This window comes from Hyla sarda, chromosome 7, assembly GCF_029499605.1.
Source record: "Hyla sarda isolate aHylSar1 chromosome 7, aHylSar1.hap1, whole genome shotgun sequence".
Taxonomy (NCBI): Eukaryota; Metazoa; Chordata; class Amphibia; order Anura; family Hylidae; genus Hyla; species Hyla sarda.
In genome coordinates this window covers 1,259,728-1,331,816 of record NC_079195.1, presented here as the reverse complement: position 1 = coordinate 1,331,816, position 72,089 = coordinate 1,259,728, and the positions used below count along the sequence as shown (strand labels likewise).

General features: G+C 43.6%; 3 protein-coding genes across 12 annotated transcripts in view; all 3 read right to left on the bottom strand.

Annotated features, from left to right (window-relative positions):
* CNPY3 (canopy FGF signaling regulator 3) overlaps positions 1 to 5,050 on the bottom strand; it is an 11,679-nt gene extending 6,629 nt beyond the window's left edge. Inside the window, exons 1-2 of one of the 2 annotated variants that reach the window (XM_056529044.1) lie at positions 4,895 to 5,050; positions 628 to 725 (exon numbers count right to left, since the gene is read on the bottom strand). In XM_056529044.1, the coding sequence (XP_056385019.1) occupies positions 628 to 718 (91 nt within the window). In that variant the 5' untranslated portion in view covers positions 719 to 725; positions 4,895 to 5,050. The other variant, XM_056529045.1, reaches the window with a different exon arrangement.
* A 9,574-nt stretch (positions 5,051 to 14,624) lies between these two features.
* On the bottom strand, positions 14,625 to 49,234 carry LOC130281621 (histidine-rich glycoprotein-like). 9 transcript variants are annotated; one of them, XR_008846058.1, is made up of 5 exons: positions 46,392 to 46,469; positions 19,884 to 20,059; positions 19,193 to 19,476; positions 19,066 to 19,110; positions 14,625 to 15,123 (listed from the first exon to the last, which is right to left on the bottom strand). XR_008846058.1 is itself a non-coding variant. In XM_056529035.1 (4 exons), exons 1-4 carry the CDS (start codon positions 49,149 to 49,151, stop codon positions 15,002 to 15,004), a joined length of 1,074 nt encoding a protein of 357 aa, XP_056385010.1. In that variant the 5' UTR covers positions 49,152 to 49,234; the 3' UTR covers positions 14,625 to 15,001. The 9 variants fall into 9 exon arrangements, 8 of the variants coding, with proteins under 8 accessions (XP_056385010.1, XP_056385016.1, XP_056385015.1 ...); XM_056529035.1 differs by lacking the exon at positions 46,392 to 46,469 and adding an exon at positions 49,112 to 49,234 and having other exon boundaries at positions 19,193 to 20,059; XM_056529041.1 differs by lacking the exon at positions 46,392 to 46,469 and adding an exon at positions 46,479 to 46,499 and having other exon boundaries at positions 19,193 to 20,098.
* A 12,615-nt stretch (positions 49,235 to 61,849) lies between these two features.
* RPL7L1 (ribosomal protein L7 like 1) lies at positions 61,850 to 71,741 on the bottom strand. The gene is made up of 7 exons (XM_056529034.1): positions 71,640 to 71,741; positions 68,219 to 68,324; positions 66,458 to 66,621; positions 66,093 to 66,230; positions 63,560 to 63,669; positions 63,021 to 63,232; positions 61,850 to 62,017 (listed from the first exon to the last, which is right to left on the bottom strand). Exons 1-6 carry the CDS (start codon positions 71,651 to 71,653, stop codon positions 63,024 to 63,026), a joined length of 741 nt encoding a protein of 246 aa, XP_056385009.1. The 5' UTR covers positions 71,654 to 71,741; the 3' UTR covers positions 61,850 to 62,017; positions 63,021 to 63,023.
* Between the last annotated feature and the right edge of the window lie 348 nt (positions 71,742 to 72,089).

Genomic DNA, 72,089 nt, shown 5'->3' with positions numbered 1-72,089 from the left:
CGGCAAACACGTGGGCATAAACACCCCCCAGGACGAAGAACTCGTTGAAACGTGCGTTGGGATGGCGCGACTCCTGCTCTGCTATCACATTCCATTTTATGGTATGTTCATACCCACATGTTTGCTGCGCTTTTTGGGAGTCTTTAATAAACATTGTAATTTTAAACCTATTTAAAATGACTCCATAGTGATTCAGTGTTTGTCAAGTTCAGTTGTCTTCAACCTGCGGACCTCCAGATGTTGCAAAACTACAACTCCCAGCATGCCCGGACAGCCAACGGCTGTCCGGGCATGCTGGGAGTTGTAGTTTTGAAACATCTGGGAGGTCCGCAGGTTGAAGACCACTGGTGTAGTTGATCAGGAGCTGCCGCTTCAGGAGGGGATCAATAAGCTCATTATTGGGGATCGTGTAGGAGATCGAGGGGTCCCCAGTGGTCGGACACTTATCACCTATCCTTTGGAGAAAGGGATAAGTGTTCCTGCGCCGGAGGACTCCTTTAACAGCGTACACAATGGTCATGATGGAAATCTATTGGCTGGCAGCCATTTCTTCCAACAGGAAGTGCGGCCATATTGGTCTGGTGTGAATTTGTTTCTGAGAACGCCGAGGCCGATAATTCCAAATACCTTCACATTTGTTGGGGAGATGAACCCATTCACTGTCCGCTGCACCTGACAGTCCGAGGCCGAGCTGAAGAACCACAAGCAGGAGCCACATCACGAACCTGCGGGAAAACAAGTCACAGATCAGACCACAACTACTGATCCACGGCCTAAACACGTGGACGGAGACCAGAGACGACCTATATGAGCAGGAGACAAGTACGACCAACCGCACCAGCCGCACCTTCGGCCATCACTTTACTGCGAAGACGAAACAATAACCCTATAAAAAGTCTCCAGAGGAGGAGCCACCGGCTCCATAGGAGGAGGAGTCACCGGCCCTATAAAAAGTCTACCGAGGAGGAGTCACGGGCCCCATAGGAGGAGGAGTCACCGACCCTATAAAAAGTCTCCCGAGGAGGAGTCACCGACCCTATAAAAAGTCTCCCGAGGAGGAGTCACCGGCCCTATAACGTCTCCCGAGGAGGAGTCACCGGCCCCATAGAGTCTCCCGAGGAGGAGTCACCGACCCTATAAAAAGTCTCCCGAGGAGGAGTCACCGGCCCTATAACGTCTCCCGAGGAGGAGTCACCGGCCCTATAACGTCTCCCGAGGAGGAGTCACCGGCCCTATAAAGTCTCCCGAGGAGGAGTCACCGGCCCCATAAAGTCTCCCGAGGAGGAGTCACCGGCCCCATAGAGTCTCCCGAGGAGGAGTCACCGCCCCCCTATAACGTCTCCCGAGGAGGAGTCACCGGCCCTATAACGTCTCCCGAGGAGGAGTCACCGGCCCTATAAAGTCTCCCGAGGAGGAGTCACCGGCCCCATAAAGTCTCCCGAGGAGGAGTCACCGGCCCTATAAAGTCTCCCGAGGAGGAGTCACCGGCCCCATAAAGTCTCCCGAGGAGGAGTCCCCGGCCCTATATAAAGTCTCCCGAGGAGGAGTCACCGGCCCTATAAAGTCTCCAGAGGAGGAGTCACCGGCCCTATATAAAGTCTCCCCAGGAGTCGTCACTGGCCCCATAGGAGGAGGAGTCACCGGCCCTATAAAAAGTCTACCGAGGAGGAGTCACCGGCCCTATAAAGTCTCCAGAGGAGGAGTCACCGGCCCCATAGAGTCTCCCGAGGAGGAGTCACCGGCCCCATAGAGTCTCCCGAGGAGGAGTCACCGGCCCCATAGAGTCTCCCGAGGAGGAGTCACCGGCCCCATAGAGTCTCCCGAGGAGGAGTCACCAGCCCTAAAAAGTCTCCCGAGGAGGAGTCACCGACCCTTAAAAGTCTCCCGAGCAGGAGTCACCGGCCCTATAACGTCTCCCGAGGAGGAGTCACCGACCCTATAAAGTCTCCCGAGGAGGAGTCACCGCCCCCCTATAACGTCTCCAGAGGAGGAGTCACCGCCCCCCTATAACGTCTCCAGAGGAGGAGTCACCGCCCCCCTATAACGTCTCCAGAGGAGGAGTCACCGCCCCCCTATAACGTCTCCAGAGGAGGAGTCACTGGCCCTATAGAGTCTCCTGAGGAGGCGTCACCAACTCTCAGACATGGTCACCCCCCCCCCACAGGGCCATATATTCCAGGTATAGGGGCCCCTATAACTACACAGAACAGTATATACCGGGTACAGGGGCCCCTATAACTACACAGAACCGTATATACCGGGTACAGGGGCCCCTATAACTACACAGAAAAGTATATACCGGGTACAGGGGCCCCTATAACTACACAGAAAAGTATATACCGGGCACAGGGGCCCCTATAACTACACAGAACAGTATATACCGGGCCCCTATAACTACACAGAACAGTATATACCGGGCCCCTATAACTACACAGAACAGTATATACCGGGTCCCTATAACTACACAGAACAGTATATACCGGGCCCCTATAACTACACAGAACCGTATATACCGGGCCCCTATAACTACACAGAACCGTATATACCGGGCACAGGGGCCCCTATAACTACACAGAACCGTATATACCGGGCCCCTATAACTACACAACAGTATATACCGGGCACAGGGGCCCCTATAACTACACAGAACCGTATATACCGGGCCCCTATAACTACACAGAACCGTATATACCGGGCCCCTATAACTACACAGAACCGTATATACCAGGCCCCTATAACTACACAGAACCGTATATACCGGGCCCCTATAACTACACAGAACCGTACATCCCGGGCCCCTATAACTACACAGAACCGTACATCCCGGGCCCCTATAACTACACAGAACCGTACATACCGGGCCCCTATAACTACACAGAACCGTACATACCGGGCCCCTATAACTACACAGAACCGTACATACCGGGCCCCTATAACTACACAGAACCGTACATACCGGGCCCCTATAACTACACAGAACCGTACATACCGGGCCCCTATAACTACACAGAACCGTACATACCGGGCCCCTATAACTACACAGAACCGTACATACCGGGCCCCTATAACTACACAGAACCGTACATACCGGGCCCCTATAACTACACAGAACCGTACATACCGGGCCCCTATAACTACACAGAACCGTATATACCGGGCCCCTATAACTACACAGAACCGTACATACCGGGCCCCTATAATTACACAGAACCGTATATACCGGGCCCCTATAACTACACAGAACCGTATATACCGGGCCCCTATAACTACACAGAACCGTATATACCGGGCCCCTATAACTACACAGAACCGCATATACCGGGCACAGGGGCCCCTATAACTACACAGAACAGTATATACCGGGCCCCTATAACTACACAGACCCGTATATACCGGGCCCCTATAACTACACAGACCCGTATATACCGGCCCCTATAACTACACAGAACCGTATATACCGGGCCCCTATAACTACACAGAACCGTATATACCGGGCCCCTATAACTACACAGAACCGTATATACCGGGCCCCTATAACTACACAGAACCGTACATACCGGGTACAGGGGCCCCTATAACTACACAGAACCGTACATACCGGCCCCTATAACTACACAGAACCGTATATACCGGGCCCCTATAACTACACAGACCCGTATATACCGGGCCCCTATAACTACACAGACCCGTATATACCGGGCCCCTATAACTACACAGACCCGTATATACCGGGCCCCTATAACTACACAGAACCGTATATACCGGGCACAGGGGCCCCTATAACTACACAGAACCGTATATACCGGGCACAGGGGCCCCTATAACTACACAGACCCGTATATACCGGGCCCCTATAACTACACAGAACCGTATATACCGGGCCCCTATAACTACACAGAACCGTATATACCGGGCCCCTATAACTACACAGAACCGCATATACCGGGCACAGGGGCCCCTATAACTACACAGACCCGTATATACCGGGCCCCTATAACTACACAGACCCGTATATACCGGGCCCCTATAACTACACAGAACCGTATATACCGGGCCCCTATAACTACACAGAACCGTATATACCGGGCCCCTATAACTACACAGAACCGTATATACCGGGCCCCTATAACTACACAGAACCGTATATACCGGGTACAGGGGCCCCTATAACTACACAGAACCGTATATACCGGGTACAGGGGCCCCTATAACTACACAGAACCGTATATACCGGGTACAGGGGCCCCTATAACTACACAGAACCGTATATACCGGGTACAGGGGCCCCTATAACTACACAGAACCGTATATACCGGGCCCCTATAACTACACAGAACCGTATATACCGGGCCCCTATAACTACACAGAACCGTATATACCGGGCACAGGGGCCCCTATAACTACACGGAACCGTATATACCGGGCCCCTATAACTACACAGAACAGTATATACCGGGCCCCTATAACTACACGGAACCGTATATACCGGGCCCCTATAACTACACAGAACCGTATATACCGGGCCCCTATAACTACACAGAACCGTATATACCGGGCCCCTATAACTACACAGAACCGTATATACCGGGCCCCTATAACTACACAGAACAGTATATACCGGGCCCCTATAACTACACAGAACCGTATATACCGGGCCCCTATAACTACACAGAACCGTATATACCGGGCCCCTATAACTACACAGAACCGTATATACCGGGCCCCTATAACTACACAGAACCGTATATACCGGGCCCCTATAACTACACCGGGCCGTCACACATCCCGGCACCACACGAGCCCCTCCGGTACAGGCCGGGACAGACACCGACCCCCATATCACACTGAGCGGGGTCCCAGCCGTCACCGCCCGTTGCCCGAGAATTCATCTCACCGTCTCTGTTGCTTCGCTCCGGTAACTTCCGCTTTCTGCTGTCACATCACGTGGTACGGCAGCCAATCGCTGAGCGCGCCGTGTTCCCCAGTCACTTGACGCGTCTTCAGTTTCCCAGCGCGGTAAATTGCGCATCAGCTGAGCGCGCCCCCGAGCCGTCTGCGCCTGCGCGACCAGTGAAAGTCAGGAGCATGAGAGCGCGCCCTCCAAAAGCTGTCTGCGCCTGCGCGACTATAGAGGGTCAGCGGACGTCTGTTATTCCTCTAGTGTGACCTCACTATTCCTGTACTGTGACCTCACTATTCCTGTACTGTGACATCACTATTCCTGTACTGTGACATCACTATTCCTATACTGTGACATCACTATTCCTGTACTGTGACCTCACTATTCCTGTACTGTGACCTCACTATTCCTGTACTGTGACATCACTATTCCTGTACTGTGACATCACTATTCCTGTACTGTGACCTCACTATTCCTGTACTGTTACATCACTATTCCTGTACTGTGACATCACTATTCCTGTACTGTGACATCACTATTCCTGTACTGTGACATCACTATTCCTGTACTGTGACCTCACTATTCCTGTACTGTGACCTCACTATTCCTGTACTGTGACATCACTATTCCTGTACTGTGACATCACTATTCCTGTACTGTGACATCACTATTCCTGTACTGTGACATCACTATTCCTGTACTGTGACATCACTATTCCTGTACTGTGACATCACTATTCCTGTACTGTGACCTCACTATTCCTGTAGTGTGACATCACTATTCCTGTAGTGTGACATCACTATTCCTGTACTGTGACATCACTATTCCTGTACTGTGACATCACTATTCCTGCAATGTGACCTCACTATTCCTGTACTGTGACCTCACTATTCCTATATTGTGACATCACTATTCCTGTACTGTGACATCACTATTCCTGTACTGTGACATCACTATTCCTGTAATGTGACCTCACTATTCCTGTACTGTGACCTCACTATTCCTATACTGTTACATCACTATTCCTGTACTGTTACATCACTTTTCCTATACTGTGACATCACTATTCCTGTACTGTGACATCACTATTCATCTAGTGTGACATCACTATTCCTGTACTGTGACCTCACCATTCCTGTACTGTGACCTCACTATTCCCGTACTGTGACATCACTATTCCTATACTGTGACATCACTATTCCTGTACTGTGACATCACTATTCCTGTACTGTGACCTCACTATTCCTGTACTGTGACCTCACTATTCCTATACTGTGACATCACTATTCCCGTACTGTGACATCACTATTCCCGTACTGTGACATCATTATTCCTATACTGTGACATCACTATTCCCGTACTGTGACATCACTATTCCTCTAGTGTGACATCACTTCTCCTCTACCCTGACATCACTATTCCTGTACTGTGACATCACTATTCCTCTAGTGTGACATCACTCTTCCTCTACTGTGACATCACTATTCCTCTACTTTGACATCACTATTTCCATACTGTGACCTCATTATTCCTCTACTGAGACATCACTATTCCTGTAGTGTGACCTCATTATTCCTATACTGTGACCTCATTATTCCTATACTGTGACCTCACTATTCCTGTACTGTGACCTCACTATTCCTGTACTGTGACATGACTATTCCCGTACTGTTACATCACTATTCCCGTACTGTGACCTCATTATTCCTATACTGTGACCTCACTATTCCTGTACTGTGACATCACTATTCTTCTAATGTTACATCACTATTCCTGTACTGTTACCTCACTATTCCTGTACTGTTACATCACTATTCTTATACTGTGACATCACTTTTCCTCTAGTGTTACATCACTATTCCTGTACTGTGACATCACTATTCCCGTACTCTTACATCACTATTCCTGTTCTGTGACATCACTATTACCATTCTGTGACATCACTATTCCTGTACTGTGACCTCACTATTCCTGTACTGTGACCTCACTATTCCTGTACTGTGACATCACTATTCCTGTACTGTGACATCACTATTCCTCTAGTGTGACCTCACTATTCCCGTACTGTTACATCACTATTCCTGTTCTGTGACATCACTGTTACCGTTCTGTGACACCACGATTCTGTTACATCACTATTCCTGTACTGTGACCTCACTATTCCTGTACTGTGACCTCACTATTCCTGTACTGTGACATCACTATTCCCGTACTGTTACATCACTATTCCTGTTCCGTGACATCACTATTCCTGTTCTGTGACATCACTATTACCATTCTGTGACCTCACTAGTCCTGTACTGTGACATCACTATCCCTGTACTGTGACATCACTATTCCTGTACTGTGACCTCACTATTCCTGTTCTGTGAAAACACTATTACCATTCTGTGACCTCACTATTCCTGTACTGTGACATCACTATTCCTGTACTGTTACATCACTATTCCCATACTGTGACATCACTATTCCTGTACTGTGACCTCACTATTCCTGTTCTGTGACATCACTATTACCATTGTGTGACCTCACTATTCCTGTACTGTGACATCACTATTCCTGTACTGTGACATCACTATTCCTGTACTGTGACATCACTATTCCTGTACTGTGACATCACTATTCCTGTACTGTGACATCACTATTCCTGTAATGTGACCTCACTATTCCTGTACTGTGACCTCACTATTCCTATATTGTGACATCACTATTCCTGTACTGTGACATCACTATTCCTGTACTGTGACATCACTATTCCTGTAATGTGACCTCACTATTCCTGTACTGTGACCTCACTATTCCTATACTGTTACATCACTATTCCTGTACTGTTACATCACTTTTCCTATACTGTGACATCACTATTCCTGTACTGTGACATCACTATTCCTGTACTGTGACCTCACTATTCCTGTACTGTGACCTCACTATTCCTGTACTGTGACATCACTATTCCTGTACTGTAACCTCACTATTCCTGTACTGTGACCTCACTATTCCTGTACTGTGACATCACTATTCCTGTACTGTGACCTCACTATTCCTGTTCTGTGACATCACTATTACCATTGTGTGACCTCACTATTCCTGTACTGTGACATCACTATTCCTATACTGTTACATCACTATTCCTGTACTGTGACATCTGTATTCCTGTACTGTGACCTCACTATTCCTGAACTGTGACCTCACTATTCCTGTACTGTGACATCACTATTCCTGTACTGTTACATCACTATTCCTATACTGTGACATCACTATTCCCGTACTGTGACATCACTATTCCTGTACTGTGACATCACTATTCCTGTACTGTGACATCACTATTCCTGTACTGTTACATCACTATTCATCTAGTGTGACATCACTATTCCTGTACTGTGACCTCACCATTCCTGTACTGTGACATCACTATTCCTGTACTGTGACATCACTATTCATCTAGTGTGACATCACTATTCCTGTACTGTGACCTCACCATTCCTGTACTGTGACCTCACTATTCCCGTACTGTGACATCACTATTCCTGTACTGTGACATCACTATTCATCTAGTGTGACATCACTATTCCTGTACTGTGACCTCACCATTCCTGTACTGTGACCTCACTATTCCCGTACTGTGACATCACTATTCCTATACTGTGACATCACTATTCCTATACTGTGACATCACTATTCCTGTACTGTGACCTCACTATTCCTGTACTCTGACCTCACTATTCCTGTACTGTGACATCACTGTTCCTATACTGTGACATCACTATTCCCGTACTGTGACATCACTATTCCCGTACTGTGACATCATTATTCCTATACTGTGACATCACTATTCCCGTACTGTGACATCACTATTCCTCTAGTGTGACATCACTTCTCCTCTACCCTGACATCACTATTTCTGTACTGTGACATCACTATTCCTCTAGTGTGACATCACTATTCCTCTAGTGTGACATCACTCTTCCTCTACTGTGACATCACTATTCCTCTACTTTGACATCACTATTTCCATACTGTGACCTCATTATTCCTCTACTGAGACATCACTATTCCTGTACTGTGACCTCATTATTCCTATACTGTGACCTCATTATTCCTATACTGTGACCTCACTTTTCCTGTACTGTGACCTCACTATTCCTCTACTGTGACATCACTATTCCCGTACTGTTACATCACTATTCCCGTACTGTGACCTCATTATTCCTATACTGTGACCTCACTATTCCTGTACTGTGACATCACTATTCCTCTAGTGTTACATCACTATTCCTGTACTGTTACCTCACTATTCCTGTACTGTTAAATCACTATTCTTATACTGTGACATCACTTTTCCTCTAGTGTGACATCACTATTCCTATACTGTGACATCACTATTCCCGTACTGTGAGCTCACTATTCCTGTACTGTTACATCACTATTCTTATACTGTGACATCACTTTTCCTCTAGTGTTACATCACTATTCCTGTACTGTGACATCACTATTCCCGTTATGTTACATCACTATTCCTGTTCTGTGACATCACTATTACCGTTCTGTGACCTCACTATTCCTGTACTGTGACCTCACTATTCCTGTACTGTGATATCACTATTCCTCTAGTGTGACCTCACTATTCCCGTACTGTTACATCACTATTCCTGTTCTGTGACATCACTGTTACCGTTCTGTGACACCACGATTCTGTTACATCACTATTCCTGTACTGTGACCTCACTATTCCTGTACTGTGACCTCACTATTCCTGTACTGTGACATCACTATTCCTGTACTGTTACATCACTATTCCTGTACTGTGACCTCACTATTCCTGTTCTGTGACATCACTGTTACCATTCTGTGACCTCACTATTCCTGTACTGTGACATCACTATCCCTGTACTGTGACATCACTATTCCTGTACTGTGACCTCACTATTCCTGTTCTGTGAAAACACTTACCATTCTGTGACCTCACTATTCCTGTACTGTGACATCACTATTCCTGTACTGTGACATCACAATTCATGTACTGTTACATCACTATTCCCATACTGTGACATCACTATTCCTGTACTGTGACCTCACCATTCCTGTTCTGTGACATCACTATTACCATTGTGTGACCTCACTATTCCTGTACTGTGACATCACTATTCCTGTACTGTGACATCACTATTCCTGTACTGTGACCTCACTATTCCCTTACTGTGACATCACTATTCCTATTATTGTGTAATGCATAAGGACAGTAAGATCATCATGTTAATACCTATAGATATATCAGGTGGCTCTTTGGTTTATCCTTTGCCCCCTATTTGCTGCAGAATTATAGATTTTGTTTAAGGAAAACGTCATCCTGTCCACCCAGACTAATCCCAATACACCGGTGAGGGGTCGGTCACTGACTAGTATACGTACCTTCGGTCCAGAGATAATATATCCCACTGAAGATCCGCTTCTATACTTTGTGAATTCTGCGCTGGAGGCGGGCCCCGCTGACTCAATTTAAATATTCATTATCTGTGACTCCACCTCCTGGTGACGTGGACGCAGGCACAGACTGAGCGCTCATGTGACCAGTGACAATGAATATTCAAATTGAGTCGCCAGGGCCTATGTCCAGCGCACAATTCAAAGATAGAAGCGGATGTTCAGTGGGACATATCTCCGGACAGAAGGTTCGTATATTAGTCAGTGACCGACCCCTCATCTGACTCCTGTTCACCCACAGTATAACCCGGTGTATTGGGATTAGTCTGAACAGAATATACAAAACCAAAAGACAACACAAAGGGGAAGAGGATTATTATGTAAACTCTAATGATGTTCTATAATGTTATACAAGTGTATCCCCTATTGTATGTATGGGCATCAGTTTGTGAACTCCATATATATATATATATATATATATATATATATATATATATATACACACAACAAAGAGAACCAATCTGAGTCACGTATAATCGAATAATGTGTCTAAATGACAACAAGTTTATTGAACATATAAGAATTAACTGTTACGTACAGTATAAAAAGTGGATTGGCAAAAGAAATGCAGCATCAATACAACCTATCAGATAGAGGTAAGTGTAGGTAGCAGGGCTGTGGAGTCGGTAGATAAATGTTCCAACTCCCCGACTCCGACTCCTCTGTATTAATATGCGATTGTATTTTATACATTCCTTGAAGGAAAGAAAGGCCACATACCTGTCATTACCACAGGACTACAGGCTGGGAAGCCAACAGTCTGCTGTATTGAACAGTTTGTGTGCTGATCTGCTGCTGAAGATAGGACAGTGGGAGGATCCAGGAAGGGGCATTTATTATAAAACATCATTTCCCTAGTAGAATCCCATAGTCATGTTTAAAGGGGTACTCCGCCCCTAGACATCTTATCCCCTATCCAAATGATAGGGGATAAGATGTCAGATCATTGCGGTCCCGTTGCTAGGGACCCCCGGGATCGCCACTGCGGCACAGCACTTTCATTACTACACAGATTGGGTTCGCTCTGTGCGTAATGACGGACGATACAGGGGACGGAGCAGCGTGCGTCATGGCTCCGCCCCCATGACATCACAGCCTGCCCCCTTAATGCAAGTCTATGGCAGGGGACGTGACGACCGCCACGCCCCCTCCCATAGACTTGTATTGAAGGGGCGGGCCGTGACATCACGAGGGGCATAGCCGTGACGTGACGCTGCTCCGTCCCCTGTATCGCCCGTCATTACACACAGAGCAAACCCAATCTGTGTAGTAATGAAAGAGCTGTGCCGCAGTGGCGATCCCGGGGGTCCCCAGCAGCGGGACCCCGGCGATCTGACATCTTATCCCCTATCCTTTGGATAGGGGATATGATGTCTAGGGGTGGAGTACCCCTTTAAGCTAACAATCGAGTTTACAAGTTTTTATAGCCTTAGCTGAATGGCAGCAGTTTTTCCAATGGTTTACAGCTTCAGTCTTGAACTATTGTTCCTCCATTCCCTTCACTTATACAAGTGTCTCTAGTCCTGCAAAAAACATATTTCCTTAATCCCTTATCAGTGAGAGGTAGGTTACCCATGGGTTCCCTGTAACAGCAGAACACAACACTATGGAAAGTATAAGTATTGCCGCTCCTAATTGTGCGTTGCGTGCCATATAGTAAAGCACATGAAAAGCTTCTTCATGGTCACTTAACGTGTTCGTTTTGCGGTTACATGAGGCTCTGCATGCATTGGTCTTTATTCTTACAGTAGAGAAGTCATTAATTATAACTTTTTGTGAATTGGGACATTTAAACTTGTTTTTTTTTTTTATTCCAATCTAAATTTAGTAGGAGTCGGAGTCGGTGCATTGTTTGCCGACTCTGACTCCAGGTACCCAAAATTTCGTCCGACTCCTCGACTCCGACTCCACAGCCCTGGTAGGTCACAACCTATAGAAGCAAACAGAAATAAAAGTGTCAGGACCGTGACGGAGAGTGAGCCCTAAACTGACCCTAAAAACACTCTCCCCGCCTACTTGCCCATCCATCCTAACCGATGGATCGACAACTGGGCGCCGGTCCCTCCCTGCGCTAAAGTGCAGTGGCGTAAAAACACATAATAATACACAGCCAGAAATACTACAGGAACATCGAACACTGTAAATACTGGACTCAGATGACTAACAAAAACAGATAAAGTTCAGAGGACACAGATCAGAGAGTTAGCACAGAGGACACTATAGACCAATGGTAAAGCACAGAGGAAACACTAATTTAGTGATCATGAACTCTATGATCAGTGCATGTACTAACCAACTCTAAAGATCAGATCAACCAAACAGGATATAAATATAGGACACTGTTCACACTGGACACCGATAACTAACCAACAGATTAGGTCCAGAACACAAGACTGGGAAACAAATGAGTCAGCATGGACTCCAGGAACAAACAGGAATAAAAACTCAATCCCCCAGATAACCTCCAGTAGACACAGGAATGTCTTGATAACAGAACACAATCTCCCATAGACCGCCATGGAGCACGGAGGTCTCTTGTAATAATTCTCAATTCCCCAGAGTCCCATGAAAAGGTAACAGGGATGTGTTGTTACAAAAACTAAGAAAACGGATACAAGAAAAGACACATTGTGAACAGCTACTAAGCAGAAAAGACACACTAATCCTAAAAACTGACTAATCAAACACAGATTAAAATCTACTATGAGCATGCTATATAACCATGGCTAAAACCCAGAACATCTCAAAGATGAATACAAAGTGCATGCTAAGGCAGAAATAGTAGCATTAAAGCACAAACAGACAAGGAGTGTTGCACTAAGGGGGAAGAACAACTTCAAAGCAGCATGTCAATCACCGCCCAGAACCTAGACTGAGTTGGAGATATCTAAACACACCCGCACAGCCAGTGGGTGAAAGGATAAAAGCTTTAACTATTTCCTAGCCCGGAAACATCAAACTATTCAGACACAACCTAAATCCAATGGCCGTGTCTGAACACAACCAAGACAGACATTACAAAAAGTACATGTAAAGTGTCGTGGCACACTATTACACTAAAGGGTACGGTATAACATATCCAAATAGATAAAGAAAGTGACAAGTGCATGTAAGTAAATCATATAGGATACAGACCTAATGAAGGTACAAGATGGTGGCAGGAGTCGGGATAGCACCACTCCAACGCACGTTTCAGTACGTCACCTTGCGTTGGAGTAGTGATATCCCGGCTCCTGCCACCATCTTGTACCTTGGCAATAGTTCATTAGGTCTGTAATGATAAGTGACTCCGATTGGTTCTCTTTGTTGCTGGGTGAACAGAATGACTATTTTTCCTTAAAGGGGTATTCCAGGAATTTTTTTATGTGACTATGCTACAGGGGCTGTAAAGTTGGTGTAGTCCATAATATAGTGTCTGTACCCCTGTGTGATGGTTTTCTCACAATTCCTATGGGATTTTTGCCCCAATATTTATTTTTAACAGCATAAAAAATGAGTGTTGTCTCGGGATTTCCCAGGTTGCCATGTGGCCGAGACCTGACATCACTAGTCTGTAGATGGAGTCTGTCCTGCTTCAATGGGTGGAGCGACCGCTGGGTGGGAGAGTGTTAATTTTGCAGCAGCTGTAGGCACCCTGATTAGGAAACACTGGTGTATTGCATTGAAGGGATCACAGGTGTGTTTCAGTGGGTGGGGTGGCAGATGTGTGATAGGGAGGAAAGTGACCTAACACTTACAAACTATGGAACTATGGGATATGTAGTTTAGAGAATGAAATTAAACAGGAAATACCCAGTTCTGGTTGGTACTTACTACTAAAATCACCTTATGGTGGATAACCCCTTTAATTCACTGAGCAAAAAATCAGCTAGAGACTGATCTGTGCTGGAAACTGATCTGAGCTGGAGACTGATCTGTGCTGCAGACTGATCTGGGCTGGATATTGATCTGTGCTGGAAACTGATCTGGGCTGGGTATTGATCTGGGCTGGGTATTGATCTGGGCTGGAGACTGATCTGTGCTGGAGACTGCTCTGGGCTGGAGACTGATCTGTGCTGGAGACTGCTCTGGGCTGGAGACTGATCTGTGCTGGAGACTGCTCTGGGCTGGAGACTGATCTGGGCTGGAGACTGCTCTGGGCTGGAGACTGCTCTGGGCTGGAGACTGCTCTGGGCTGGAGAGTTAACCCCTGTTTTCCTGTTAGCGCGTATGAGATTTGGTCACAATCAGACAAACTTTCCAATATCAGAACTTTTATTTCTCTTTACTCCAGAGACAGGTTAAGATCTGTGCATCTTAAAGGGAACATCCAGAATAAAACAAATAACATGGCAGTCTTCTAAAAACAGCGCCACACCTGTCCACAGGTTGTGTGTGGAACTACAGCTCAGCAATGCCAGACACAACCACTGGTCAGGATGGCACTGTGCCTAGAAGAATGCAGCCATGATTGTCTTATTATAGACAACCCCTGACGATAAGAAGTGCTGTGTCCACCCCCCCCAACCACCATACGGTGACATTAGGGCCCCCAGAGAGAAGTGGATCCGGCAGAGGGTTAATCATATAAGTCTGCTGTATATCATCCTGTATACTGTGCACAGAGCTCCACCATTACTCCTACTGGTGTGAACATGTTTCCATCATGGCCGCCCCAGTCAGCAGCAGGTCGAAGATGATCAGCTTGAAGGCGACGATCTTCATCACGAGTAACACGAGGGCGTTCTGCGTCATACGGTGACCTAAATGTGAGAAGGGACAGGATGTTATACGCTCCTAATATTCACCAGACAGACCAGACAAGCTTATGGTTGGAAGACCCCTTTAATTGTACAGTGGGTGAGGACACGGATGTCGTGTGGCAGCATTATATATATATATATATATATACACTGTGGTTAAGTGGCTAAATAATGAACCAGGCCAGGGCAGAACCGGTCTTGTGGGGTGTATGTAGTGTTTACCTACCAGAAGTGTCCAAGGAAGGACGACCAAGGACAAACAGTGACAGAGTCATGGGGCCAAGGAAGGACAACCAGGGACAGTCATGTGGGTGAAGAAGGACAACCAGGGACAGAGTCATGAGGCCATGAGTCATGGGGCCAAGGAAGGACAACTGAGGACAAGGTCATGGGGCCAAGGAAGGACAACTGAGGACACGGTCATGGGGCCAAGGAAGGACAACTGAGGACAGGGTCATGGGGCCAAGGAAGGACAACTGAGGACACGGTCATGGGGCCAAGGAAGGACAACTGAGGACAGGGTCATGGGGCCAAGGAAGGACAACTGAGGACAGGGTCATGGGGCCAAGGAAGGACAACTGAGGACAGGGTCATGGGGCCAAGGAAAGACAACTGAGGACAGGGTCATGGGGCCAAGGACGGACAACTGAAGACAGGGTCATGGGGCCAAGGAAGGACAACTGAGGACAGGGTCATGGGGCCAAAGAAGGACAACTGAGAACAGGGTCATGGGGCCAAAGAAGGACAAACAGGGACAAGGTCATGGGGCCAAGGAAGGACAACTGAGGACAGGGTCATGGGGCCAAAGAAGGACAAACAGGGACAAGGTCATGGGGCCAAGGAAGGACAACTGAGGACAGGGTCATGGGGCCATGCAAGGACAACTGAGGACAGGATCATGGGGCCATGCAAGGACAACTGAGGACAGGGTCATGGGACCAAGGAAGGACAAACAGGGACAAGGTAATGGGGCCAAGGAAGGACAACTGAGGACAGGGTCATGGGGCCAAGGAAGGACAACTGAGGACAGAGTCATGTGGCCAAAGAAGGACAACCGGGGACAAGGTCATGGGGCCAAGGAAGGACAACTGAGGACAGGGTCATGGGGTCACGGAAGGACAACTGAGGACAGTGTCATGGGGCCAAAGAAGGACAACCAGGGACAGGGTCATGGGGTCACGGAAGGACAACTGAGGACAGGGTCATGTGGCCAAAGAAGGACAACCGGGGACAAGGTCATGGGGCCAAGGAAGGACAACTGACGACTGGGTCATGGGGACAAGGAAGGATAACCAGGGACAGGGTCATGGGGCCAAGGAAGGATAACCAGGGACAGGGTTAGGGGCCAAGGAAGGACAACTGAGGACAGAGTCATGGGGCCAAGGAAGGACAACCAGGGCCAATCATGGAGCCAAGGAATTGCAACCAGGGACATGGTCATGGGGCCAACGAAGGACAACCAGAGAGAGGGTCATGGGGCCAAGGAAGGACAACTGAGGACAGGGTCATGGGGTCACGGAAGGACAACTGAGGACAGTGTCATGGGGCCAAAGAAGGACAACCAGGGACAGGGTCATGGGGTCACGGAAGGACAACTGAGGACAGGGTCATGTGGCCAAAGAAGGACAACCGGGGACAAGGTCATGGGGCCAAGGAAGGACAACTGACGACTGGGTCATGGGGACAAGGAAGGATAACCAGGGACAGGGTTATGGGGCCAAGGAAGGATAACCAGGGACAGGGTTAGGGGCCAAGGAAGGACAACTGAGGACAGAGTCATGGGGCCAAGGAAGGACAACCAGGGCCAATCATGGAGCCAAGGAATTGCAACCAGGGACATGGTCATGGGGCCAACGAAGGACAACCAGAGAGAGGGTCATCGGGTCAAGGAATCACAACCAGAGACAGGCTTATGGGGCCAAGGAAGGACAGTCAGTGACCAGGACAGGGTCATTGTGGGCCAAGGCTTATTTATGTGTGGGGGTATTTATGTGTGGGGGAGGCTAGACCATCTGATCCAACCCCTGCATGAGAGCAAACTGCTGAAAAACTTCTACTAGATACCTGCAGAGTCTGCGCTTCAGGCCATAGCGGTTGTGTTGGTGAAGGGAATCTACACGTTATGGATGATCAGTGTATTTATGGTCTCTGTGTTATGGATGATCAGAGTATTTCCCCTCTATTTGTTATGGATGATCAGTATATTTATGGTCTCTTTGTTATGGATGATCAGTGTATTTCTGGTCTCTGTGTTATGGATGATCATAGTATTTCCCCTCTATGTGTTATGGATGATCAGTGTATTTCTCCTGTATGTGTTATGGATGATCAGAGTATTTCCCCTCTATGTGTTATGGATGATCAGTGTATTTCTCCTCTCTGTGTTATGGATGATCAGTGTATTTCTCCTCTCTGTGTTATGGATGATCAGTGTATTTCTCCTCTCTGTGTTATGGATGATCAATGTATTTCTCCTCTCTGTGTTATGGATGATCAGTGTATTTCTCCTCTCTGTGTTATGGATGATCAGTGTATTTCCCCTGTATGTGTTATGGATGATCAGTGTATTTCTCCTGTATGTGTTATGGCTGATCAGTGTATTTCTCCTGTATGTGTTATGGATGATCAGTGTATTTCTCCTCTCTGTGTTAAGGATGGTCAGTGTATTTCCCCTGTATGTGTTATGGATGATCAGTGTATTTCCCCTCTCTGTGTTATGGATGATCAGTGTATTTCCCCTCTCTGTGTTATGGATGATCAGTGTATTTCCCCTCTCTGTGTTATGGATGATCAGTGTATTTCTCCTCTCTGTGTTATGGATGATCAGTGTATTTCCCCTGTATGTGTTATGGATGATCAGTGTATTTCTCCTCTCTGTGTTATGGATGATCAGTGTATTTCTCCTGTATGTGTTATGGATGATCAGTGTATTTCCCCTGTATGTGTTATGGCTGATCAGTGTATTTCTCCTCTCTGTGTTATGGATGATCAGTGTATTTCCCCTGTATGTGTTATGGATGATCAGTGTATTTCTCCTCTCTGTGTTATGGATGATCAGTGTATTTCCCCTGTATGTGTTATGGATGATCAGTGTATTTCTCCTCTCTGTGTTATGGATGATCAGTGTATTTCCCCTGTATGTGTTATGGATGATCAGTGTATTTCCCCTGTATGTGTTATGGATGATCGGTGTATTTCTCCTCTCTGTGTTATGGATGATCAGTGTATTTCTCCTGTATGTGTTATGGATGATCAGTGTATTTCCCCTGTATGTGTTATGGATGATCAGTGTATTTCCCCTGTATGTGTTATGGATGATCAGTGTATTTCTCCTCTCTATGGCTCCACCTTGTGTTTTCTTGCAGTACTGCTGCACTTCATATTAGGTCTCCTAATGCTCTCATATCTTTATATATATATATATATACCTGTTAGAACGAGTCCCATAGACTTACATTATAGGTTTGTCTTGTTTCGGCTTCTTTCCCGGCGCCGTTAGGACACTAACGGGGGGAATAGCGGGAGAAAAAATACTGCAGCGCTGCACCCCTCGCTCTAAATGAACACCGGGTGTAGCAGGGAGATCAAGGGGGTCCCCAGTGGCGGGACCCCACGATCAGACATCTTATTCTTTGGATCCTTGGGGATAAGCTGTCTAGGGGCGGAGTACCCCTTTAACCTGACAATCACAACAAGAACGTGGTCTCAAAAGTCAGGAAGTGCTCGAGCCCAAATGCTGGTGTCCATTTATAGGGAATAGCAAGTCCTGCACTTGTGGTCCGTTGCTATGGGCAATCCCCAGCAAAAAATGCATACAATAGAGGATGTCTGCAACCAACCACAAGGACCAACATATATCATCCGTACCCCTTTAACCTGCCCTGATCTTATTATCATATTTATATATATATCTCATCATTTACCTCTGGAGAATAAACCTACCGAGCTCAGCGGGAAGATCCTCTTCATTACAGACGGGTCCATCCCCTACAGGGAATAAATCAGAATATTCACCATTATTTTGGGATCCATCATTGTAATAATTGTGTCTCCTCACAGATTGTCTTACCTGAGACGTCTTCATAATGTCCCAACATGTCGTCTCCCCCGGTCTGAGCTACGAAGCAGGTCACAAAGTCCGGAAACATGTTGGTAGATGGAGATGATGAGGTGGAGACATGGAGGGTCTCTGGAGATACAACGTGACCTATAGGGGCCCCGAGGACCTGGACGGAACGTACAGAGAGAGGACGGACGGTCTCATCCAGAAACGGTGGAGGATCGAGAGGACCAAGATGTCCGACCAATGGGGGGATGAACGCAACACTCGATGGAATAGAGAACTCCCATGACCTGTGAAGTGTGTGAGGTGGAGAAGGCCAGAAGATGGTGTTGGGATTAGATACATGAGGATTAGATACATGAGGAATGGATACATGAGGATTAGATGGATGAGGATTAGATGGATGAGGATTGGATACATGAGGATTCGACGAATGCGGATTCAACGGATGCGGATTAGATACATGAGGATTAGGTGGATGAGGATTAGATACATGAGGATTAGCTGGATGCGGATTAGATACATGAGGATTGGATATATGAGGATTAGATACATGCGGATTAGATACATGGGGATTAGATACATGGGTCTTCATGTTCTCAGAGGAAGGAGACGAGTGATGATTGAGCGGTAGAAGGATATGAGGTCTTGGGTCTCCATACTGGAGAAGGTGCTGTCCACTCCGGGAGATCCTCACCATCGCCGAATTCAGTCTCCATGGATAGAAATTTCCTGATTGACTCTGATTGGTCGTTAGAAACCACACAGCTCCGGCCACGTCGTATAGTCGTGGCACCAGACAGAGAACGCTGCTCTGATCCTGAAGACTCCACACCAAGGTCAGAGAAGATGGCAGAGGCAGCGAGCAGCACCCTGTAAGAGACTCCTAGTATTACCACACGACTAATAATACTGCAGGATCAGAAAAAAACAACAACACGACTAATAATACTGCAGGATCAGACAAAACAACAACCACACAACTAATAATACTGCAGGATCAGAAAAAACAAAACCACACGACTAATAATACTGCAGGATCAGAAAAAAACAACAACACGACTAATAATACTGCAGGATCAGAAAAAAACAACAACACGACTAATAATACTGCAGGATCAGAAAAAAACAACAACACGACTAATAATACTGCAGGATCAGACAAAACAACAACCACACAACTAATAATACTGCAGGATCAGAAAAAACAACAACCACACGACTAATAATACTGCAGGATCAGAAAAAACAACAACCACACGACTAATAATACTGCAGGATCATACAAAACAACAACACGACTAATAATACTGCAGGATCAGACAAAACAACAACACGACTAATAATACTGCAAGATCAGAAAAAACAACAACCACACGACTAATAATACTGCAGGATCAGAAAAAACAACCACACGACTAATAATACTGCAGGATCAGAAACAACAACCACATGACTAATAATACTGCAGGATCAGAGACAACAACCACACAACTAATAATACTGCAGGATCAGAGAAAAACAACCACACGACTAATAATACTGCAGGATCAGAGAAAAACAACCACACAACTAATAATACAGCAGGATCAGAAAAAACAACCACACAACTAATAATACTGCAGGATCAGAGAAAACAACCACGCGACTAATAATACTGCAGGATCAGAAAAAACAACAACACAACTAATAATACTGCAGGATCAGAGAAAAACAACCACACAACTAATAATACTGCAGGATCAGAAACAACAACCACACGACTGTTACGCCGAGCGCTCCGGGTCCCCGCTCCTCCCCGGAGCGCTCGCTTCACTCTCCCCGCGGCAGCGCTCCGGTCACGTCCTCTGACCCGGGGCGCTGCGATTCCGCTGCCAGCCGGGATGCGATTCGCGATGCGGGTAGCGCCCGCTCGCGATGCGCACCCCGGCTCCCCTACCTGACTCGCTCTCCGTCTGTTCTGTCCCGGCGCGCGCGGCCCCGCTCCCTAGGGCGCGCGCGCGCCGGGTCTCTGCGATTTAAAGGGCCACTGCGCCGCTGATTGGCGCAGTGGTTCCAATTAGTGTGTTCACCTGTGCACTTCCCTATATCACCTCACTTCCCCTGCACTCCCTTGCCGGATCTTGTTGCCTTAGTGCCAGTGAAAGCGTTCCTTGTGTGTTCCTTGCCTGTGTTTCCAGACCTTCTGCCGTTGCCCCTGACTACGATCCTTGCTGCCTGCCCCGACCTTCTGCTACGTCCGACCTTGCTTTTGCCTACTCCCTTGTACCGCGCCTATCTTCAGCAGCCAGAGAGGTGAGCCGTTGCTAGTGGATACGACCTGGTCACTACCGCCGCAGCAAGACCATCCCGCTTTGCGGCGGGCTCTGGTGAAAACCAGTAGTGGCTTAGAACCGGTCCACTAGCACGGTCCACGCCAATCCCTCTCTGGCACAGAGGATCCACTACCTGCCAGCCAGCATCGTGACAACGACTAATACTACTGCAGGATCAGAAGAAACAACCACACGACTAATAATACTGCAGGATCAGAAAAAACAACAACCACACGACTAATAATACTGCAGGATCAGAGAAAAACAACCACACAACTAATAATACTGCAGGATCAGAAAAAACAACCACACGACTAATAATACTGCAGGATCAGAAACAACAACCACACGACTAATAATACTGCAGGATCAGAGACAACAACCACACGACTAATAATACTGCAGGATCAGAAACAATAACCACACGACTAATAATACTGCAGGAAGAGAAAAAACAACCACACGACTAATAATACTGCAGGATCAGAAACAACAACCACACGACTAATAATACTGAAGGATCAGAAAAAAACAACAACCACGCGACTAATAATACTGCAGGATCAGAAAAAACAACCACACGACTAATAATACTGCAGGATCATACAAAACAACAACACGACTAATAATACTGCAGGATCAGACAAAACAACAACCACACGACTAATAATACTGCAGGATCAGAAACAACAACCACACGACTAATAATACTGCAGGATCAGAAACAACAACCACATGACTAATAATACTGCAGGATCAGAAAAAACAACCACACGACTAATAATACTGCAGGATCAGAAAAAACAACCACACGACTGATAATACTGCAGGATCAGAAACAACAACCACACGACTAATACTACTGCAGGATCAGAAGAAACAACCACACGACTAATAATACTGCAGGATCAGAAAAAACAACAACCACACGACTAATAATACTGCAGGATCAGAAGAAACAACCACATGACTAATAATACTGCAGGATCAGAAAAAACAACCACACGACTAATAATACTGCAGGATCAGAGAAAAACAACCACACGACTAATAATACTGCAGGATCAGAAAAAACTACCACACGACTAATAATACTGCAGGATCAGACAAAACAACCACACGACTAATAATACTGCAGGATCAGAAAAAATAACCACACGACTAATACTGCAGGATCAGAAAAAACAACCACACGACTAATAATACTGCAGGATCATAGAAAAACAATTACACGACTAATAATACTGCAGGATCAGAAAAAACAACCACACGACTAATAATACTGCAGGATCAGAAGAAACAACCACACGACTAATAATACTGAAAGATCAGAGAAAAACAACCACATGACTAATAATACTGCATGATCAGACAAAACAACCACACGACTAATAATACTGCAGGATCAGAGAAAAACAACCACACCACTAATAATACTGCAGGATCAGAAAAAACAACCACACGACTAATAATACTGCAGGATCAGAAAAAACAACCATACGACTAATAATACTGCAGGATCAGAAGAAACAACCACACGACTAATAATACTGCAGGATCAGAAGAAACAACCACACGACTAATAATACTGCAGGATCAGACAAAACAACCACACGACTAATAATACTGCAGGATCAGAAAAAAACAACCACACGACTAATAATACTGCAGGATCAGAAAAAAACAACCACACCATTAATAATACTGCAGGATCAGAGAAAACAACCACACGACTAATAATACTGCAGTATCAGAAAAAAACAACCACACGACTAATAATACTGCAGGATCAGAAAAAAACAACCACACGACTAATAATACTGCAGGATCAGAGAAAACGACCACACGACTAATAATACTGCAGGATCTGAAAAAACAACCACACAACTAATAATACTGCAGGATCAGACAAAACAACCACACGAATAATAATACTGCAGGATCAGAAACAACAACCACACAACTAATAATACTGCAGGATCAGAAAAAACAACCACACGACTAATAATACTGCAGGATCAGAAACAAAACCACACGACTAATAATACTGCAGGATCAGAGAAAACAACAACGCGACTAATAATACTGCAGGATCAGAAAAAACAACCACACAACTAATAATACTGCAGAATCAGACAAAACAACCACACGACTAATAATACTGCAGGATCAGAAAAAACAACCACACAACTAATAATACTGCAGGATCAGAAAAAACAACCACACAACTAATAATACTGCAGGATCAGAAAAAACAACCACACAACTAATAATACTGCAGGATCAGAAAAAACAACCACACAACTAATAATACTGCAGGATCAGACAAAACAACCACACGACTAATAATACTGCAGGATCAGAAAAAACAACCACACAACTAATAATACTGCAGGATCAGAAAAAACAACCACACGACTAATAATACTGCAGGATCAGAAACAAAACCACACGACTAATAATACTGCAGGATCAGAGAAAACAACCACGCGACTAATAATACTGCAGGATCAGAAAAAACAACCACACAACTAATAATACTGCAGAATCAGAAAAAACAACCACACGACTAATAATACTGCAGGATCAGAAAAAACAACCACACGACTAATAATACTGCAGGATCAGAAAAAACAACAACCACACGACTAATAATACTGCAGGATCAGAAAAAAACAACAACCACACGACTAATAATACTGCAGGATCAGAAAAAAACAACAACCACACGACTAATAATACTGCAGGATCAGAAAAAAACAACCTCACGACTAATAATACTGCAGGATCAGAGAAAACAACCACACGACTAATAATACTGCAGGATCAGACAAAACAACCACACGACTAATAATACTGCAGGATCAGAAAAAACAACCACATGACTAATAATACTGCAGGATCAGAGAAAAACAACCACACGACTAATAATACTGCAGGATCAGAAAAAACAACCACACGACTAATAATACTGCAGGAAGAGAAAAAACAACCACACGACTAATAATACTGCAGGATCAGAAACAACAACCACACGACTAATAATACTGCAGGATCAGAAAAAACAACCACACAACTAATAATACTGCAGGATCAGAAAAAACAACCACACAACTAATAATACTGCAGGATCAGAGAAAACAACCACGCGACTAATAATACTGCAGGATCAGAAAAAACAACAACACAACTAATAATACTGCAGGATCAGAGAAAAACAACCACACAACTAATAATACTGCAGGATCAGAAACAACAACCACACGACTAATACTACTGCAGGATCAGAAGAAACAACCACACGACTAATAATACTGCAGGATCAGAAAAAACAACAACCACACAACTAATAATACTGCAGGATCAGAGAAAAACAACCACACAACTAATAATACTGCAGGATCAGAAAAAACAACCACACGACTAATAATACTGCAGGATCAGACAAAACAACCACACGACTAATAATACTGCAGGATCAGAAAAAATAACCACACGACTAATACTGCAGGATCAGAAAAAACAACCACACGACTAATAATACTGCAGGATCATAGAAAAACAATTACACGACTAATAATACTGCAGGATCAGAAAAAACAACCACACGACTAATAATACTGCAGGATCAGAAGAAACAACCACACGACTAATAATACTGAAAGATCAGAGAAAAACAACCACATGACTAATAATACTGCATGATCAGACAAAACAACCACACGACTAATAATACTGCAGGATCAGAGAAAAACAACCACACCACTAATAATACTGCAGGATCAGAAAAAACAACCACACGACTAATAATACTGCAGGATCAGACAAAACAACCACACGACTAATAATACTGCAGGATCAGAAAAAAACAACCACACGACTAATAATAGTGCAGGATCAGAAAAAAACAACCACACCATTAATAATACTGCAGGATCAGAGAAAACAACCACACGACTAATAATACTGCAGTATCAGAAAAAAACAACCACACGACTAATAATACTGCAGGATCAGAAAAAAACAACCACACGACTAATAATACTGCAGGATCAGAGAAAACGACCACACGACTAATAATACTGCAGGATCAGAAAAAAACAACAACCACACGACTAATAATACTGCAGGATCAGAAAAAAACAACCTCACGACTAATAATACTGCAGGATCAGAGAAAACAACCACACGACTAATAATACTGCAGGATCAGACAAAACAACCACACGACTAATAATACTGCAGGATCAGAAAAAACAACCACATGACTAATAATACTGCAGGATCAGAGAAAAACAACCACACGACTAATAATACTGCAGGATCAGACAAAACAATCACACGACTAATAATACTGCAGGATCAGAAAAAACAACCACACGACTAATAATACTGCAGGATCTGAAAAAACAACCACACAACTAATAATACTGCAGGATCAGACAAAACAACCACACGAATAATAATACTGCAGGATCAGAAAAAACAACCACACAACTAATAATACTGCAGGATCAGAAAAAACAACCACACGACTAATAATACTGCAGGATCAGAAACAAAACCACACGACTAATAATACTGCAGGATCAGAGAAAACAACCACGCGACTAATAATACTGCAGGATCAGAAAAAACAACCACACAACTAATAATACTGCAGAATCAGAAAAAACAACCACACGACTAATAATACTGCAGGATCAGAAAAAACAACCACACGACTAATAATACTGCAGGATCAGAAAAAACAACAACCACACGACTAATAATACTGCAGGATCAGAAAAAAACAACAACCACACGACTAATAATACTGCAGGATCAGAAAAAAACAACAACCACACGACTAATAATACTGCAGGATCAGAAAAAAACAACCTCACGACTAATAATACTGCAGGATCAGAGAAAACAACCACACGACTAATAATACTGCAGGATCAGACAAAACAACCACACGACTAATAATACTGCAGGATCAGAAAAAACAACCACATGACTAATAATACTGCAGGATCAGAGAAAAACAACCACACGACTAATAATACTGCAGGATCAGACAAAACAATCACACGACTAATAATACTGCAGGATCAGAAAAAACAACCACACGACTAATAATACTGCAGGAAGAGAAAAAACAACCACACGACTAATAATACTGCAGGATCAGAAACAACAACCACACGACTAATAATACTGCAGGATCAGAAAAAACAACCACACAACTAATAATACTGCAGGATCAGAAAAAACAACCACACGACTAATTATACTGCAGGATCAGAGGAAAACAACCACACGACTAATAATACTGCAGGATCAGAAAAAACAACAACCACATGACTAATAATACTGCAGGATCAGAAAAAACAACAACCACATGACTAATAATACTGCAGGATCAGAAAAAACAACCACACGACTAATAATACTGCAGGATCAGAAGAAACAACCACATGACTAATAATACTGCAGGATCAGAAAAAACAACCACACGACTAATAATACTGCAGGATCAGACAAAACAACCACACGACTAATAATACTGCAGGATCAGAGAAAAACAACCACACGACTAATAATACTGCAGGATCAGAAAAAACAACCACACGACTAATAATACTGCAGGATCAGAAAAAACAACCACACGACTAATAATACTGCAGGATCAGAAAAAACAACCACACGACTAATAATACTGCAGGATCAGAAAAAACAACCACACGACTAATAATACTGCAGGATCAGAAAAAACTACCATACGACTAATAATACTGCAAGATCAGAAAAACAACCACACGAATAATAATACTCCAGGATCAGACAAAACAACCACACGACTAATAATACTGCAGGATCAGAAAAAACTACCACACGACTAATAAAACTGCAGGATCAGAGAAAAACAACCACACGACTAATAATACTGCAGAATCAGAAAAAACAACCACACGACTAATAATACTGCAGGATCAGAGAAAAAGAACCACACGAATAATAATACTGCAGGATCAGAAACAACAACCACACGACTAATAATACTGCAGGACCAGAAACAATAACCACACGACTAATAATACTGCAGGAAGAGAAAAAACAACCACACGACTAATAATACTGCAGGATCAGAAACAACAACCACACGACTAATAATACTGCAGGATCAGAAAAAACAACCACACAACTAATAATACTGCAGGATCAGAAAAAACAACCACACGACTAATTATACTGCAGGATCAGAGGAAAACAACCACACGACTAATAATACTGCAGGATCAGAAAAAACAACAACCACATGACTAATAATACTGCAGGATCAGAAAAAACAACCACACGACTAATAATACTGCAGGATCAGAAGAAACAACCACATGACTAATAATACTGCAGGATCAGAAAAAACAACCACACGACTAATAATACTGCAGGATCAGACAAAACAACCACACGACTAATAATACTGCAGGATCAGAGAAAAACAACCACACGACTAATAATACTGCAGGATCAGAAAAAACAACCACACGACTAATAATACTGCAGGATCAGAAAAAACAACCACACGACTAATAATACTGCAGGATCAGAAAAAACAACCACACGACTAATAATACTGCAGGATCAGAAAAAACAACCACACGACTAATAATACTGCAGGATCAGAAAAAACTACCATACGACTAATAATACTGCAAGATCAGAAAAACAACCACACGAATAATAATACTCCAGGATCAGACAAAACAACCACACGACTAATAATACTGCAGGATCAGAAAAAACTACCACACGACTAATAAAACTGCAGGATCAGAGAAAAACAACCACACGACTAATAATACTGCAGGATCAGAAAAAACAACCACACGACTAATAATACTGCAGGATCAGAGAAAAACAACCACACGAATAATAATACTGCAGGATCAGAAACAACAACCACACGACTAATAATACTGCAGGACCAGAAACAATAACCACACGACTAATAATACTGCAGGATCAGAAACAACAACCACACGACTGATAATACTGCAGGATCAGAAAAAAACAACCACACGACTAATAATACTGCAGGATCAGAAAAAACAACCACACGACTAATAATACTGCAGGATCAGAGAAAAACAACCACACGACTAATAATACTTCAGGATCAGAAAAAACTACCACACGACTAATAATACTGCAGGATCAGAAAAAACTACCACACGACTAATAATACTGCAGGATCAGAGAAAAACAACCACACGACTAATAATACTGCAGGATCAGAAAAAACAACAACCACACGACTAATAATACTGCAGGATCAGAAAAAATAACAACCACACGACTAATAATATGAAAAACTACCACACGACTAATAATACTTCAGGATCAGAAAAAACTACCACACGACTAATAATACTGCAGGATCAGAAAAAACAACCACACGACTAATAATACTGCAGGATCAGACAAAACAACCACACGACTAATAATACTGCAGGATCAGAGAAAAACAACCACACGACTAATAATACTGCAGGATCAGAAACAACAACCACACGACTAATAATACTGCAGGATCAGAAAAAACAACCACACGACTAGTAATACTGAAGTAACAGAAAAAACAACCACACGACTAATAATACTGCAGGATCAGAAACAACAACCACACGACTAATAATACTGCAGGATCAGAAAAAAACAACAACCACGCAACTAATAATACTGCAGGATCAGAAAAAACAACCACACGACTAATAATACTGCAGGATCATACAAAACAACAACACGACTAATAATACTGCAGGATCAGACAAAACAACAACCACACGACTAATAATACTGCAGGATCAGAAACAACAACCACACGACTAATAATACTGCAGGATCAGAAACAACAACCACATGACTAATAATACTGCAGGATCAGAAAAAACAACCACACGACTAATAATACTGCAGGATCAGAAAAAACAACCACACGACTGATAATACTGCAGGATCAGAAACAACAACCACACGACTAATAATACTGCAGGATCAGAAACAATAACCACACGACTAATAATACTGCAGGATCAGAAACAACAACCACACGACTAATAATACTGCAGGATCAGAAACAACAACCACACGACTAATAATACTGCAGGATCAGAAAAAACAACCATACGACTAATAATACTGCAGGATCAGAAAAAACAACCACACGACTAATAATACTGCAGGATCAGAAAAAACAACCACACGACTAATAATACTGAAGGAACAGAAAAAACAACCACACGACTAATAATACTGAAGGAACAGAAAAAACAACCACAGGACTAATAATACTGAAGGAACAGAAAAAACAACCACACGACTAATAATACTGCAGGATCAGAAACAACAACCCCACGACTAATAATACTGCAGGATCAGAAAAAACAACAACCACACGACTAATAATACTGCAGGATCAGAAACAACAACCACACGACTAATAATACTGCAGGATCAGAAAAAACAACAACCACACGACTAATAATACTGCAGGATCAGAAAAAACAACCACACGACTAATAATACTGCAGGATCATACAAAACAACAACACGACTAATAATACTGCAGGATCAGACAAAACAACAACCACACGACTAATAATACTGCAGGATCAGAAACAACAACCACACGACTAATAATACTGCAGGATCAGAAACAACAACCACACGACTAATAATACTGCAGGATCAGAAACAATAACCACACGACTAATAATACTGCAGGATCAGAAACAACAACCACACGACTAATAATACTGCAGGATCAGAAACAACAACCACACGACTAATAATACTGCAGGATCAGAAAAAACAACCATACGACTAATAATACTGCAGGATCAGAAAAAACAACCACACGACTAATAATACTGCAGGATCAGAAAAAACAACCACACGACTAATAATACTGAAGGAACAGAAAAAACAACCACACGACTAATAATACTGAAGGAACAGAAAAAACAACCACAGGACTAATAATACTGAAGGAACAGAAAAAACAACCACACGACTAATAATACTGCAGGATCAGAAACAACAACCCCACGACTAATAATACTGCAGGATCAGAAAAAACAACAACCACACGACTAATAATACTGCAGGATCAGAAACAACAACCACACGACTAATAATACTGCAGGATCAGAAAAAACAACAACCACACGACTAATAATACTGCAGGATCAGAAAAAACAACCACACGACTAATAATACTGCAGGATCATACAAAACAACAACACGACTAATAATACTGCAGGATCAGACAAAACAACAACCACACGACTAATAATACTGCAGGATCAGAAACAACAACCACACGACTAATAATACTGCAGGATCAGAAACAACAACCACACGACTAATAATACTGCAGGATCAGAAAAAACAACAACCACACGACTAATAATACTGCAGGATCAGAAAAAAACAACAACCACACGACTAATAATACTGCAGGATCAGAAAAAAACAACAACCACACGACTAATAATACTGCAGGATCAGAAAAAAACAACCTCACGACTAATAATACTGTAGGATCAGAGAAAACAACCACACGACTAATAATACTGCAGGATCAGACAAAACAACCACACGACTAATAATACTGCAGGATCAGAAAAAACAACCACATGACTAATAATACTGCAGGATCAGAGAAAAACAACCACACGACTAATAATACTGCAGGATCAGACAAAACAACCACACGACTAATAATACTGCAGGATCAGAAAAAACAACCACACGACTAATAATACTGCAGGAAGAGAAAAAACAACCACACGACTAATAATACTGCAGGATCAGAAACAACAACCACACGACTAATAATACTGCAGGATCAGAAAAAAAAACCACACAACTAATAATACTGCAGGATCAGAAAAAACAACCACACGACTAATTATACTGCAGGATCAGAGGAAAACAACCACACGACTAATAATACTGCAGGATCAGAAAAAACAACAACCACATGACTAATAATACTGCAGGATCAGAAAAAACAACAACCACATGACTAATAATACTGCAGGATCAGAAAAAACAACCACACGACTAATAATACTGCAGGATCAGAAGAAACAACCACATGACTAATAATACTGCAGGATCAGAAAAAACAACCACACGACTAATAATACTGCAGGATCAGACAAAACAACCACACGACTAATAATACTGCAGGATCAGAGAAAAACAACCACACGACTAATAATACTGCAGGATCAGAAAAAACAACCACACGACTAATAATACTGCAGGATCAGAAAAAACAACCACACGACTAATAATACTGCAGGATCAGAAAAAACAACCACACGACTAATAATACTGCAGGATCAGAAAAAACAACCACACGACTAATAATACTGCAGGATCAGAAAAAACTACCATACGACTAATAATACTGCAAGATCAGAAAAACAACCACACGAATAATAATACTCCAGGATCAGACAAAACAACCACACGACTAATAATACTGCAGGATCAGAAAAAACTACCACACGACTAATAAAACTGCAGGATCAGAGAAAAACAACCACACGACTAATAATACTGCAGAATCAGAAAAAACAACCACACGACTAATAATACTGCAGGATCAGAGGAAAAGAACCACACGAATAATAATACTGCAGGATCAGAAACAACAACCACACGACTAATAATACTGCAGGACCAGAAACAATAACCACACGACTAATAATACTGCAGGAAGAGAAAAAACAACCACACGACTAATAATACTGCAGGATCAGAAACAACAACCACACGACTAATAATACTGCAGGATCAGAAAAAACAACCACACAACTAATAATACTGCAGGATCAGAAAAAACAACCACACGACTAATTATACTGCAGGATCAGAGGAAAACAACCACACGACTAATAATACTGCAGGATCAGAAAAAACAACAACCACATGACTAATAATACTGCAGGATCAGAAAAAACAACCACACGACTAATAATACTGCAGGATCAGAAGAAACAACCACATGACTAATAATACTGCAGGATCAGAAAAAACAACCACACGACTAATAATACTGCAGGATCAGACAAAACAACCACACGACTAATAATACTGCAGGATCAGAGAAAAACAACCACACGACTAATAATACTGCAGGATCAGAAAAAACAACCACACGACTAATAATACTGCAGGATCAGAAAAAACAACCACACGACTAATAATACTGCAGGATCAGAAAAAACAACCACACGACTAATAATACTGCAGGAAGAGAAAAAACAACCACACGACTAATAATACTGCAGGATCAGAAACAACAACCACACGACTAATAATACTGCAGGATCAGAAAAAACAACCACACAACTAATAATACTGCAGGATCAGAAAAAACAACCACACGACTAATTATACTGCAGGATCAGAGGAAAACAACCACACGACTAATAATACTGCAGGATCAGAAAAAACAACAACCACATGACTAATAATACTGCAGGATCAGAAAAAACAACAACCACATGACTAATAATACTGCAGGATCAGAAAAAACAACCACACGACTAATAATACTGCAGGATCAGAAGAAACAACCACATGACTAATAATACTGCAGGATCAGAAAAAACAACCACACGACTAATAATACTGCAGGATCAGACAAAACAACCACACGACTAATAATACTGCAGGATCAGAGAAAAACAACCACACGACTAATAATACTGCAGGATCAGAAAAAACAACCACACGACTAATAATACTGCAGGATCAGAAAAAACAACCACACGACTAATAATACTGCAGGATCAGAAAAAACAACCACACGACTAATAATACTGCAGGATCAGAAAAAACAACCACACGACTAATAATACTGCAGGATCAGAAAAAACTACCATACGACTAATAATACTGCAAGATCAGAAAAACAACCACACGAATAATAATACTCCAGGATCAGACAAAACAACCACACGACTAATAATACTGCAGGATCAGAAAAAACTACCACACGACTAATAAAACTGCAGGATCAGAGAAAAACAACCACACGACTAATAATACTGCAGAATCAGAAAAAACAACCACACGACTAATAATACTGCAGGATCAGAGGAAAAGAACCACACGAATAATAATACTGCAGGATCAGAAACAACAACCACACGACTAATAATACTGCAGGACCAGAAACAATAACCACACGACTAATAATACTGCAGGAAGAGAAAAAACAACCACACGACTAATAATACTGCAGGATCAGAAACAACAACCACACGACTAATAATACTGCAGGATCAGAAAAAACAACCACACAACTAATAATACTGCAGGATCAAAAAAAACAACCACACGACTAATTATACTGCAGGATCAGAGGAAAACAACCACACGACTAATAATACTGCAGGATCAGAAAAAACAACAACCACATGACTAATAATACTGCAGGATCAGAAAAAACAACCACACGACTAATAATATTGCAGGATCAGAAGAAACAACCACATGACTAATAATACTGCAGGATCAGAAAAAACAACCACACGACTAATAATACTGCAGGATCAGACAAAACAACCACACGACTAATAATACTGCAGGATCAGAGAAAAACAACCACACGACTAATAATACTGCAGGATCAGAAAAAACAACCACACGACTAATAATACTGCAGGATCAGAAAAAACAACCACACGACTAATAATACTGCAGGATCAGAAAAAACAACCACACGACTAATAATACTGCAGGATCAGAAAAAACAACCACACGACTAATAATACTGCAGGATCAGAAAAAACTACCATACGACTAATAATACTGCAAGATCAGAAAAACAACCACACGAATAATAATACTCCAGGATCAGACAAAACAACCACACGACTAATAATACTGCAGGATCAGAAAAAACTACCACACGACTAATAAAACTGCAGGATCAGAGAAAAACAACCACACGACTAATAATACTGCAGGATCAGAAAAAACAACCACACGACTAATAATACTGCAGGATCAGAGAAAAACAACCACACGAATAATAATACTGCAGGATCAGAAACAACAACCACACGACTAATAATACTGCAGGACCAGAAACAATAACCACACGACTAATAATACTGCAGGATCAGAAACAACAACCACACGACTGATAATACTGCAGGATCAGAAAAAAACAACCACACGACTAATAATACTGCAGGATCAGAAAAAACAACCACACGACTAATAATACTGCAGGATCAGAGAAAAACAACCACACGACTAATAATACTTCAGGATCAGAAAAAACTACCACACGACTAATAATACTGCAGGATCAGAAAAAACTACCACACGACTAATAATACTGCAGGATCAGAGAAAAACAACCACACGACTAATAATACTGCAGGATCAGAAAAAACAACAACCACACGACTAATAATACTGCAGGATCAGAAAAAATAACAACCACACGACTAATAATATGAAAAAACTACCACACGACTAATAATACTTCAGGATCAGAAAAAACAACCACACAACTAATAATACTGCAGGATCAAAAAAAACAACCACACGACTAATTATACTGCAGGATCAGAGGAAAACAACCACACGACTAATAATACTGCAGGATCAGAAAAAACAACAACCACATGACTAATAATACTGCAGGATCAGAAAAAACAACCACACGACTAATAATACTGCAGGATCAGAAGAAACAACCACATGACTAATAATACTGCAGGATCAGAAAAAACAACCACACGACTAATAATACTGCAGGATCAGACAAAACAACCACACGACTAATAATACTGCAGGATCAGAGAAAAACAACCACACGACTAATAATACTGCAGGATCAGAAAAAACAACCACACGACTAATAATACTGCAGGATCAGAAAAAACAACCACACGACTAATAATACTGCAGGATCAGAAAAAACAACCACACGACTAATAATACTGCAGGATCAGAAAAAACAACCACACGACTAATAATACTGCAGGATCAGAAAAAACTACCATACGACTAATAATACTGCAAGATCAGAAAAACAACCACACGAATAATAATACTCCAGGATCAGACAAAACAACCACACGACTAATAATACTGCAGGATCAGAAAAAACTACCACACGACTAATAAAACTGCAGGATCAGAGAAAAACAACCACACGACTAATAATACTGCAGGATCAGAAAAAACAACCACACGACTAATAATACTGCAGGATCAGAGAAAAACAACCACACGAATAATAATACTGCAGGATCAGAAACAACAACCACACGACTAATAATACTGCAGGACCAGAAACAATAACCACACGACTAATAATACTGCAGGATCAGAAACAACAACCACACGACTGATAATACTGCAGGATCAGAAAAAAACAACCACACGACTAATAATACTGCAGGATCAGAAAAAACAACCACACGACTAATAATACTGCAGGATCAGAGAAAAACAACCACACGACTAATAATACTTCAGGATCAGAAAAAACTACCACACGACTAATAATACTGCAGGATCAGAAAAAACTACCACACGACTAATAATACTGCAGGATCAGAGAAAAACAACCACACGACTAATAATACTGCAGGATCAGAAAAAACAACAACCACACGACTAATAATACTGCAGGATCAGAAAAAATAACAACCACACGACTAATAATATGAAAAAACTACCACACGACTAATAATACTTCAGGATCAGAAAAAACTACCACACGACTAATAATACTGCAGGATCAGAAAAAACAACCACACGACTAATAATACTGCAGGATCAGACAAAACAACCACACGACTAATAATACTGCAGGATCAGAGAAAAACAACCACACGACTAATAATACTGCAGGATCAGAAACAACAACCACACGACTAATAATACTGCAGGATCAGAAAAAACAACCACACGACTAGTAATACTGAAGTAACAGAAAAAACAACCACACGACTAATAATACTGCAGGATCAGAAACAACAACCACACGACTAATAATACTGCAGGATCAGAAAAAAACAACAACCACGCGACTAATAATACTGCAGGATCAGAAAAAACAACCACACGACTAATAATACTGCAGGATCATACAAAACAACAACACGACTAATAATACTGCAGGATCAGACAAAACAACAACCACACGACTAATAATACTGCAGGATCAGAAACAACAACCACACGACTAATAATACTGCAGGATCAGAAACAACAACCACATGACTAATAATACTGCAGGATCAGAAAAAACAACCACACGACTAATAATACTGCAGGATCAGAAAAAACAACCACACGACTGATAATACTGCAGGATCAGAAACAACAACCACACGACTAATAATACTGCAGGATCAGAAACAATAACCACACGACTAATAATACTGCAGGATCAGAAACAACAACCACACGACTAATAATACTGCAGGATCAGAAACAACAACCACACGACTAATAATACTGCAGGATCAGAAAAAACAACCATACGACTAATAATACTGCAGGATCAGAAAAAACAACCACACGACTAATAATACTGCAGGATCAGAAAAAACAACCACACGACTAATAATACTGAAGGAACAGAAAAAACAACCACACGACTAATAATACTGAAGGAACAGAAAAAACAACCACAGGACTAATAATACTGAAGGAACAGAAAAAACAACCACACGACTAATAATACTGCAGGATCAGAAACAACAACCCCACGACTAATAATACTGCAGGATCAGAAAAAACAACAACCACACGACTAATAATACTGCAGGATCAGAAACAACAACCACACGACTAATAATACTGCAGGATCAGAAAAAACAACAACCACACGACTAATAATACTGCAGGATCAGAAAAAACAACCACACGACTAATAATACTGCAGGATCATACAAAACAACAACACGACTAATAATACTGCAGGATCAGACAAAACAACAACCACACGACTAATAATACTGCAGGATCAGAAACAACAACCACAAGACTAATAATACTGCAGGATCAGAAACAACAACCACACGACTAATAATACTGCAGGATCAGAAAAAACAACAACCACACGACTAATAATACTGCAGGATCAGAAAAAAACAACAACCACACGACTAATAATACTGCAGGATCAGAAAAAAACAACAACCACACGACTAATAATACTGCAGGATCAGAAAAAAACAACCTCACGACTAATAATACTGCAGGATCAGAGAAAACAACCACACGACTAATAATACTGCAGGATCAGACAAAACAACCACACGACTAATAATACTGCAGGATCAGAAAAAACAACCACATGACTAATAATACTGCAGGATCAGAGAAAAACAACCACACGACTAATAATACTGCAGGATCAGACAAAACAACCACACGACTAATAATACTGCAGGATCAGAAAAAACAACCACACGACTAATAATACTGCAGGAAGAGAAAAAACAACCACACGACTAATAATACTGCAGGATCAGAAACAACAACCACACGACTAATAATACTGCAGGATCAGAAAAAACAACCACACAACTAATAATACTGCAGGATCAGAAAAAACAACCACACGACTAATTATACTGCAGGATCAGAGGAAAACAACCACACGACTAATAATACTGCAGGATCAGAAAATACAACAACCACATGACTAATAATACTGCAGGATCAGAAAAAACAACCACACGACTGATAATACTGCAGGATCAGAAACAACAACCACACGACTAATAATACTGCAGGATCAGAAACAACAACCACACGACTAATAATACTGCAGGATCAGAAACAATAACCACACGACTAATAATACTGCAGGATCAGAAACAACAACCACACGACTAATAATACTGCAGGATCAGAAACAACAACCACACGACTAATAATACTGCAGGATCAGAAAAAACAACCATACGACTAATAATACTGCAGGATCAGAAAAAACAACCACACGACTAATAATACTGCAGGATCAGAAAAAACAACCACACGACTAATAATACTGCAGGATCAGAAACAACAACCACACGACTAATAATACTGCAGGATCAGAAACAATAACCACACGACTAATAATACTGCAGGATCAGAAACAACAACCACACGACTAATAATACTGCAGGATCAGAAACAACAACCACACGACTAATAATACTGCAGGATCAGAAAAAACAACCATACGACTAATAATACTGCAGGATCAGAAAAAACAACCACACGACTAATAATACTGCAGGATCAGAAAAAACAACCACACGACTAATAATACTGAAGGAACAGAAAAAACAACCACACGACTAATAATACTGAAGGAACAGAAAAAACAACCACAGGACTAATAATACTGAAGGAACAGAAAAAACAACCACACGACTAATAATACTGCAGGATCAGAAACAACAACCCCACGACTAATAATACTGCAGGATCAGAAAAAACAACAACCACACGACTAATAATACTGCAGGATCAGAAACAACAACCACACGACTAATAATACTGCAGGATCAGAAAAAACAACAACCACACGACTAATAATACTGCAGGATCAGAAAAAACAACCACACGACTAATAATACTGCAGGATCATACAAAACAACAACACGACTAATAATACTGCAGGATCAGACAAAACAACAACCACACGACTAATAATACTGCAGGATCAGAAACAACAACCACACGACTAATAATACTGCAGGATCAGAAACAACAACCACACGACTAATAATACTGCAGGATCAGAAAAAACAACAACCACACGACTAATAATACTGCAGGATCAGAAAAAAACAACAACCACACGACTAATAATACTGCAGGATCAGAAAAAAACAACAACCACACGACTAATAATACTGCAGGATCAGAAAAAAACAACCTCACGACTAATAATACTGCAGGATCAGAGAAAACAACCACACGACTAATAATACTGCAGGATCAGACAAAACAACCACACGACTAATAATACTGCAGGATCAGAAAAAACAACCACATGACTAATAATACTGCAGGATCAGAGAAAAACAACCACACGACTAATAATACTGCAGGATCAGACAAAACAACCACACGACTAATAATACTGCAGGATCAGAAAAAACAACCACACGACTAATAATACTGCAGGAAGAGAAAAAACAACCACACGACTAATAATACTGCAGGATCAGAAACAACAACCACACGACTAATAATACTGCAGGATCAGAAAAAACAACCACACAACTAATAATACTGCAGGATCAGAAAAAACAACCACACGACTAATTATACTGCAGGATCAGAGGAAAACAACCACACGACTAATAATACTGCAGGATCAGAAAATACAACAACCACATGACTAATAATACTGCAGGATCAGAAAAAACAACAACCACATGACTAATAATACTGCAGGATCAGAAAAAACAACCACACGACTAATAATACTGCAGGATCAGAAGAAACAACCACACGACTAATAATACTGCAGGATCAGAAAAAACAACCACACGACTAATAATACTGCAGGATCAGACAAAACAACCACACGACTAATTATACTGCAGGATCAGAGAAAAACAACCACACGACTAATAATACTGCAGGATCAGAAGAAACAACCACACGACTAATAATACTGCAGGATCAGAAAAAACAACCACACGACTAATAATACTGCAGGATCAGAAAAAACAACCACACGACTAATAATACTGCAGGATCAGAAAAAACAACCACACGACTAATAATACTGCAGGATCAGAAAAAACTACCATACGACTAATAATACTGCAAGATCAGAAAAACAACCACACGAATAATAATACTCCAGGATCAGACAAAACAACCACACGACTAATAATACTGCAGGATCAGAAAAAACTACCACACGACTAATAAAACTGCAGGATCAGAGAAAAACAACCACACGACTAATAATACTGCAGGATCAGAAAAAACAACCACACGACTAATAATACTGCAGGATCAGAGAAAAACAACCACACGAATAATAATACTGCAGGATCAGAAACAACAACCACACGACTAATAATACTGCAGGATCAGAGACAACAACCACACGACTAATAATACTGCAGGATCAGAAACAATAACCACACGACTAATAATACTGCAGGAAGAGAAAAAACAACCACACGACTAATAATACTGCAGGATCAGAAACAACAACCACACGACTAATAATACTGCAGGATCAGAAAAAACAACCACACAACTAATAATACTGCAGGATCAGAAAAAACAACCACACGACTAATTATACTGCAGGATCAGAGGAAAACAACCACACGACTAATAATACTGCAGGATCAGAAAAAACAACAACCACATGACTAATAATACTGCAGGATCAGAAAAAACAACCACACGACTAATAATACTGCAGGAAGAGAAAAAACAACCACACGACTAATAATACTGCAGGATCAGAAACAACAACCACACGACTAATAATACTGCAGGATCAGAGAAAAACAACCACACGAATAATAATACTGCAGGATCAGAAAAAACAACCACACGACTAATAATACTGCAGGATCAGAGAAAAACAACCACACGAATAATAATACTGCAGGATCAGAAACAACAACCACACGACTAATAATACTGCAGGACCAGAAACAATAACCACACGACTAATAATACTGCAGGATCAGAAACAACAACCACACGACTGATAATACTGCAGGATCAGAAAAAAACAACCACACGACTAATAATACTGCAGGATCAGAAAAAACAACCACACGACTAATAATACTGCAGTATCAGAGAAAAACAACCACACGACTAATAATACTTCAGGATCAGAAAAAACTACCACACGACTAATAATACTGCAGGATCAGAAAAAACTACCACACGACTAATAATACTGCAGGATCAGAGAAAAACAACCACACGACTAATAATACTGCAGGATCAGAAAAAACAACAACCACACGACTAATAATACTGCAGGATCAGAAAAAATAACAACCACACGACTAATAATATGAAAAAACTACCACACGACTAATAATACTTCAGGATCAGAAAAAACTACCACACGACTAATAATACTGCAGGATCAGAAAAAACAACCACACGACTAATAATACTGCAGGATCAGACAAAACAACCACACGACTAATAATACTGCAGGATCAGAGAAAAACAACCACACGACTAATAATACTGCAGGATCAGAAACAACAACCACACGACTAATAATACTGCAGGATCAGAAAAAACAACCACACGACTAGTAATACTGAAGTAACAGAAAAAACAACCACACGACTAATAATACTGCAGGATCAGAAACAACAACCACACGACTAATAATACTGCAGGATCAGAAAAAAACAACAACCACGCGACTAATAATACTGCAGGATCAGAAAAAACAACCACACGACTAATAATACTGCAGGATCATACAAAACAACAACACGACTAATAATACTGCAGGATTAGACAAAACAACAACCACACGACCAATAATACTGCAGGATCAGAAACAACAACCACACGACTAATAATACTGCAGGATCAGAAACAACAACCACATGACTAATAATACTGCAGGATCAGAAAAAACAACCACACGACTAATAATACTGCAGGATCAGAAAAAACAACCACACGACTGATAATACTGCAGGATCAGAAACAACAACCACACGACTAATAATACTGCAGGATCAGAAACAATAACCACACGACTAATAATACTGCAGGATCAGAAACAACAACCACACGACTAATAATACTGCAGGATCAGAAACAACAACCACACGACTAATAATACTGCAGGATCAGAAAAAACAACCATACGACTAATAATACTGCAGGATCAGAAAAAACAACCACACGACTAATAATACTGCAGGATCAGAAAAAACAACCACACGACTAATAATACTGAAGGAACAGAAAAAACAACCACACGACTAATAATACTGAAGGAACAGAAAAAACAACCACAGGACTAATAATACTGAAGGAACAGAAAAAACAACCACACGACTAATAATACTGCAGGATCAGAAACAACAACCACACGACTAATAATACTGCAGGATCAGAAAAAACAACAACCACACGACTAATAATACTGCAGGATCAGAAAAAACAACCACACGACTAATAATACTGCAGGATCATACAAAACAACAACACGACTAATAATACTGCAGGATCAGACAAAACAACAACCACACGACTAATAATACTGCAGGATCAGAAACAACAACCACACGACTAATAATACTGCAGGATCAGAAACAACAACCACACGACTAATAATACTGCAGGATCAGAAAAAACAACAACCACACGACTAATAATACTGCAGGATCAGAAACAACAACCACACGACTAATAATACTGCAGGATCAGAAAAAACAACCACACGACTAATAATACTGCAGGATCAGAAAAAACAACCACACGACTAATAATACTGCAGGATCATACAAAACAACAACACGACTAATAATACTGCAGGATCAGAAACAACAACCACACGACTAATAATACTGCAGGATCAGAAACAATAACCACACGACTAATAATACTGCAGGATCAGAAACAACAACCACACGACTAATAATACTGCAGGATCAGAAACAACAACCACACGACTAATAATACTGCAGGATCAGAAAAAACAACCATACGACTAATAATACTGCAGGATCAGAAAAAACAACCACACGACTAATAATACTGCAGGATCAGAAAAAACAACCACACGACTAATAATACTGAAGGAACAGAAAAAACAACCACACGACTAATAATACTGAAGGAACAGAAAAAACAACCACAGGACTAATAATACTGAAGGAACAGAAAAAACAACCACACGACTAATAATACTGCAGGATCAGAAACAACAACCACACGACTAATAATACTGCAGGATCAGAAAAAACAACAACCACACGACTAATAATACTGCAGGATCAGAAAAAACAACCACACGACTAATAATACTGCAGGATCATACAAAACAACAACACGACTAATAATACTGCAGGATCAGACAAAACAACAACCACACGACTAATAATACTGCAGGATCAGAAACAACAACCACACGACTAATAATACTGCAGGATCAGAAACAACAACCACACGACTAATAATACTGCAGGATCAGAAAAAACAACAACCACACGACTAATAATACTGCAGGATCAGAAACAACAACCACACGACTAATAATACTGCAGGATCAGAAAAAACAACCACACGACTAATAATACTGCAGGATCAGAAAAAACAACCACACGACTAATAATACTGCAGGATCATACAAAACAACAACACGACTAATAATACTGCAGGATCAGAAACAACAACCACACGACTAATAATACTGCAGGATCAGAAACAATAACCACACGACTAATAATACTGCAGGATCAGAAACAACAACCACACGACTAATAATACTGCAGGATCAGAAACAACAACCACACGACTAATAATACTGCAGGATCAGAAAAAACAACCATACGACTAATAATACTGCAGGATCAGAAAAAACAACCACACGACTAATAATACTGAAGGAACAGAAAAAACAACCACACGACTAATAATACTGAAGGAACAAAAAAAACAACCACACGACTAATAATACTGAAGGAACAGAAAAAACAACCACACGACTAATAATACTGCAGGATCAGAAAAATCAACACGACTAAATAATATAAAAAAAACTACCAACGACTAATAATACTTCAGGACTAGAAAAAAAGACACGAAATAACCACACGACTAATAATAAATGAGGATCAGAGAAAAAAAAACCACACGCTAAACTGCAGGATCAGAAAAACAACCCACAGACTAATAATACTGCAGGATCAGAAAAAATAACAACCACACGACTAATAATATGAAAAAACTACCACACGACTAATAATACGTCAGGATCAGAAAAAACTACCACACGACTAATAATACTGCAGGATCAGAAAAAACAACCACACGACTAATACTGCAGGATCAGACAAAACAACCACACGACTAATAATACTGCAGGATCAGAGAAAAACAACCACACGACTAATAATACTGCAGGATCAAAAAAAACAACCACACGACTAGTAATACTGAAGTAACAGAAAAAACAACCACACGACTAATAATACTGCAGGATCAGAAACAACAACCACACGACTAATAATACTGCAGGATCAGAAAAAAACAACAACCACACGACTAATAATACTGCAGGATCAGAAAAAACAACCACACGACTAATAATACTGCAGGATCATACAAAACAACAACATGACTAATAATACTGCAGGATCAGACAAAACAACAACCACACGACTAATAATACTGCAGGATCAGAAACAACAACCACACGACTAATAATACTGCAGGATCAGAAACAACAACCACACGACTAATAATACTGCAGGATCAGAAAAAACAACCACACGACCAATAATACTGCAGGATCAGAAAAAACAACCACACGACTAATAATACTGCAGGATCAGAAACAATAACCACACGACTAATAATACTGCAGGATCAGAAACAACAACCACACAACTAATAATACTGCAGGATCAGAAAAAACAACCATACGACTAATAATACTGCAGGATCAGAAAAAACAACCACACGCCTAATAATACTGCAGGATCAGAAAAAACAACCACACGACTAATAATACTGAAGGAACAGAAAAAACAACCACACGACTAATAATACTGCAGGATCAGAAAAAACAACCACACGACTAATAATACTGCAGGATCAGACAAAACAACCACACGACTAATAATACTGCAGGATCAGAAACAACAACCACACAACTAATAATACTGCAGGATCAGAAAAAAACAACCACACGACTAATAATACTGCAGGATCAGAAACAACAACACGACTAATAATACTGCAGGATCAGAAGAAACAACCACACGACTAATAATACTGCAGGATCAGAAACAACAACCACACAACTAATAATACTGCAGGATCAGAAAAAAACAACCACACGACTAATAATACTGCAGGATCAGAAACAACAACCACACGACTAATAATACTGCAGGATCAGAAAAAACAACCACACGACCAATAATACTGCAGGATCAGAAAAAACAACCATACGACTAATAATACTGCAGGATCAGAAAAAACAACCACACGACTAATAATACTGCAGGATCATACAAAACAACCACACGACTAATAATACTGCAGGATCAGAAACAACAACCACACGACTAATAATACTGCAGGATCAGAAAAAACAACCACACGACTAATAATACTGCAGGATCAGACAAAACAACCACACGACTAATAATACTGCAGGATCAGAAACAACAACCACACGACTAATAATACTGCAGGATCAGAAAAAACAACCACACGACTAATTATACTGCAGGATCAGACAAAACAACCACACGACTAATAATACTGCAGGATCAGACAAAACAACCACACGACTAATAATACTGCAGGATCAGAAACAACAACCACACGACTAATAATACTGCAGGTTCAGAAAAAACAACCACACGACTAATAATACTGCAGGATCAGAAAAAACAACCACACGACTAATAATACTGCAGGATCAGAAAAAAACAACCACACGACTAATAATACTGCAGGATCAGAGAAAATAACAACCACACGACTAATAATACTGCAGGATCAGAGAAAATAACAACCACACGACTAATAATACTGCAGGATCAGAGAAAATAACAACCACACGACTAATAATATGAAAAAACTACCACACGCTATTTAGGGGGTACATCAGGGGCTGGTGGGGTACTGGGTACAGGGTAAAGCTGATCTGGGCCTCTGATACCATCACAAACCTGTCTAGAGGTAAAGTTGCCCATAGCAACCAATCAGATTGCTTCTTTCACTTTGCAGAGGCCTTGTTAGAAATGAAAGCAGCGATCTGATTGGTTGCTATGGGCAGGATTAGATAGACTTCCCCGTGGTGTTTGTATCCATAGCAAGTTCTATATTCTGGGGGACAACCGGCTGATCAGGGACTGATCCATTCTGAGAGGAGAAGGTGGTCTGGAAGGTTTGCAACAGCTGGAGGCACACCTTTGGAAAACACTGCCATAAGTCCTTAAAGGGGTACTCCACCCCTAGACATCTTATCCCTTATACATAGGATAGGGGATAAGATGTCTGACTGACTGGGACCCCTGCGATTTCTGGGTGTAATGTTATGGCCACGCCCCTTGTGGCGTCACATCACGCCCCCTTAATGCAAGTCTATGGGAGGGGGCGTGGTGGATGACACGCCCCCTCCCATAGACTTGCATTGAGGGCGCGTGGCGTCATGAGGGGTGTAGCCGTGACAGAACGACCTCCGCAGCCCACTCCAAGCGTTCGTAACAAAATGTTCAGAACGCGGGGGCAGCGGAGTGCCCCTTTAAGGAGTTCATGAATGGGGTCCTGTAATGTGCAAATTATAGAATAAAGTGACGCCGCGACCTGAAGGGGTTAAAAAAAACGTAGATCTACTAAATGATGATGAGACAGAGAGAATAGTCACCGCATTAACCCTTCATATAACACTCGTCCGCACCCCACGGGCATTAACCCTTCATATAACACTCGTCCGCACCCCATGTGCATTAACCCTTCATATAACACTCGTCCGCACCCCACGGGCATTAACCCTTCATATAAGACTCGTCCGCACCCCATGTGCATTAACCCTTCATATAACACTCGTCCGCACCCCACGGGCATTAACCCTTCATATAAGACTCGTCCGCACCCCATGTGCATTAACCCTTCATATAACACTCGTCCGCACCCCATGTGCATTAACCCTTCATATAACACTCGTCCGCACCCCATGTGCATTAACCCTTCATATAACTCGTCCGCACCCCATGTGCATTAACCCTTCATATAACACTCGTCCGCACCCCATGTGAATTAACCCTTCATATAACACTCGTCCGCACCCCACGGGCATTAACCCTTCATATAACTCGTCCGCACCCCATGTGCATTAACCCTTCATATAACTCGTCCGCACCCCATGTGCATTAACCCTTCATATAACACTCGTCCGCACCCCACGGGCATTAACCCTTCATATAACTCGTCCGCACCCCATGTGCATTAACCCTTCATATAACTCGTCCGCACCCCACGGGCATTAACCCTTCATAAAAGACTCGTCCGCACCCCACGGGCATTAACCCTTCATATAACTCGTCCGCACCCCACGGGCATTAACCCTTCATATAAGACTCGTCCGCACCCCACGGGCATTAACCCTTCATATAACTCGTCTGCACCCCATGTGCATTAACCCTTCATATAACTCGTCTGCACCCCATGGGCATTAACCCTTCATATAACTCGTCCGCACCCCACGGGCATTAACCCTGCATATAACTCGTCCGCACCCCACGGGCATTAACCCTTCATATAAGACTCGTCCGCACCCCACGGGCATTAACCCTTCATATAAGACTCGTCCGCACCCCATGTGCATTAACCCTTCATATAACACTCGTCCGCACCCCATGTGCATTAACCCTTCATATAACACTCGTCCGCACCCCATGTGCATTAACCCTTCATATAAGACTCGTCCGCACCCCACGGGCATTAACCCTTCATATAAGACTCGTCCGCACCGCACGGGCATTAACCCTTCATATAACACTCGTCCACACCCCATGTGCATTAACCCTTCATATAACACTCGTCCGCACCCCACGGGCATTAACCCTTCATATAAGACTCGTCCGCACCCCATGTGCATTAACCCTTCATATAACACTCGTCCGCACCCCACGGGCATTAACCCTTCATATAAGACTCGTCCGCACCCCACGGGCATTAACCCTTCATATAAGACTCGTCCGCACCCCGCGGGCATTAACCCTTCATATAAGACTCGTCCGCACCCCACGGGCATTAACCCTTCATATAAGACTCGTCCGCACCCCATGTGCATTAACTCTTCATATAACACTCGTCCGCACCCCATGTGCATTAACCCTTCATATAAGACTCGTCCGTACCCCACGGACATTAACCCTTCATATAACACTCGTCCGCACCCCACGGGCATTAACCCTTCATATAAGACTCGTCCGTACCCCACGGGGATTAACCCTTCATATAAGACTTGTCCTCACCCCACGGGCATTAACCCTTCATATAACTCGTCTGCACCCCATGTGCATTAACCCTTCATGTAACTCGTCTGCACCCCATGTGCATTAACCCTTCATATAACTCGTCCGCACCCCACGGGCATTAACCCTTCATATAAGACTCGTCCGCACCCCATGTGCATTAACCCTTCATATAAGACTCGTCCGCACCCCACGGGCATTAACCCTTCATATAAGACTCGTCCGCACCCCATGTGCATTAACCCTTCATATAAGACTCGTCCGCACCCCATGTGACCAGGTAATACACAGGAAGGAGCGCACTGGCTCCGGCAGATACTCACCTCCTATTCCTACAATCAGGATGAGATAGAAACAGGACATGGTCCTCCCTGATCACATCTACAGCGAGGACACGGCGGGGTCCTCACCATCATAGACGTATATATTGTCTCTGCCGTTAACCCACATACAGCTGGAGAGGAACCCGCGCTAAAACCACAGTCATTGCCTGTCACATGGTAACCAGAAGTGTAAGATAGTCACCGACTACTGTATGAGATGACATGAAAAAGACAGATAGATATGAGATAGATAGATAGATATGAGATAGATAGATATGAGATAGATATGAGATAGATAGATAGATAGATAGATAGATATGAGATAGATAGATAGATAGATAGATAGATATGAGATAGATAGATATGAGATAGATAGATAGATATGAGATAGATAGATATGAGATAGATAGATAGATATGAGATAGATAGATATGAGATAGATAGATATGATATAGATAGATATGAGATAGATAGATATGAGATAGATAGATAGATATGAGATAGATAGATAGATATGAGATAGATAGATATGAGATAGATATGAGATAGATAGATAGATAGATAGATAGATATGAGATAGATAGATATGAGATAGATAGATAGATATGAGATAGATAGATATGAGATAGATAGATAGATATGAGATAGATAGATATGATATAGATAGATATGAGATAGATAGATATGAGATAGATAGATAGATATGAGATAGATAGATAGATATGAGATAGATAGATAGATAGATAGATAGATATGAGATAGATAGATAGATATGAGATAGATAGATAGATAGATAGATATGAGATAGATAGATAGATGAGATAGATAGATAGATAGATATGAGATAGATAGATGAGATAGATAGATAGATATGAGATAGATAGATAGATATGAGATAGATAGATATTAGATAGATAGATAGATAGATAGATAGATATGAGATAGATAGATAGATAGATAGATAGATATGAGATAGATAGATATGAGATAGATAGATATGAGATAGATAGATATGAGATAGATAGATATGAGATAGATAGATAGATATGAGATAGATAGATAGATATGAGATAGATAGATAGATAGATAGATAGATATGAGATAGATAGATAGATATGAGATAGATAGATAGATAGATAGATATGAGATAGATAGATAGATGAGATAGATAGATAGATAGATATGAGATAGATAGATGAGATAGATAGATAGATATGAGATAGATAGATAGATATGAGATAGATAGATATTAGATAGATAGATAGATAGATAGATAGATATGAGATAGATAGATAGATAGATAGATAGATAGATAGATATGAGATAGATAGATATGAGATAGATAGATATGAGATAGATAGATATGAGATACAGTCATGTCCATAAATGTTGTCCCCCCTGAAACGTTTCTATAAAATGAAGTATTCCTCACAGGAAAGGATTGCAGTAACACAGGTTTTGCTATACACATGTTTATTCCCTTTGTGTGTATTGGAAATAAACCAAAAAAGGAGGAAAAAAAGCAAATTGGACATAATGTCACCAAACTCCAAAAATGGGCCGGACAAAATTATTGGCCCCTTAACTTAATATTTGGTTGCATGCCCAATAGAAAAAATAAGTGAAATCAGTGTCTTCCTATAACCATCAATAAGCTTCTTACACCTCTCAGCCGGAATGTTGGACCACTCTTCCTATAAGCATCAATAAGCTTCTTACACCTCTCAGCCGGAATGTTGGACCACTCTTCCTATAAGCATCAATAAGCTTCTTACACCTCTCAGCCCGGAATGTTGGACCACTCTTCCTATAAGCATCAATAAGCTTCTTACACCTCTCAGCCGGAATGTTGGACCACTCTTCCTATAAGCATCAATAAGCTTCTTACACCTCTCAGCCGGTATGTTGGACCACTCTTCCTATAAGCATCAATAAGCTTCTTACACCTCTCAGCCGGAATGTTGGACCACTCTTCCTATAACCATCAATAAGTTTCTTACACCTCTCAGCCGGAATGTTGGACCACTCTTCCTATAACCATCAATAAGCTTCTTACACCTCTCAGCCGCAATGTTGGACCACTCTTCCTATAAGCATCAATAAGCTTCTTATACCTCTCAGCCGGAATGTTGGAGCACTCTTCCTATAACCATCAATAAGCTTCTTACACCTCTCAGACGGAATGTTGGAGCACTCTTCCTATAAGCATCAATAAGCTTCTTACACCTCTCAGCCGGAATGTTGGAGCACTCTTCCTATAACCATCAATAAGCTTCTTACACCTCTCAGCCGGAATGTTGGACCACTCTTCCTATAAGCATCAATAAGCTTCTTACACCTCTCAGCCGGAATGTTGGACCACTCTTCCTATAAGCATCAATAAGCTTCTTACACCTCTCAGCCGGAATGTTGGACCACTCTTCCTATAACCATCAATAAGCTTCTTACACCTCTCAGCCGGAATGTTGGACCACTCTTCCTATAACCATCAATAAGCTTCTTACACTTCTCAGCCGGAATGTTGGACCACTCTTCCTATAAGCATCAATAAGCTTCTTACACCTCTCAGTCGGGATGTTGGACCACTCTTCCTATAAGCATCAATAAGCTTCTTACACCTCTCAGCCGGAATGTTGGAGCACTCTTCCTATAACCATCAATAAGCTTCTTACACCTCTCAGCCGGAATGTTGGACCACTCTTCCTATAACCATCAATAAGCTCCTTACACCTCTCAGCCGGAATGTTGGACCACTCTTCCTTTACAAACTGCTCCCGGTCTCTTATTGGACGGCGCCTTTTCCCAACAGTAATTATAAGATCTCTCCACAGGTGATCAATGGGATTTAGATCTGGACTCATTGCTGACACTTCAGAACTCTCCAGCGCTTTGTTGTCATCCATTTCTGGGGCTTTTTGACGTATGTTTGGGGTCATTGTCCTGCTGGAAGACCCAAGATCTCGGACACAAACCCAGCTTTCTGACACTGGGCTGTACAGTGCGACCCAAAATCCATTGGTAATCCTCAGATTTCATGATGTCTTGTACACATTCAAGGCCCCCAGTGCCAGAGGCCGCAAAACAACCCAAAACATCACTGACCTCCACCATATGTCACTGTAGGTACTGTGCTCTTCTCTTTGTAGGCCTCATTCCGTTTTCGGTAAAAAGTAGAATGATTTGCTTTACCAAAAAGATCTATCTTGGTCTCATCTGTCCACAAGACGTTGTCCCAGAAGGATTTTGGTTACTCAAGTTCATTTTGGTAAAATGTAGTCTTGGTTTATGTCTCTGTGTCAGCAGTGGGGTCCTCCTGGGTCTCCTCCATAGTGGGGTCCTCCTGGGTCTCCTCCATAGTGGGGTCCTCCTGGGTCTCCTCCATAGTAGGGTCCTCCCGGGTCTCCTCCATAGTGGGGTCCTCCCGGGTCTCCTCCATAGTGGGGTCCTCCCGGGTCTCCTCCATAGTGGGGTCCTCCCGGGTCTCCTCCATAGTGGGGTCCTCCCGGGTCTCCTCCATAGTGGGGTCCTCCCGGGTCTCCTCCATAGTGGGGTCCTCCCGGGTCTCCTCCATAGTGGAGTCCTCCCGGGTCTCCTCCATAGTGGGGTCCTTCCGGGTCTCCTCCATAGTGGGGTCCTCCTGGGTCTCCTCCATAGTGGGGTCCTCCTGGGTCTCCTCCATAGTGGGGTCCTCCTGGGTCTCCTCCATAGTGGGGTCCTCCTGGGTCTCCTCCATAGTGGGGTACTCCTGGGTCTCCTCCATAGTGGGGTCCCTCCTGGGTCTCCTCCATAGTGGGGTCCTCCTGGGTCTCCTCCATAGCGTTTCATATAAATGTGGACGGATAGTTCGCGCTGACACTGATGCTCCCTGAGCCTGCAGGACAGCTTGAATATCTTTGGAACTTGTTTGGGGCTGCTTATCCACCAGCCGGACTATCCTGCATTGACACCTTTCATCAGTTTCTCTCTTCCGTCCACGCTCAGGGAGATTATCTACAGGGCCATGGGGTGTAAACTTCTTGATAATGTTGCGCACTGTGGACAAAGACAAATCTAGATCTCTGGAGATGGACTTGTAACCTGGAGATTGTTGATATTTTTCCACAATTTTGGTTCCCAAGTCCTCAGACAGTTCTCTTCTCCTCTTTCTGTTGTCCATGCTTAGTGTGGCTCACACAGACACACAATGCAAAGACTAAGTGAACTTCTCTCCTTTTTATCTGCTTTCAGGGGTGATTGTTATATTGCCCCCACCTGTTACTTGCCCCAGGTGAGTATAAAGGAGCATCACAGGCTGGAAACAATCTTATTTATCCACAATTATGAAAAGCGCCAATAATTGTGTCCGGACCATTTTTGGAGTTTGGTGACATTGTCCCTCATTTACTATTCTAAACCCGACTTGTTTTGTTGTTTTTTTTTTGTCGCATCTTTGTCTGCGCCATGTCACAGACATGGTGCGCCAGTCTGCGACACGATGCAACATTTTTTCCCGACGGACCCGATGTGGATTTTCCCAAACCCGAAAAAGGGGCATAACCCGACATTTCTGAGCTTTCCCGCGTATTTATTAAGGTTTCCAACCCGAATTTGTTGAATTGTTGTGGATTTTTTCCCGACAGCTCAAAGGAGTTGGAAACCAAAACCAACAAAACCCACGAGCGACAAACAGGATGCGACATAATAATAAATACCAGGGGAAAAAAGCAACTTACAAACCGATTTTCTAAGTACATGAGGGACATTATGTCCAATTTGCTTTTTTCCTCTTTTTTTTGGTTTAGTTCCAATACACACAAAGGGAATAAACCTGTGTTACTGCAATCCTTTCCTGTGAGAAATACTTCATTATATAGAAACCTTTCAGGGGGGACAACAATTACCGCCACGACTGTAGATAGATATGAGATAGATAAATATGAGATAGATATGAGATAGATACATTGCTATAACTTAGATATAGGATATATCACAGAGGAAATTCTCCCCCCCCCCCCCCCCAGCTGATTTTGTACATTTGCACAGACATAGAAATGATCCGTCTATAACTTTAATTGTTGGTTTATTATAGAGAGAGACAGAGGAACAACACAAAAATCAAAATAAGCATTTCATATAAATTGTGACTTGAATAGAATCTTTCCTATTAAAATAAGTGTTTGACCATCTATCAATCAGTAAAATTTCTGGCTCTCATGTGTCTGTTATACACACAAGGAGCTGAGATTCAGAGCACTCTCTTATACAGGTAAAGAGCTGAGATTGGCAGCACCCTCTTATACAGGTGAGGATCTGAGATTCAGAGCACTCGCTTATACAGGTAAAGAGCTGAGATTAGGAGAACCCTCTTATATAGGTGAGGAGCTGATATTAGGAGCACTCTCTTAATACAGGTAAAGAGCTGAGATTAGGAGAACCCTCTTATATAGGTGAGGAGCTGATATTAGGAGCACTCTCTTAATACAGGTAAGGAGCACTCTTATACAGGTGAGGAGCCGAGATTAGGAGCACTCATACAGGTAAGGAGCCAAAATTAGGAGCACTCATACAGGTAAGGAGCTGAGATTAGGAGCACTCATACAGGTAAGGAGCCGAGATTAGGAGCACTTTTATACAGGTGACAAACTGAGATTAGGAGCACTTTTATAAAGTTAAGGAACTGAGATTAGGAGCACTCTCATACAGGTAAGGAGCTGAGATTAGAAGCACTCATATAGGTAAGGACCTTCGATTAGGAGCATTCTCTTGTACAGGTAAGGTGATGAGATTGGGAGCACTCTCATACAGGTAAGGAGCTGAGATTAGAAGCACTCTCTTATACAGGTAAGGAGCAGAGATTGGGAGCACTCTCATACAGGTAAGGAGCTGTCAGGCTATTGGGTACAGATATAATCAGATATTATAATATGAAATATATATGAAAGATAAAACATGGGAAAGTATCCGCCATGTTGTATGAATTCACAGAAGGCCCCAAGTAAGTAGGCCTAAGTGGAGTTCATTGAAATATCACAGGATATCTAAAATGTCTATTCCTCTGAATGTTTGCAAAGGTTTTATCTATCTTAGAGAAATGTAGACGGAAACCAAGGGGTCTGGCAAACAAGTCAGACAATGGTCTATTGACGGTTTTACAAAAACAGTGAAAAAGTCTTGAGAGAAGCAAATACTAGAGGTTTTAACTGTGTTCGTTGAGATTTAAACACAAATAGGGAGATTTATCAAAACCCGTCCAGAGGAAAAGTGGCTGAGTTGCCCATAACAACCAATCAGATCCCTTGTTTCATTTTGCAGCGGCCTTATTAAAAATGAAAGCAGCGCTCTGATTGGTTGCCATGGGCAACTTTTCCTCTGGACAGGTTTTGATAAATCTCCCCCAATAGGTTTCATATGTAGTAACCTAATGATACCGGGGACTGTAACAAAAGACCCGTCCCCGAGAAGAGACAGTCAACAAATAAATATAAAAGTCTTCCTAAAATCCTTCCGATATATGATCTCTGTAGCATTAATACGATACCTTGCCCCTATTATAACTATATATATAACTGATAGTGTCATTATAACGATTATTATAATTATTATGTATACAGCTATCTCGCTAACTGCTGTGTTTAATTGTCTAAATAATATGTGGGACGTCAAATCATATAATTTGAGTTGCCTGATGGACTAATTCACGAATATTCTCATCTCAGGAATAATATTTTATATGATAAATATAGTATCACATGTACACACACATATATATATACATATCTCCTGGGTCTCCTCCATAGTGGGGTCCTCTGGGGGTCTCCTCCATAGTGGGGTCCTCCGGGGTCTCCTCCATAGTGGGGTCCTCCTGGGTCTCCTCCATAGTGGGGTCCTCCTGGGTCTCCTCCATAGTGGGCTCCCTCCTGGGTCTCCTCCAGAGGGGGCTCCCTCCTGGGTCTCCTCCAGAGTGGGGTCCCTCCTGGGTCTCCTCCAGAGTGGGGTCCTCCTGGGTCTCCTCCATAGTGGGGTCCTCCTGGGTCTCCCCCATAGTGGGGTCCTCCTGGGTCTCCCCCATAGTGGGGTCCTCCTGGGTCTCCTCCATAGTGGGGTCCTCCTGGGTATCCCCCATAGTGGGGTCCTCCTGGGTCTCCTCCATAGTGGGGTCCTCCTGGGTCTCCTCCATAGCGTTTCATTTCATATAAATGGGGACAGATAGTTCACGCTGACACTGATGCTCCCTGAGCCTGCAGGACAGCTTGAATATCTTTGGAACTTGTTTGGGGCTGCTTATCCACCATCCGGACTATCCTGCGGTGACACCTTTCATCAGTTTTTCTCTTCCGTCCCCGCCCAGGGAGATTATCTACAGTGCCATGGGTTGTAAACTTCTTGATAATGTTTCGCACTGTGGACAAAGACAAATCTAGATCTCTGGGGATGGACTTGTAACCTGGAGATTGTTGATATTTTTCCACAATTTTGGTTCCCAAGTCCTCAGACAGTTCTCTTCTCCTCTTTCTGTTCTCTTCTCCTCTTTCTGTAGTCCATGCTTATTGTGACACACACAGACACACAATGCAAAGGCTAAGTGAACTTCTCTCCTTTTTATCTGCTTTCAGGTGTGATTTTATATCGGCGACACCGATAGAGGACGCAGAGAAGGCGACGCCAGCAGAGGAGGCGAGGCCGACAGATGACGCAGAGGAGGCGACACCGATAGAGGACGTAGAGGAGGCGACACCGATCCCCATTAGCGTTTGTTCACACTGAGGAATTGGAGAGGAATTTACTTGAATAATTCCGCTCGCTTATTCCTCTCGAATTCCGTCAGCAGTAAAAATCCCAATAGAGTTTAACTGTATTTCCGCTCCTCAGTTCACACTGAGGAATTTCCGCAAGCCGAATTCTGACGCTGAATTCCGTTCCGCATGAAGGACGAACATGTTCTTCATGCGGAACCTGCGTCTCTGTCCTATAGAAATCAATGACATTTTTTTTTCAGCCCGGCGCTGTTCTGTGCGGAATTCGCACGAGAATTCCGTACAAAAAAAGAAAAAAATAGGAAATTCTAATTGGTAGTTCTTGTCCAGCAAAAAAGAAATAAAACTGTTTCCTCTTATATTTCTGCGCGGAATTTCGCGTGGAAAAAAAATGGAGATTCCGCAGCGGAATTTTTAAGCGACAAAGTTCCTAGAGACTACCTGAAGGGGCGGAGCCATGAAGAGCCAGGATGAGAGCTTTGTCCCATAAGTCATTTCTTCTCTGATGACCGGTTATGACCCCAGGCAGCCATCTTTCTTTCATCCAGAAGTACTACGCATACACTCGGTAAGATACACAGGTTTCTTATTTGATTAAAGGGGGTACTCCGCTGCTCAGCATTTGGAACAAACTGTCCAAAACACTGGAGCCGGCGCGGGGAGCTCATGACGCCATAACCCTGCTCCCTCATGACATCATGCCCCGCCCCCTCAATGCAAGTCTATGGGAGGGGGCGTGACGGCCGTCACGCCCCCTCCCATAGACTTGCATTGAGGGGGCGAGGTGTGACGTCATGAAGGAACGGGGTTATGGCGTCACGAGCTCCCGGCGCTGGCTCCAGTGTTCGGAACAGTTTGTTCCAAACACTGAGCAGAGGAGTACCCCTTTAAATTACCTGATTTTTATTGTGGATTGAATTATATTATGTAGAGGAGCAGACCTGGCTTATTTATGATATCAATTATGAGATGGTAATAGTAGTTTATAAGCCACACCCCCTTCTACTGTAGATGAACGGGATCTTATGGGGATCAATACAATGATCATATTAGCATAGTCTGATGGGATCTTCCTCTGCTCCACCACATGATATAATGATTCCCACAAGGAAACTTAATTTAAGTCTCACTAATTAATAGCGTCCAATAAATGATATATTTAGTACCGTATCTTACCAGAGATAGTTGTGGTTAGAAATGGGCGGAGTTTAATATTGGTAAATAACTTACTAATATATCATTGATTTATATCTGACATTAGGTCATTGATATTCTTTATAGAATTTCATTCATATTATGGTTTGTGTTTATTATTTTATGTTAATGAATTGTAACCAATAAATGTACATATCATTTTTATAATAACTGCGTTATTATTTTATTACAAAAGTTACTTCTACCATTAACTACTTCATAGAACTCATATCTGGGAAAATAGTCGGATCCAAATATGGTGAATTGCATTGTTTGTATATTTTTGGCAATTCATAATGGTCTTAAAATATTTTTTTTAAGATTTTTATTGACCATAATTAATAATTCATAAATGAGTTATTACCCCGACAGAGCTGAGATTAGGAGCACTCATACAAGTGAGGAGCTGAGATTACGATCACTTTCATACAGGTAAGGAGCTGAGATTAGGATCACTCTCATACAGGTAAGGAGCTGAGATTAGGAGCACTCTCATACAGGTAAGGAGCATTCTCATATAGGTGAGAAGCTAAAATTAGGAGCACTCTTATACAGGTAAAGAGCTGAGATTAGGAGCACTCATACAGTTGAGGAGCTGAGATTGGGATCATTCTCATACAGGTAAGGAGCTGAGATTAGGATCACTCTCATACAGGTAAGGGGCTGAGATAAGGAGCACTCTCATACAGGTAAGGAGCTGAGATTAGGAGCACTCTCATACAGGTAAGGAGCTGAGATTAGGAGCACTCTCATACAGGTAAGGAGCTGAGATTAGAAGCACTCATACAGGTAAGGAGCTGAGATTAGGAGCACTCATACAGGTAAGGAGCTGAGATTAGGAGCACTCATACAGGTAAGGAGCTGAGATTAGGAGCACTCTCATACAGGTAAGAAGCTGAGATTAGGAGCACTCTTATACAGGTGAGGAGCTGAGATTAGAGGAAGTCTCTTATTCAGGTAATGATCTTAGATTAGGAGCACTCTCCTATACAGGTATGGAGCTGAGATTAGGAGCACACTCAAAGGGAGAAGTACCTGTATAAAAAAATAAAATAAAAAAAAAGACACCTGTCCACAAAAAGCAGATTCCAAACTCTTCACCACGGCCAAGACCAAAGAGCTGTCATAGAATGTCAGGAAGTAGATGGAGACCTACACAAGGCTGGAATGGACTACAAGACCATCGCCAAGGAGGTCAATGAGATTACACCAGTTAGTGCCATTATGGTGGAAGAATCTCCCTCGGGGGCCCCATGTAAGTCTCATCTGGTGGAGGATCAATGACCATGAGAACGATGAGGGATCAGCCCAGAACTACACAGGAAGATCTGATCACTGACCTCAGGACAGCTGGGACCATAGTTCACTGTAAACTCCATACAAGAGTAAGAAGCCGTGCAGACCACGTGTAATGACACTGAATGTCTTTATATCTGATTCTTCCATCCATGCGTCTCATATACTCGTTATACAGTGTGAACAGTCACGTAGACGTTTCTTCCTACATACATTCATCCGGTCACGTCTATAGGGGATTTCCCTTCGCAGGACGTTTCGGTCATTGGGACCTATCTCCACAGGCGTCACTACGTGATAAGACCGGAGTCGCTGCGAGTCCTAAACGCTTCCACTTCTCTAAGGCCCAAGTTCACACTACACTAATTCTGCACAAATTCCCCCGGATAGAGAATGTCTGATCACGGGGGCCCCAGCGATCTCCCACATCACCCGGCAGTGGTTGTGACATCACGGTCACGACCCCTCCATTCATGTCTCTGGGAGGGGGAAGTCAGCCGACACGCCCCCTCCCATAGACATGAATGACATCCCGAGGGACATGGCCGTGACGTCCCAATCACAGCCTCAAGCACCGAGCGTTCTGAACAAACTGTTCGGAACACTGGAACACCGGAGTACCCTTTTAAAGGGGTACTACACTAGAAAACATTTTTCTTTTAAATCAACTCGTGCCAGAAAGTTAAACAAATTTGTAAGTTACTTCTATTAAAAAAAACTTAATCCTTCTAGTACTTATCATCTGCTATATGCACCACAGGAAGTTGTGTAGTTCTTTCCAGTCTGAGCACAGTGCTCTCTGCTGACACCGCTGTCCATGTCAGGAACTGTCCAGAGCAGGAGAGGTTTGTTATGGGGATTTGCTCCTCCTCTGGACAGTCCCTGACACAGACAGAAGTGTCAGCAGAGAGCACTGTGGTCAGACTGGAAAGAACTACACAACTTCCTATGGAGCATACAGCAGCTGATAAGTACTGGAAGGATTAAGATTTTTAAATAGAAGTAATATACAAATCTGTTTAACTTTCTGGCACCAATTGATTTAATAGAAAATGTTTTTTTCAGCGGCGTACTGCTTTAAGGGAAACATTTTTTATATATTTTACTAAATACCTTCTATTATTCATTCATGTTCGTTTGTCAAGGGGTTAACATATCCAAGATGGCCGCTTTATTTAAAAAAAAAAAGGCCTTTGAAAAATGAGAGAAGCGATCTGATTGGTTGCTATGGTCAACTTCTCCTCTGGACAGTTTTTGATAAATCTCCCCCAATGGTGTCCAATTTATACAGAGATAAAAAGGATCCCGAGCGTAAGTAGTGTCACATGGACTGTGCAATGAAATGGTTAATATCATCCATCCAATCATTGCAGGATAACAATCTCCCATCGCTGCCGCTATAGGACATAAAGGTTACGCCAAAATAGTCAGAAAAATGCGACGTCTGGTACCCAAAAATTTTTATTCACACAAAATATATATATACAACCCAGTGTGAAGAGGCCACATAGAAACTATATATAAAAGGAAACCATGTGACCCCTGAGACGCCATCACACTGTATATACACCGCCCCGCGCCATTACTGTCTATGGAGGCCACATGTCTGTACAGTATCGTGTCCATTCTCTGCAAGATATTATGATGTCCGGAGGGGTCAGGGTTCTTTTTGGCTATTTGCCGGATGGGGAGGTCGGGGGGCGCTGACGGTTCGCCGGATGAGGAGGTCGCCGGAGGGGGAGGTCAGTGGGCGCTGATCGTTCGCCGGACGGGAAGGTCGGGGGGCACTGATCGCTCGCCGGATGAGATCGCCGGACGGGGAGTTCAGGGGGTGCTGACCGTTCCCTTGATGGGGAGGTCAGGGGCGCTGAATCTTCGCTGGATGAGGAGGGGGGGGGGGCGCGCCGGACTGGGAGGTCAGAGGCGCTGACCGTTCGCCGGAGGGGGGAGTCACTGGACAGGGAGGTCAGGGGCGCTGATCGTTCGCTGGATGAGATCGCCGTACAGGGAGGTCGGGGGGCGATGAGCGGGGTTGCCGGACGGGAAGGTCAGGGGCGCTGATCGTTCAGCGGATGAGATCGCCGGACAGGGAGGTCGGGGGGCGCTGAACGGGGGGGAGGGTTTTGCCGGACGGGAAAGTCAGGGGTGCTGACCGTTCACCGGATGGGGAGGTGGTGTCGCCGGACGGGGAGGTCGGGGCACTGAGTGTTCGCCAGATGGGGAGGTCTGGGGTGCTGACCGTTCGCCGGATGGGGAAGGGGTATCGCCGGACAGGGAGCTCAGTGTCGCTGACCGTTCGCCAGATGGGGAGTTCGCCGGACGGGGAGGCGCTGACCGCTCGCCGGATGGGGGGAGTCGCTAGACAGGGAGGTCGGGGGTGCTGACTGTTCCGCGGATGGGGAGGTCGCCGGACAGATTTGGGGGGGTGGGGGTTGTTCTTCTGGCTGTTCTCCAAATGGGGGGGGGGGGGGTCGGGTTTCTTCTGCTTGTTCTCCAGATTGGGGGGGGGGGGGGGGGGGGGTCAGGGTTCTTCTGGCCGTTCTCCGGATGTGGGGGGGGGTCGGGGTTCTTTTGGCCGTTCTCCGGATGTGGGGTTCTTCTGGTTGTTCTCACAATCATCTGAATGAGCGGCTCCTGTCGAATCGAGAACGTCCCTATAAAGTGCAGATCCAGAAGCGTGACCCTGAAATACAGATATATAGGTTACACAGGTGGGGCCCCCGACATATGACACATGGGGGCCACAGTATCCTCCACCCATCTGTTACCTAACGTGACCATTTTACACCACTTCCTATGTAATCAGGGTCACATGCGCCATTTCTGCAGATTATTTTCCTACCTATTGAAGTCATCAGGAAGCAAATTACGCAGCAAAATACGGCACGTGGGACCCCGGGACCCCACCCCAAAGGGGCATCTCCACTAATGTGGGCGGTCCCTGGTGACTTACATCTGCACCACCGGCCCTGACTGACAGCGCTCTCCCTGGTTTGGAGATCGTTTAAAGGGGGTACTCCAGCATTTTAACCTGTCAACACCATAGGAGATAAGTGACAGCGGGGGCGCAACCACTGGGACCCCCCCAGCCCTCCTTGTACATGGAGCTGGTCAACAACAATGGGATTTCACCCATGACACTGGTCGCCCACCAGGGACCCCCCCACATGACACTGGTCGCCCACCAGGGACCCCCCACATGACACTGGTCGCCCACCAGGGACCCCCCACATGACACTGGTCGCCCACCAGGGACCCCCCACATGACACTTGCCGCCCACCAGGGACCCCCCACATGACACTTGCCGCCCACCAGGGACCCCCCACATGACACTGGTCGCCCACCAGGGACCCCCCACATGACACTGGTCGCCCACCAGGGACCCCCCCCCACATGACACTGGTCGCCCACCAGGGACCCCCCCCCACATGACACTGGTTGCCCACCAGGGACCCCCCCCCCACATGACACTGGTTGCCCACCAGGGACCCCCCCCCCACATGACACTGATCGAAACAATTTCATGATGCAGAGATCCAGATGCCGCCCCGAGCATTGATGTTACATACAACAAACCTGTGCAGAGGGTTTGGCGCTCTGTATCAGAAAAATACAGTGTCCACAGCTGTGAAGAAATGAACGGGCAGACGTGGCGGTACGGGGACGGTCACCCGCCATCCCTCACCTTTTAGTTGAGCTTCCGTATCAGCTGGTTGATGCCGACGCCGCGGTTTCCAGGATCGCCGACCTCGGTGAGATAACCTTTCCTGTTGATACCGGCGTGACGCGCCACCGACAAATGGAAGGGGCACAAGAACCTATTGACCTCGGTGAAGTTCTCTCCGGCCGAGTACAACTCGTGAATCACGTCTTCTAGACAGATGATCCCGAAGACGCCTGGGACGGAACGAGAAGAAGGTTAAGAAGCAGCCAGCACGGCGGAAATACACCAATACTGGGTGAACCCGACCTTACACCCCGCTGTTGGGAACTGTAGTATCCATTACACGCACACACCCTCATTATGGATTACATCAGTGTTTTCCAACCAGGGTGCCTCCAGCTGTTGCAAAACTACAACTCCCAGCATGCCCGGACAGCCAATGGCTGTCCGGGCATGCTGGGAGTTGTAGTTTTGCAACAGCTGGAGGCACCCTGGTTGGAAATCACTGGTCTGGTGAGGCAGCAGGACATTCCACTTCCGTACATTACAATATTACTCACCGAGCCGTTCCTCTATCAGGTTGTTGTCCGTCAGGGGCGTCTTTTTGCCGTTTACGATCCCTTCTCCGCGCTTTAGGATGAGCTCCCGTATAGACTTCAAGTTCGGAAAACTGCAAAGATAAAAAGGCGGTAAAATACATTAAACAGTCCTGCTCTGTCCAGTACTTATACACCTCCCCTCCAGCTCTGTATACTGCTGCTATCTCTATGGGATCAGGATATATAGTAGTTATACACCTCCCCTCCAACTATACTTACACAACACAATGTAACTCCAAGTCACTGACACTTGTGTGAGATCCCACTGTCCACTCAGGAAGAACACTGATTGACAATCAATTTCACATGGAACAGACAACACGTGGAAATGATAGGCAATTAGCAAGAAACCCCCAATAAAGGAGTGATTCTGCAGTTGGTGACCACAGACCACTTCTCAGTTCCTATGCTTCGTGGCTGATGTTTTGATCACTTTTGAATGCTGGCGGTGCTTTCACTCTAGTGGTAGCATGAGACGGAGTCTACAACCCACACAAGTGGCTCAGGTAGTGCAGCTCATCCAGGATGGCACATCAATGCGAGCTGTGGCAAGAAGGTTTGCTGTGTCTGTCAGCGTAGTGTCCAGAGCATGGAAGCGCTACCAGGAGACAGGCCAGTACATCAGGAGACGTGGAGGAGGCCGTAGGAGGGCAACAACCTAGCAGCAGGACCGCTACCTCCGCCTTTGTGCAAGGAGGAGCAGGAGGAGCCCTGCCAGAGCCCTGCAAAATGACCTCCAGCAGGACACAAATGTTCATGTGTCCACTCAAACAGTCAGAAACAGACTCCATGAGGGGGGTATAAGGGCCCGACGTCAACAGGTGGGGGTTGTGCTTACAGCCCAACACTGTGCAGGACGATTGGCAAATTCACCACTGGCGCCCCTGTGCTCTTCACAGATGAAAGCAGGTTCACACTGAGCACATGTGACAGAGTCTGGAGATGCCGTGGAGAAAGTTCTGCTGCCTGCGACATCCTCCAGCATGACCGGTTTGGCGGTGGGTCAGTAATGGTGTGGGGTCCCATTTCTTTGGGGGCCGCACAGCCCTCCATGTGGTTACCAGAGGTAGCCTGACTGCCATTAGGTACCGAGGTGAGATCCTCAGACCCCTTGCGAGACCATATGCTGATGCGGTTGGGTTCCTCCTAATACAAGACAATACTAGACCTCATGTGGCTGGAGTGTGTCAGCAGTTCCTACAAGAGGAAGGCATTGATGCTATGGACTGGCCGGCCGTTCCCCTGAATCCGATTGAGCACATCTGGGACATCTCGTTCCATCCACCACAGACTGTCCAGGAGTTGGCGGATGCTTTAGTCCAGGTCTGGGAGGATATCCCTCAGGAGACCATCCTCCACCTCATCAGGATCATGCCCAGGCGTTGTAGGGAGGTCATACGGGCACGTGGAGGCCACACACACTACTGAGCCTCATTGGGACTTGTATTAAGGACATTACATAAAGTTGGATCAGCCTGTAGTGGGGTTTTCCACTGTGATTTGAGGGTGACTCCATATCCAGACCTCCAGGGGTTCATACATTTCATTTCCATTGATAATTTTTGGTGATTTTGTTGTCAGCGCATTCAACTATGTAAAGAGGAAAGGATTTCATACGATTAGTTAATTCAGTCACATCTAGGATGTGTTATCTCAGGGTTACTTGTATTTTTTTGAGCAGTGTAGTAGTTATACACCTCCCCTCCAGCTCTATCTGTATACTGCTACTCTCTCTATGGGACCAGAATATAAAGAAGTTATGCACCTCCCCTCCATCTCTATCTTTATAGGATCAGTATATAGAGTAGTTATACACTCCCCTCCAGCTCTGTCTACTGCTGCTGATCTCTCTATTGGGTCAGGACATATAGATGGTAATTATACAGCTCCCCTTTCCTCTATCAGTAAACTGCAGCCCCCATGCCTGCCACATCAGCTAAAACAGATAAGCGCAAGGCATATACAGGAATCTCTACAATATTCTCCAATAGCCTGTGCCGCCCTAAAAGCCATACATTTCCCGGAGTGCTTCTTTAAAGCTGGTGTCAACTAACAGTAATAAAGTTTTCCTCACTCCATTGTGGCTCCGGGACCCCCCAGGGAGTCACGCAGAATGGTACTCATCCCCACAACACCCCCCCCCCCCCCATGATGGGGTCACGCAGAATGATACTCAACTCCAACCCCCCAAAACAGCCCCCCGCCACCCCGCAGGGGTCACGCAGAATAGTACTCTACCCCCCCTCCCCCGCAGGGGTCACGCAGAATAGTACTCTACCCCCCCCCCTCCCCCGCAGGGGTCACGCAGAATAGTACTCTACCCCCCCCTCCCCCGCAGGGGTCACGCAGAATAGTACTCTACCCCCCCCCCCTCCCTCCATGGGGTCACGCAGAGTAGTACTCCCCCCCCCTCCCCCCCAGGGGTCATGCAGACTGGTACTCACCCAGAATGGTACTCACCCCCCCACCCCGGGGGTCACACAATGGTACTCACCCCCAGGCCACGTAGGGCTCAATGATTTGTATCATCTTTATAGACTCCGGTGTCAGCTTCACAAACACTCCGGAGAACATCTTCATCAGTCTGAAGGATTTCAGGACGCGCAGCACTGGTGCACTCACACCCTGAACGCTGAAACAGGAAAGGAGAAGAAGTCACGGCGGGGGGAGACTGAATACATGGAGGAGACCAATGGTTTCCGGGTGGTGGTCTCCAAATCGTGGACCTCAAGATGCAGAAGAATTAGATCCACGGTTTAGAGGCCTCGGAGGAGGTCACATGACTTCTTCCCATCAGCCACCTTGGCTGTCACCCGGGGTCTCCAGAGCTGATGACAATGAATAGTAATGAGCACGTACTCTGCGATCCGCACCACGAAGGCCAGCTTCTCCCGCGACACGTTGGGGATCTTCTTCCTGTAGACCTGCATCCTCCGTAACCTGCAGTCGTCTCTCATCTTCCTCCTGGCGTCTCTCACAAAAGTCTCCAGACGTCTAAACTTTATCTGTTGTCCTGGATGGGACTGTGCGGAAAAAAAATAAAAAATAATTAATTCTGCAGTAGATTTCAAAGGAGCGTTTCCAACCAGGGTGCCTCCAGCTGTTGCAAAACTACAACTCCCAGCATGCCGAGACTGATTAGAAACAACACTGACTAGAACAAGGCGCTAGGAAATACAGATACAATGCTGGAAACAACCGCCCAAAGCCTGCACTCTAATCCGCACCATACTGCAAAAGTCAGCACTATAATCCGCGCCATACTGCAAAAGCCTGCACTATAATCCGCGCCATACTGCAAAAGCCTGCACTATAATCCGCGCCATACTGCAAAAGCCTGCACTATAATCCGCGCCATACTGCAAAAGTCAGCACTATAATCCGCGCCATACTGCAAAAGTCAGCACTATAATCCGCGCCATACTGCAAAAATCAGCACTATAATCCGCGCCATACTGCAAAAGTCAGCACTATAATCCGCGCCATACTGCAAAAGTCAGCACTATAATCCGCGCCATACTGCAAAAATCAGCACTATAATCCGCGCCATACTGCAAAAGTCAGCACTATAATCCGCGCCATACTGCAAAAGCCTGCACTATAATCCGCGCCATACTGCAAAAGCCAACAATCTATAATGCAGAGTCTTCTGACTACTGCACCTCCCAGCTGCTGTGAAACTACAACTCCCAGCATTCCCCTCAAGCTCTATCTGTATACTGCTGCTATCTCTGTGGGATCAGGATATATAGTAGTTATACACCTCCCCTCCAGCTCTGTCTACTGCTGTTATCTCTATGGGATCAGGATACATAGTAGTTATACACCTCCCCTCCAACTCTATCTGTATACTGCTGTTATCTCTATGGGATCAGGATATGTGGGGCTTCTGTTTCTACGTGGGGCAGTTCTCGGCACAAACGACGTGTTCCCTTTATTCTTTGGGTTTGTACGATTACAGCGATAACCAAGTTATATAGGATTTGTTATATTTTACAAAAAAATACATATACACACAGACATTTTTTATATTATTAGCATGCTATAAATCCTCCTCTTCTGACCCCTATAACTATATTTTTCCGTATTCGCGGCTGTATGAGGTCATTTTTAGCGCTGTGTTCTGTATTTGACTTTTTTTTTTTTATATATAATTTATTTTCTGGTAAATGAAGTGACCAAAAGTCGGCAATACTGGACTTTGGTATTTTTTACGTATGCGCCATTCACTGTGCGGTTTAATTAACGTTATATTTATACAGTTGGAACGTTTCCGCACGCGGTGATACCACATGTTTATTTTTGTGTTCAGTATTGTATTTGAGTAGCGGTGATTTACACTGATGTTTATGACGTTTTAGCAGGTTATTAGATTTTTATATCATTACATTAATCTCCTCTGAGGTCGTCTCTTTTTACCTTTTGTCTCTTCCCACAGACGGTGAAGTGCGGATTTAATATGGTCGCCCCCCATATAAGGTGACTGCAGTGTTCTGAGCCCCAGATTTGTGTCCTTATTATCTAGTCCCGGCCCGTCAGGTCAGGACCAGCGCCCATATTACCCCCGGCCTCACTTCTCCCATCGGTTGGCCCGTTTAACCCCTCGTTATCCCCGCTCACCTTTTTCTTCTCCTCTAGTGCCCTCTTGGCTTCCGCTGCTTTCAGGCCCTGATATTTCTTTCTTCTCTTCAGAAGATTTTCCGGGACTCGAGGAAGTTTCCGAGGTCTGAGGAGGAGACGAGACGTTAGTAACAGCGGGAGGCACATCTGCACCCAGCCCCGACATGTACAGAACTATTACTGCTCACAGCTGACGGGTCGCTACAGTGTATCCAGACATTAATCTCTACTGTACAGAACTATTACTGGTCACAGCTGAGGGGTCGTTACAGTGTATACAGACATCAGCAGCATCAATCTCTACTGTACAGAACTATTACTGGTCACAGCTGAGGGGTCATTACAGTGTATACAGATATTAGCAGCACCACTCCCTCCTATACAGACCTATTACTGCTCACAGCTGAGGGGTCGTTACAGTGTATACAGATATTAGCAGCATCAATCTCTACTGTACAGAACTATTACTGCTCACAGCTGAGGGGTCGTTACAGTGTATCCAGACATCAGCAGCATCAATCTCTACTGTACAGAACTATTACTGGTCACAGCTGAGGGGTCGCTACAGTGTATCCAGACATCAATCTCTACTGTACAGAACTATTACTGGTCACAGCTGAGGGGTCGCTACAGTGTATCCAGACATCAATCTCTACTGTACAGAACTATTACTGGTCACAGCTGAGGGGTCGTTACAGTGTATACAGATATTAGCAGCACCACTCCCTCCTATACAGACCTATTACTGCTCACAGCTGAGGGGTCGTTACAGTGTATACAGATATTAGCAGCATCAATCTCTACTGTAAAGAACTATTACTGCTCACAGCTGAGGGGTCGTTACAGTGTATACAGATATTAGCAGCATCAATCTCTACTGTACAGAACTATTACTGCTCACAGCTGAGGGGTCGTTACAGTGCATCCAGACATCAGCAGCATCAATCTCTACTGTACAGAACTATTACTGCTCACAGCTGAGGGGTCGTTACAGTGTATACAGATATTAGCAGCATCAATCTCTACTGTAAAGAACTATAAATGCTCACAGCTGAGGGGTCGTTACAGTGTATACAGATATTAGCAGCACCACTCCCTCCTATACAGACCTATTACTGCTCACAGCTGAGGGGTCGTTACAGTGTATACAGATATTAGCAGCACCACTCCCTCCTATACAGACCTATTACTGGTCACAGCTGAGGGGTCGTTACAGTGTATACAGATATTAGCAGCACCACTCCCTTCTATACAGACCTATTACTGGTCACAGCTGAGGGGTCGTTACAGTGTATACAGATATTAGCAGCATCAATCTCTACTGTACAGAACTATTACTGATCACAGCTGACGGGTCGTTACAGTGTATACAGATATTAGCAGCATCAATCTTTACTGTATAGAATTATTACTGGTCACAGCTGAGGGGTCGCTACAGTGTATACAGACATCAATCTCTACTGTACAGAACTATTACTGGTCACAGCTGAGGGGTCGTTACAGTGTATCCCAGACATCAATCTCTACTGTACAGAACTATTACTGGTCACAGCTGAGGGGTCGTTACAGTGTATCCAGACATCAATCTCTACTGTACAGAACTATTACTGCTCACAGCTGAGGGGTCGCTACAGTGTATCCAGACATCAGCAGCATCAATCTCTACTGTATAGAACTATTACTGGTCACAGCTGAGGGGTCGTTACAGTGTATCCAGACATCAGTCTCTACTGTACAGAACTATTACTGGTCACAGCTGACGGGTCATTACAGTGTATCCCAGACATCAATCTCTACTGTACAGAACTATTACTGGTCACAGCTGAGGGGTCGTTACAGTGTATCCAGACATCAATCTCTACTGTACAGAACTATTACTGCTCACAGCTGAGGGGTCGCTACAGTGTATCCAGACATCAGCAGCATCAATCTCTACTGTATAGAACTATTACTGGTCACAGCTGAGGGGTCGTTACAGTGTATCCAGACATCAGTCTCTACTGTACAGAACTATTACTGGTCACAGCTGACGGGTCATTACAGTGTATCCCAGACATCAATCTCTACTGTACAGAACTATTACTGGTCACAGCTGAGGGGTCATTACAGTGTATACAGATATTAGCAGCACCACTCCCTCCTATACAGACCTATTACTGCTCACAGCTGAGGGGTCGTTACAGTGTATCCAGACATCAATCTCTACTGTACAGAACTATTACTGCTCACAGCTGACGGGTCGTTACAGTGTATACAGACATCAATCTCTACTGTACAGAACTATTACTGCTCACAGCTGACGGGTCGTTACAGTGTATCCAGACATCAGCAGCATCAATCTCTACTGTATAGAACTATTACTGGTCACAGCTGAGGGGTCGTTACAGTGTATCCAGACATCAGTCTCTACTGTACAGAACTATTACTGGTCACAGCTGACGGGTCATTACAGTGTATACAGATATTAGCAGCACCACTCCCTCCTATACAGACCTATTACTGCTCACAGCTGAGGGGTCGTTACAGTGTATCCAGACATCAATCTCTACTGTACAGAACTATTACTGGTCACAGCTGACGGGTCGTTACAGTGTATCCAGACATCAGCAGCATCAATCTCTACTGTATAGAACTATTACTGGTCACAGCTGAGGGGTCGTTACAGTGTATCCAGACATCAGTCTCTACTGTACAGAACTATTACTGGTCACAGCTGACGGGTCATTACAGTGTATCCCAGACATCAATCTCTACTGTACAGAACTATTACTGCTCACAGCTGAGGGGTCGCTACAGTGTATCCAGACATCAGCAGCATCAATCTCTACTGTATAGAACTATTACTGGTCACAGCTGAGGGGTCGTTACAGTGTATCCCAGACATCAATCTCTACTGTACAGAACTATTACTGGTCACAGCTGACGGGTCGTTACAGTGTATCCCAGACATCAATCTCTACTGTATAGAACTATTACTGGTCACAGCTGAGGGGTCGCTACAGTGTATCCAGACATCAGTCTCTACTGTACAGAACTATTACTGGTCACAGCTGACGGGTCGTTACAGTGTAGCCCCACCATGATGTCTATACAGTGTTTCCCAACTAGAGGACCTCCAGCTGTTGCAACACTATAACTCCCAGCATGCCCGGACAGCCTTCGGCATACTGGAAGTTGTAGGTTTGCAGCAGCTGGAGGCTCACTGGTTGGGACACACTGATGTAACGTAACAGAAGGTCTGGGGCCCCCGCCTGGTCACCACAAACCCATCACATCTCCTGGGGCCCCTCACACCTCCAGTCCCTCCTATAACAACTCCTGTCACTGCCGCAGTCACACAGGCCCCAGACCCGGTGTCCTCCCTCCCCGGAGCCGTCACACAGGCGCTGATGGCCGCGGATTCGGCTCCCCGGTCACTTACTCGGTGCCGTCCATGTTTCTCCTGAGCTGAGCAGCGTGACCCGGAAATACAAGACACGAACTTCCGCCTAATGAAACACGTGCACACTGCGCATGCGTGACATCTCAGGGGGGGGGGTGTTTACAGCTCAGAACCTGTAGCGCGCATGCGCTGGAAGACTTGCTGCAAGTAAAGCTCTTGTAAAGGGTGAATAGTGCGCATATATATATATATAGATAGACAGAGAGAGCGCCCCCTAGAGGAGAGCATCACCTGTACAGTGTCCAACAAAGCGTCTACAGTGTCATATACTGCCCCATATACAGTGTAATATACTGCCTCATATACAGTGTAATATACTGCATCATATACAGTGTAATATACTGCCTCATATACAGTGTAATATACTGCCTCATATACAGTGTAATATACTGCCTCATATACAGTGTAATATACTGCCCCATATACAGT

Coding starts and splice junctions, on each gene's coding strand:
- LOC130281621 (XM_056529035.1), bottom strand. CDS start 49,151: ATGTCCTGTTTCTATCTCATCCTGATTGTAGGAATAGGAG. Junction 19,111..19,192: donor ACATTATGAAGACGTCTCAG/GTAAGACAATCT, acceptor TATTCCCTGTAG/GGGATGGACCCGTCTGTAAT. Junction 15,124..19,065: donor GGATCTTCCCGCTGAGCTCG/GTAGGTTTATTC, acceptor TCTCACATTTAG/GTCACCGTATGACGCAGAAC.
- RPL7L1 (XM_056529034.1), bottom strand. Junction 66,622..68,218: donor CACTAGAGGAGAAGAAAAAG/GTGAGCGGGGAT, acceptor TTTTCCGCACAG/TCCCATCCAGGACAACAGAT. Junction 63,670..66,092: donor GAGCCCTACGTGGCCTGGGG/GTGAGTACCATT, acceptor TTATCTTTGCAG/TTTTCCGAACTTGAAGTCTA.